This window comes from Scyliorhinus torazame, unplaced genomic scaffold (assembly GCF_047496885.1).
Source record: "Scyliorhinus torazame isolate Kashiwa2021f unplaced genomic scaffold, sScyTor2.1 scaffold_40, whole genome shotgun sequence".
Classification (NCBI taxonomy): domain Eukaryota; kingdom Metazoa; phylum Chordata; class Chondrichthyes; order Carcharhiniformes; family Scyliorhinidae; genus Scyliorhinus; species Scyliorhinus torazame.
In genome coordinates this window covers 1,587,585-1,659,673 of record NW_027307767.1, presented here as the reverse complement: position 1 = coordinate 1,659,673, position 72,089 = coordinate 1,587,585, and positions in this window count along the sequence as shown.

Below are 72,089 nucleotides of genomic sequence, written 5' to 3'. Positions count from 1 at the left end.
CTCACACACTGTCTCAATCTCTCTCCTCACACACTGTCTCACTCTCTCTATCCTCACACACTGTCTCACTCTCTCCTCAAACACTGTCTCACTCTCTCTCCTCACACACTGTCTCAATCTCTCTCCTCACGCACTGTCTCACTCTCTCCTCACACACTGTCTCACTGTCTCCTCACACACACTGTCTCACTCTCTCCTCACTCACTGTCTCACTCTCTCCTCACACCATGTCTCACTCTCTCCTCACACACTGTCTCACTCTCTCCTCACACACTGTCTGACTCTCTCTCCTCACACGCTGTCTCACTCTCTCTCCTCACACACTGTCTCAATCTCTCTCCTCACACATTGTCTCACTCTCTCCTCACACACTGTCTCACTGTCTCCTCACACACACTGTCTCACTCTCTCCTCACTCACTGTCTCACTCTCTCCTCACACCATGTCTCACTCTCTCCTCACACACTGTCTCACTCTCTCCTCACTCACTGTCTCACTCTCTCCTCACACCATGTCTCACTCTCTCCTCACACACTGTCTCACTCTCTCCTCACACACTGTCTCACTCTCTCTCCTCACACACTGTCTCACTCTCTCCTCACACACTGTCTCATTCTCTCCTCACACACTGTCTCACTCTCTCCTCACACACTGTCTCACTCTCTCCTCACACACTGTCTCACTCACTCCTCACACACTGTCTCACTCTCTCGTCACACACTGTCTCACTCTCTCTCCTCACACACTGTCTCACTCTCGCCTCACACACTGTCTCACTCTCTCTCCTCACACACTGTCGCTCTCTCTCTCCTCACACACTGTCTCACTCTCTCGTCACACACTGTCTCACTCTCTCTCCTCACACACTGTCTCACTCTCACATCACACACTGTCTCATGCTCTCCTCACACACTGTCTCACTCTCTCCTCACTCACTGTCTCACTCTCTCCCCTCACACACTGCCTCACTCTCTCCCCTCACACACTGTCTCACTCTCTCTCTCCTCACACACTGTCTCACTCTCTCCTCACACACTGTCTCACTCTCTCTCCTCACACACTGTCTCACTCTCACCTCACACAATGTCTCACTCTCTCCCCTCACACACTGTCTCACTCTCTCCTCACACACTGTCTCACTCTCTCCTCACACATTGTCTCACTCTCTCCTCACACACTGTCTCACTCTCTCCCCTCACACACTGTCTCACTCTCTCCCCTCACACACTGTCTCACTCTCACCTCACACACTGTCTCACTCTCTCTCCTCACACACTGTCTCACTCTCTCCTCACACACTGTCTCACTCTCTCCTCACACACTGTCTCACTCTCTCCTCACACACTGTCTCACTCTCTCCTCACACACTGTCTCACTCTCTCTCCTCACACAATGTCTCACTCTCCCCTCACACACTGTCTCTCTCTCTCCTCACACACTGTCTCACTCTCGCTTCTCACACACTGTCTCACTCTCTCTCTCCTCACACACTGTATCACTGTCTCCTCACGCACTGTCTCACTCTCTCCTCACTCGCTGTTTCTCTCTCTCCTCACACACAGTCTCACTCTCTCCTCACACACTGTCCTACTCTCTCCTCACACACTGTCTCACTCTCTCCTCACACACTGTCTCACTCGCTCTCCTCACACACTGTCTCACTCTCCACTCACACACTGTCTCACTCTCTCCCCTCACACACTGTCTCACTCTCTCCTCACACACTGTCTCACTCTCTCCTCCCACACTGTCTCACTCTCTCCCCTCACACACTGCCTCACTCTCTCCTCACACACTGTCTCACTCACTCCTCACACACTGCCTCACTCTCTCCTCACACACTGTCTCACTCTCTCCTCACACACTGTCTCACTCTCTCCTCACACACTGTCTCACTCTCTCCTGCCACACTGCCTCACTCTCTCCCCTCACACGCTGCCTCACTCTCTCCTCACTCACTGTCTCACTCTCTCCTCACACACTGTCTCACTCTCTCCTCACACACTGTCTCACTCTCCCCTCACACACTGTCTCACTCTCTCCTCACATACTGTCTCACTGTCTCCTCTCACACTGTCTCACTCTCTCTCCTCACATACTGTCTCACTCTCTCCTCTCACACTGTCTCACTCTCTCCCCTCACACACTGTCTCACTCTCTCCTCACACACTGTCTCACTCTCGCTCCTCACACACTGTCTCACTCTCTCTCCTCACACTGTCTCACTCTCTCCCCTCACACACTGTCTCACTCTCTCTCTCCTCACACACTGTCTCACTCTCTCCTCAAACACTGTCTCACTCTCTCTCCTCACACACTGTCTCAATCTCTCTCCTCACGCACTGTCTCACTCTCTCCTCACACACTGTCTCACTGTCTCCTCACACACACTGTCTCACTCTCTCCTCACTCACTGTCTCACTCTCTCCTCACACCATGTCTCACTCTCTCCTCACACACTGTCTCTCTCTCTCCTCACACACTGTCTCACTCTCTCCTCACACACTGTCTCACTCTCTCCTCACACACTGTCTGACTCTCTCTCCTCACACGCTGTCTCACTCTCACTCCTCACACACTGTCTCAATCTCTCTCCTCACACACTGTCTCACTCTCTCCTCACACACTGTCTCACTGTCTCCTCACACACACTGTCTCACTCTCTCCTCACTCACTGTCTCACTCTCTCCTCACACCATGTCTCACTCTCTCCTCACACACTGTCTCACTCTCTCCTCACTCACTGTCTCACTCTCTCCTCACACCATGTCTCACTCTCTCCTCACACACTGTCTCACTCTCTCCTCAAACACTGTCTCACTCTCTCTCCTCACACACTGTCTCACTCTCTCCTCACACACTGTCTCATTCTCTCCTCACACACTGTCTCACTCTCTCCTCACACACTGTCTCACTCTCTCCTCACACACTGTCTCACTCACTCCTCACACACTGTCTCACTCTCTCGTCACACACTGTCTCACTCTCTCTCCTCACACACTGTCTCACTCTCGCCTCACACACTGTCTCACTCTCTCTCCTCACACACTGTCGCTCTCTCTCTCCTCACACACTGTCTCACTCTCTCCTCACACACTGTCTCACTCTCTCGTCACACACTGTCTCACTCTCTCTCCTCACACACTGTCTCACTCTCACATCACACACTGTCTCACGCTCTCCTCACACACTGTCTCACTCTCTCCTCACTCACTGTCTCACTCTCTCCCCTCACACACTGCCTCACTCTCTCCCCTCACACACTGTCTCACTCTCTCTCTCCTCACACACTGTCTCACTCTCTCCTCACACACTGTCTCACTCTCTCCCCTCACACACTGTCTCACTCTCACCTCACACACTGTCTCACTCTCTCTCCTCACACACTGTCTCACTCTCTCCTCACACACTGTCTCACTCTCTCCTCACACACTGTCTCACTCTCTCCTCACACACTGTCTCACTCTCTCCTCGCACACTGTCTCACTCTCTCCTCACACACTGTCTCACTCTCTCTCCTCACACAATGTCTCACTCTCCCCTCACACACTGTCTCTCTCTCTCCTCACACACTGTCTCACTCTCGCTCCTCGCACACTGTCTCACTCTCTCTCTCCTCACACACTGTATCACTGTCTCCTCACGCACTGTCTCACTCTCTCCTCACTCGCTGTTTCTCTCTCTCCTCACACACTGTCTCACTCTCTCCTCACACACTTCTCACTCTCGCTCCTCACACACTGTCTCACTCTCTCCCCTCACACACTGTCTCACTCTCTCTCTCCTCACACATTGTCTCACTCTCTCCTCACACACTGTCTCACTCTCTCCTCACACACTGTCTTACTCTCTCTCCTCACACACTGTCTCACTCTCTCCTCACACACTGTCTCACTCTCTCCTCACACACTGTCTCACTCTCTCCTCACACACTGTCTCACTCTCCCCTCACGCACTGTCTCACTGTCTCCTCACACACTGTCTCACTCTCTCCTCACACACTGTTTCACTCTCTCCTCACACACTATCTCACTCTCTCCTCACACACTGTCTCACTCTCCCCTCACACACTGTCTCACTCTCTCCCCTCACACACTGTCTCACTCTCTCCTCACACACTGTCTCACTCTCTCCTCCCACACTGTCTCACTCTCTCCCCTCACACACTGCCTCACTCTCTCCTCACACACTGTCTCACTCACTCCTCACACACTGTCTCACTCTCTCCCCTCACACACTGTCTCACTCTCTCTCTCCTCACACACTGTCTCACTCTCTCCTCACACGCTGTCTCACTCTCTCCTCACACACTGTCTCACTCTCTCTCTCCTCACACACTGTCTCACTCTCTCCTCACACACTGTCTCACTCTCTCCTCAAACACTGTCTCACTCTCTCCTCACACACTGTCTCACTCTCCCCTCACACACTGTCTCACTGTCTCCTCACACACTGTCTCACTCTCTCCTCACACACTGTTTCACTCTCTCCTCACACACTATCTCACTCTCTCCTCACACACTGTCTCACTCTCCCCTCACACACTGTCTCACTCTCTCCCCTCACACACTGTCTCACTCTATCCTCACACACTGTCTCACTCTCTCCTCCCACACTGTCTCACTCTCTCCCCTCACACACTGCCTCACTCTCACCTCACACACTGTCTCACTCACTCCTCACACACTGTCTCACTCTCTCCTCACACACTGTCTCACTCTCTCCTCACACACTGTCTCACTCTCTCCTGCCACACTGCCTCACTCTCTCCCCTCACACACTGCCTCACTCTCTCCTCACTCACTGTCTCACTCTCTCCTCACACACTGTCTCACTCTCTCCTCACACACTGTCTCACTCACCCCTCACACACTATCTCACTCTCTCCTCACACACTGTCTCACTCTCGCTCCTCACACACTGTCTCCCTCTCTCTCCTCACACTGTCTCACTCTCTCCCCTCACACACTGTCTCACTCTCTCTCTCCTCACACACTGTCTCACTCTCTCTCCTCACACACTGTCTCAATCTCTCTCCTCACACACTGTCTCACTCTCTCCTCACACACTGTCTCACTGTCTCCTCACACACACTGTCTCACTCTCTCCTCACACACTGTCTCACTCTCTCCTCACACCATGTCTCACTCTCTCCTCACACACTGTCTCCCTCTCTCCTCACACAATGTCTTACTCTCTCTCCTCACACACTGTCTCACTCTCACTCCTCACACACTGTCTCACTCTATCTCTCCTCACACACTGTCTCACTCTCTCCTCACACACTGCCTCACTCTCTCCTCACTCACTGTCTCACTCTCTCCTCACACACTGTCTCACTCTCTCCTCACATACTGTCTCACTCGCTCCTCTCACACTGTCTCACTCTCTCTCCTCACATACTGTCTCACTCTCTCCTCTCACACAGTCTCACTCTCTCCCCTCACACACTGTCTCACTCTCTCCTCACACAGTCTCACTCTCTCGTCACACACTGTCTCACTCTCTCTCTTCACACACTGTCTCACTCTCCCATCACACACTGTCTCACTCTCTCCTCACACACTGTCTCACTTTCTCCTCACTCACTGTCTCACTCTCTCCCCTCACACACTGCCTCACTCTCTCCCCTCACACACTGTCTCACTCTCAATCTCCTCACACACTGTCTCACTCTCTCTCCTCACACACTGTCTCACTCTCTCCTCACACACAATATCACTCTCTCCTCACACACTGTCTCACTCTCTCCTCACACACTGTCTCACTCTCTCCCCTCACACACTGTCTCACTCTCTCCTCACACACTGTCTCACTCTCTCTCCTCACACACTGTCTCACTCTCTCCTCACACACTGTCTCACTCTCTCCTCACACACTGTCTCACTCTCTCCTCACACACTGTCTCACTCTCTCCTCGCACACTGTCTCACTCTCTCCTCACACACTGTCTCACTCACTCTCCTCACACACTGTCTCACTCGTCCCTCACACACTGTCTCTCTCTCTCCTCACACACTGTCTCAATCTCTCTCCTCACGCACTGTCTCACTCTCTCCTCACACACTGTCTCACTGTCTCCTCACACACACTGTCTCACTCTCTCCTCACTCACTGTCTCACTCTCTCCTCACACCATGTCTCACTCTCTCCTCACACACTGTCTCACTCTCTCCTCACACACTGTCTGACTCTCTCTCCTCACACGCTGTCTCACTCTCACTCCTCACACACTGTCTCAATCTCTCTCCTCACACACTGTCTCACTCTCTCCTCACACACTGTCTCACTGTCTCCTCACACACACTGTCTCACTCTCTCCTCACTCACTGTCTCACTCTCTCCTCACACCATGTCTCACTCTCTCCTCACACACTGTCTCACTCTCTCCTCACTCACTGTCTCACTCTCTCCTCACACCATGTCTCACTCTCTCCTCACACACTGTCTCACTCTCTCCTCACACACTGTCTCACTCTCTCTCCTCACACACTGTCTCACTCTCTCCTCACACACTGTCTCATTCTCTCCTTACACACTGTCTCACTCTCTCCTCACACACTGTCTCACTCTCTCCTCACACACTGTCTTACTCTCTCTCCTCACACACTGTCTCACTCTCTCCTCACACACTGTCTCACTCTCTCCTCACACACTGTCTCACTCTCTCCTCACACACTGTCTCACTCTCCCCTCACGCACTGTCTCACTGTCTCCTCACACACTGTCTCACTCTCTCCTCACACACTGTTTCACTCTCTCCTCACACACTATCTCACTCTCTCCTCACACACTGTCTCACTCTCCCCTCACACACTGTCTCACTCTCTCCCCTCACACACTGTCTCACTCTCTCCTCACACACTGTCTCACTCTCTCCTCCCACACTGTCTCACTCTCTCCCCTCACACACTGCCTCACTCTCTCCTCACACACTGTCTCACTCACTCCTCACACACTGTCTCACTCTCTCCCCTCACACACTGTCTCACTCTCTCTCTCCTCACACACTGTCTCACTCTCTCCTCACACGCTGTCTCACTCTCTCCTCACACACTGTCTCACTCTCTCTCCTCACACACTGTCTCACTCTCTCCTCACACACTGTCTCACTCTCTCCTCACTCACTGTCTCACTCTCTCCTCACACACTGTCTCACTCTCTCCTCACACACTGTCTCACTCTCCCCTCACACACTGTCTCACTCTCTCCTCACATACTGTCTCACTCTCTCCTCTCACACTGTCTTACTCTCTCTCCTCACATACTGTCTCACTCTCTCCTCTCACACTGTCTCACTGTCTCCCCTCACACACTGTCTCACTCTCTCCTCACACACTGTCTCACTCTCGCTCCTCACACACTGTCTCCCTCTCTCTCCTCACACTGTCTCACTCTCTCCCCTCACACACTGTCTCACTCTCTCTCTCCTCACACACAGTCTCACTCTCTCTCCTCACACACTGTCTCACTCTCCCCTCACACACTGTCTCACTCTCTCCTCACATACTGTCTCACTCTCTCCTCTCACACTGTCTCACTGTCTCCCCTCACACACTGTCTCACTCTCTCCTCACACACTGTCTCACTCTCTCTCCTCACCCACTGTCTCACTCTCTCCTCACACACTGTCTCACTCTCTTCTCACACACTGTCTCACTCTCTCCTCACACACTCTCTCACTCTCTCCTCGCACACTGTCTCACTCTCTCCTCACACACTGTCTCACTCTCTCTCCTCACACACTGTCTCACTCTCCCCTCACACACTGTCTCTCTCTCTCCTCACACACTGTCTCACTCTCGCTCTTCACACACTGTCTCACTCTCTCTCTCCTCACACACTGTCTCACTGTCTCCTCACACACTGTCTCACTCTCTCCTCACTCGCTGTTTCCCTCTCTCCTCACACACAGTCTCACTCTCTCCTCACACACTGTCCTACTCTCTCCTCACACACTGTCTCACTCTCTCCTCACACACTGTCTCACTCGCTCTCCTCACACACTGTCTCACTCTCTCCTCACACACTGTCTGACTCTCTCCTCACACACTTCTCACTCTCGCTCCTCACACACTGTCTCACTCTCTCCCCTCACACACTGTCTCACTCTCTCTCTCCTCACACACTGTCTCACTCTCTCCTCACACGCTGTCTCACTCTCTCCTCACACACTGTCTCACTCTCTCTCCTCACACACTGTCTCACTCTCTCCTCACACACTGTCTCACTCTCTCCTCACACACTGTCTCACTCTCTCCTCACACACTGTCTCACTCTCTCCTCACACACTGTCTCACTCTCTCCTCACATACTGTCTCACTCTCTCTCCTCACACACTGTCTCATTCTCTCCTCACACACTGTCTCACTCTCTCCTCACACACTGTCTCACTCTCCCCTCACACATTGTCTCACTGTCTCCTCACACACTGTCTCACTCTCTCCTCACACACTGTTTCACTCTCTCCTCACACACTATCTCACTCTCTCCTCACACACTGTCTCACTCTCCCCTCAAACACTGTCTCACTCTCTCCCCTCACACACTGTCTCACTCTCTCCTCACACACTGTCTCACTCTCTCCTCCCACACTGTCTCACTCTCTCCCCTCACACACTGTCTCACTCTCCCCTCACACTCTGTCTCACTCTCTCCTCACACAATGTCTCTCTCTCTCTCCTCACACCCTGTCTCTCTCTCTCCTCACACACTGTCTCACTCTCTCTCCTCACACACTGTCTCACTCTCTCTCTCCTCACACACTGTCTCACTGTCTCCTCACACACTGTCTCACTCTCTCCTCACTCGCTGTTTCTCTCTCTCCTCACACACAGTCTCACTCTCTCCTCACACACTGTCCTACTCTCTCCTCACACACTGTCTCACTCTCTCCTCACACAATGTCTCACTCTCTCCTCACTCACTGTCTCACTCTCTCCCCTCACACACTACCTCACTCTCTCCCCTCACACACTGTCTCACTCTCAATCTCCTCACACACTGTCTCACTCTCTCTCCTCACACACTGTCTCACTCTCTCCTCACACACAATCTCACTCTCTCCTCACACACTGTCTAACTCTCTCCTCACACACTGTCTCACTCTCTCCCCTCACACACTGTCTCACTCTCTCCTCACACACTGTCTCACTCTCTCTCCTCACCCACTGTCTCACTCTCTCCTCACACACTGTCTCACTCTCTCCTCACACACTGTCTCACTCTCTCCTCACACACTCTCTCACTCTCTCCTCGCACACTGTCTCACTCTCTCCTCACACACTGTCTCACTCTCTCTCCTCACACACTGTCTCACTCTCCCCTCACACACTGTCTCTCTCTCTCCTCACACACTGTCTCACTCTCGCTCTTCACACACTGTCTCACTCTCTCTCTCCTCACACACTGTCTCACTGTCTCCTCACACACTGTCTCACTCTCTCCTCACTCGCTGTTTCCCTCTCTCCTCACACACAGTCTCACTCTCTCCTCGCACACTGTCTCACTCTCTCCTCACACACTGTCTCACTCGCTCTCCTCACACACTGTCTCACTCTCTCCTCACACACTGTCTGACTCTCTCCTCACACACTTCTCACTCTCGCTCCTCACACACTGTCTCACTCTCTCCCCTCACACACTGTCTCACTCTCTCTCTCCTCACACACTTTCTCACTCTCTCCTCACACGCTGTCTCACTCTCTCCTCACACACTGTCTCACTCTCTCTCCTCACACACTGTCTCACTCTCTCCTCACACACTGTCTCATTCTCTCCTCACACACTGTCTCACTCTCTCCTCACACACTGTCTCACTCTCCCCTCACACATTGTCTCACTGTCTCCTCACACACTGTCTCACTCTCTCCTCACACACTGTTTCACTCTCTCCTCACACACTATCTCACTCTCTCCTCACACACTGTCTCACTCTCCCCTCACACACTGTCTCACTCTCTCCCCTCACACACTGTCTCACTCTCTCCTCACACACTGTCTCACTCTCTCCTCCCACACTGTCTCACTCTCTCCCCTCACACACTGCCTCACTCTCTCCTCACACACTGTCTCACTCACTCCTCACACACTGTCTCACTCTCTCCTCACACACTGTCTCACTCTCTCCTCACACACTGTCTCACTCTCTCCTGCCACACTGCCTCACTCTCTCCCCTCACACACTGCCTCACTCTCTCCTCACTCACTGTCTCACTCTCTCCTCACACACTGTCTCACTCTCTCCTCACACACTGTCTCACTCTCCCCTCACACACTGTCTCACTCTCTCCTCACATACTGTCTCACTCTCTCCTCTCACACTGTCTTACTCTCTCTCCTCACATACTGTCTCACTCTCTCCTCTCACACTGTCTCACTGTCTCCCCTCACACACTGTCTCACTCTCTCCTCACACACTGTCTCACTCTCGCTCCTCACACACTGTCTCCCTCTCTCTCCTCACACTGTCTCACTCTCTCCCCTCACACACTGTCTCACTCTCTCTCTCCTCACACACAGTCTCACTCTCTCTCCTCACACACTGTCTCAATCTCTCTCCTCACACACTGTCTCACTCTCTCCTCACACTCTGTCTCACTGTCTCCTCACACACACTGTCTCACTCTCTCCTCACACACTGTCTCACTCTCTCCTCACACCATGTCTCACTCTCTCCTCACACACTGTCCCACTCTCTCCTCACACACTGTCTCACTCTCTCTCCTCACACACTGTCTCACTCTCACTCCTCACACACTGTCTCACTCTATCTCTCCTCACACACTGTCTCACTCTCTCCTCACACACTGCCTCACTCTCTCCTCACTCACTGTCTCACTCTCTCCTCACACACTGTCTCACTCTCTCCTCACATACTGTCTCACTCTCTCCTCTCACACTGTCTCACTCTCTCTCCTCACATACTGTCTCACTCTCTCCTCTCACACAGTCTCACTCTCGCCCCTCACACACTGTCTCACTCTCTCCTCACACACTGTCTCACTCTCTCGTCACACACTGTCTCACTCTCTCTTTTCACACACTGTCTCACTCTCCCATCACACACTGTCTCACTCTCTCCTCACACTCTGTCTCACTTTCTCCTCACTCACTGTCTCACTCTCTCCCCTCACACACTGCCTCATTCTCTCCGCTCACACACTGTCTCACTCTCAATCTCATCACACACTGTCTCACTCTCTCCTCACTCGCTGTTTCCCTCTCTCCTCACACACAGTCTCACTCTCTCCTCGCACACTGTCCTACTCTCTCCTCACACACTGTCTCACTCTCTCCTCACACACTGTCTCACTCGCTCTCCTCACACACTGTCTCACTCTCTCCTCACACACTGTCTGACTCTCTCCTCACACACTTCTCACTCTCGCTCCTCACACACTGTCTCACTCTCTCCCCTCACACACTGTCTCACTCTCTCTCTCCTCACACACTGTCTCACTCTCTCCTCACACGCTGTCTCACTCTCTCCTCACACACTGTCTCACTCTCTCTCCTCACACACTGTCTCACTCTCTCCTCAAACACTGTCTCATTCTCTCCTCACACACTGTCTCACTCTCTCCTCACACACTGTCTCACTCTCCCCTCACACATTGTCTCACTGTCTCCTCACACACTGTCTCACTCTCTCCTCACACACTGTTTCACTCTCTCCTCACACACTATCTCACTCTCTCCTCACACACTGTCTCACTCTCCCCTCACACACTGTCTCACTCACTCCCCTCACACACTGTCTCACTCTCTCCTCACACACTGTCTCACTCTCTCCTCCCACACTGTCTCACTCTCTCCCCTCACACACTGCCTCACTCTCTCCTCACACACTGTCTCACTCACTCCTCACACACTGTCTCACTCTCTCCTCACACACTGTCTCACTCTCTCCTCACACACTGTCTCACTCTCTCCTGCCACACTGCCTCACTCTCTCCCCTCACACACTGCCTCACTCTCTCCTCACTCACTGTCTCACTCTCTCCTCACACACTGTCTCACTCTCTCCTCACACACTGTCTCACTCTCCCCTCACACACTGTCTCACTCTCTCCTCACATACTGTCTCACTCTCTCCTCTCACACTGTCTTACTCTCTCTCCTCACATACTGTCTCACTCTCTCCTCTCACACTGTCTCACTGTCTCCCCTCACACACTGTCTCACTCTCTCCTCACACACTGTCTCACTCTCGCTCCTCACACACTGTCTCCCTCTCTCTCCTCACACTGTCTCACTCTCTCCCCTCACACACTGTCTCACTCTCTCTCTCCTCACACACAGTCTCACTCTCTCTCCTCACACACTGTCTCAATCTCTCTCCTCACACACTGTCTCACTCTCTCCTCACACTCTGTCTCACTGTCTCCTCACACACACTGTCTCACTCTCTCCTCACACACTGTCTCACTCTCTCCTCACACCATGTCTCACTCTCTCCTCACACACTGTCCCACTCTCTCCTCACACACTGTCTCACTCTCTCTCCTCACACACTGTCTCACTCTCACTCCTCACACACTGTCTCACTCTATCTCTCCTCACACACTGTCTCACTCTCTCCTCACACACTGCCTCACTCTCTCCTCACTCACTGTCTCACTCTCTCCTCACACACTGTCTCACTCTCTCCTCACATACTGTCTCACTCTCTCCTCTCACACTGTCTCACTCTCTCTCCTCACATACTGTCTCACTCTCTCCTCTCACACAGTCTCACTCTCGCCCCTCACACACTGTCTCACTCTCTCCTCACACACTGTCTCACTCTCTCGTCACACACTGTCTCACTCTCTCTTTTCACACACTGTCTCACTCTCCCATCACACACTGTCTCACTCTCTCCTCACACTCTGTCTCACTTTCTCCTCACTCACTGTCTCACTCTCTCCCCTCACACACTGCCTCATTCTCTCCGCTCACACACTGTCTCACTCTCAATCTCCTCACACACTGACTCACTCTCTCTCCTCACACACTGCCTCACTCTCTCCTCACACGCAATCTCACTCTCTCCTCACACATTGTCTCACTCTCTCCTCACACACTGTCTCACTCTCTCCCCTCACACACTGTCTCACTCTCTCCTCACACACTGTCTCACTCTCTCTCCTCACACACTGTCTCACTATCTCCTCACACACTGTCTCACTCTCTCCTCACACACTGTCTCACTCTCTCCTCACACACTGTCTCACTCTCTCCTCGCACACTGTCTCACTCTCTCCTCACACACTGTCTCACTCTCTATCCTCACACACTGTCTCACTCTCCCCTCACACACTGTCTCTCTCTCTCCTCACACACTGTCTCACTCTCGCTCCTCACACACTGTCTCACTCTCTCTCTCCTCACACACTGTCTCACTGTCTCCTCACGCACTGTCTCACTCTCTCCTCACTCGCTGTTTCTCTCTCTCCTCACACACAGTCTCACTCTCTCCTCACGCACTGTCCTACTCTCTCCTCACACACTGTCTCACTCTCTCCTCACACACTGTCTCACTCGCTCTCCTCACACACTGTCTCACTCTCTCCTCACACACTGTCTCACTCTCTCCTCACACACTTCTCACTCTCGCTCCTCACACACTGTCTCACTCTCTCCCCTCACACACTGTCTCACTCTCTCTCTCCTCACACACTGTCTCACTCTCTCCTCACACACTGTCTCACTCTCTCCTCACACACTGTCTTACTCTCTCTCCTCACACACTGTCTCACTCTCTCCTCACACACTGTCTCACTCTCTCCTCACACACTGTCTCACTCTCTCCTCACACACTGTCTCACTCTCCCCTCACACACTGTCTCACTGTCTCCTCACACACTGTCTCACTCTCTCCTCACACACTGTTTCACTCTCTCCTCACACACTATCTCACTCTCTCCTCACACACTGTTTCACTCTCTCCTCACACACTATCTCACTCTCTCCTCACACACTGTCTCACTCTTCCCTCACACACTGACTCACTCTCTCCCCTCACACACTGTCTCACTCTCTCCTCACACACTGTCTCACTCTCTCCTCCCACACTGTCTCACTCTCTCCCCTCACACACTGCTTCACTCTCTCCTCACACACTGTCTCACTCACACCTCACACACTGTCTCACTCTCTCCTCACACACTGTCTCACTCTCTCCTCACACAATGTCTCACTCTCTCCTGCCACACTGCCTCACTCTCTCCCCTCACACACTGCCTCACTCTCTCCTCACTCACTGTCTCACTCTCTCCTCACACACTGTCTCACTCTCTCCCCTCACACACTGTCTCACTCTCTCCTCACACACTGTCTCACTCTCTCTCCTCACACACTGTCTCACTATCTCCTCACACACTGTCTCACTCTCTCCTCACACACTGTCTCACTCTCTCCTCACACACTGTCTCACTCTCTCCTCGCACACTGTCTCACTCTCTCCTCACACACTGTCTCACTCTCTATCCTCACACACTGTCTCACTCTCCCCTCACACACTGTCTCTCTCTCTCCTCACACACTGTCTCACTCTCGCTCCTCACACACTGTCTCACTCTCTCTCTCCTCACACACTGTCTCACTGTCTCCTCACGCACTGTCTCACTCTCTCCTCACTCGCTGTTTCTCTCTCTCCTCACACACAGTCTCACTCTCTCCTCACACACTGTCTCACTCTCTCCTCACACACTGTCTCACTCTCCCCTCACACACTGTCTCACTCTCTCCTCACATACTGTCTCACTCTCTCCTCTCACACTGTCTCACTTTCTCTCCTCACATACTGTCTCACTCTCTCCTCTCACACTGTCTCACTCACTCCCCTCACACACTGTCTCACTCTCTCCTCACACACTGTCTCACTCTCGCTTCTCACACACTGTCTCACTCTCTCTCCTCACACTGTCTCACTCTCTCCCCTCACACACTGTCTCACTCTCTCTCTCCTCACACACTGTCTCACTCTCTCCTCACACACTGTCTCAATCTCTCTCCTCACACACTGTCTCACTCTCTCCTCACACACTGTCTCACTGTCTCCTCACACACACTGTCTCACTCTCTCCTCACACACTGTCTCACTCTCTCCTCACACCATGTCTCACTCTCTCCTCACACACTGTCTCACTCTCTCCTCACACACTGTCTCACTCTCTCTCCTCACACACTGTCTCACTCTCACTCCTCACACACTGTCTCACTCTATCTCTCCTCACACACTGTCTCACTCTCTCCTCACACACTGTCTCATTCTCTCCTCACACACTGTCTCACTCTCTCCTCACACACTGTCTCACTCTCTCCTCACACACTGTTTCACTCACTCCTCACACACTGTCTCACTCTCTCTCCTCACACTGTCTCACTCTCGCCTCACACACTGTCTCACTCTCTCTCCTCACACACTGTCGCTCTCTCTCTCCTCACACACTGTCTCACTCTCTCGTTACACACTGTCTCACTCTCTCTCCTCACACACTGTCTCACTCTCCCATCACACACTGTCTCACTCTCTCCTCACACACTGTCTCACTCTCTCCTCACTCACTGTCTCACTCTCTCCCCTCACACACTGCCTCACTCTCTCCCATCACACACTGTCTCACTCTCTCTCTCCTCAAACACTGTCTCACTCTCTCTCCTCACACACTGTCTCACTCTCTCCTCACACACAATCTCACTCTCTCCTCACACACTGTCTCACTCTCTCCCCTCACACACTGTCTCACTCTCTCCTCACACACTGTCTCACTCTCTCCTCCCACACTGTCTCACTCTCTCCCCTCACACACTGCCTCACTCTCTCCTCACACACTATCTCACTCACTCCTCACACACACTGTCTCACTCTCTCCTCACACACTGTCTCACTCTCTCGTCACACACTGTCTCACTCTCTCTCCTCACACACTGTCTCACTCTCGCCTCACACACTGTCTCACTCTCTCTCACACACTGTCGCTCTCTCTCTCCTCACACACTGTCTCTCTCTCTCCTCTCACACTGTCTCACTCTCTCATCACACACTGTCTCACTCTCTCCTCACACACTGTCTCACTCTCTCCTCACTCTCTGTCTCACTCTCTCTCCTCACACACTGTCTCACTCTCTCTCCTCACACACTGTCTCACTCTCCCATCACACACTGTCTCACTCTCTCCTCACACACTGTCTCACTCTCTCCTCACTCTCTGTCTCACTCTCTCCCCTCACACACTGCCTCACACTCTCCCCTCACACACTGTCTCACTCTCTCTCTCCTCACACACTGTCTCACTCTCTCTCCTCACACACTGTCTCACTCTCCCATCACACACTGTCTCATTCTCTCCTCACACACTGTCTCACTCTCTCCTCACTCACTGTCTCACTCTCTCCCCTCACACACTGCCTCACTCTCTCCCCTCACACACTGTCTCACTCTCTCTCTCCTCACACATTGTCTCACTCTCTCTCCTCACAAACTGTCTCACTCTCTCCTCACACACAATCTCACTCTCTCCTCACACACTGTCTCACTCTCTCCTCACACACTGTCTCACTCTCTCTCCTCACACACTGTCTCACTCTCTCCTCACACACTGTCTCACTCTCTCCTCACACACTGTCTCACTCTCTCCTCTGTCTCACTTTCTCCTCACACACTGTCTCACTCTCTCTCCTCACACACTGTCTCACTCTCCCCTCACACACTGTCTCACTCTCTCCTCACACACTGTCTCACTCTCTCCTCACACACTGTCTCACTCTCTCTCCTCACACACTGCCTCACTCTCCCCTCACACACTGTCTCTCTCTCTCCTCACACACTGTCTCACTCTCGCTCCTCACACACTGTCTCACGCTCTCTCTCCTCACACACTGTCTCACTGTCTCCTCACACACTGTCTCACTCTCTCCTCACTCGCTGTTTCTCTCTCTCCTCACACACAGTCTCACTCTCTCCTCACACACTGTCCTACTCTCTCCTCACACACTGTTTCACTCTCTCCTCACACACTGTCTCACTCGCTCTCCTCACACACTGTCTCACTCTCTCCTCACACACTGTCACACTCCCTCCTCACACACTTCTCACTCTCGCTCCTCACACACTGTCTCACTCTCTCCCCTCACACACTGTCTCACTCTCTCTCTCCTCACACACTATCTCACTCTCTCCTCACACACTGTTTCACTCTCTCCTCACGCACTATCTCACTCTCTCCTCACACAGTCTCACTCTTCCCTCACACACTGACTCACTCTCTCCCCTCACACACTGTCTCACTCTCTCCTCACACACTGTCTCACTCTCTCCTCCCACACTGTCTCACTCTCTCCCCTCACACACTGCTTCACTCTCTCCTCACACACTGTCTCACTCACACCTCACACACTGTCTCACTCTCTCCTCACACACTGTCTCACTCTCTCCTCACACACTGTCTCACTCTCTCCTGCCACACTGCCTCACTCTCTCCCCTCACACACTGCCTCACTCTCTCCTCACTCACTGTCTCACTCTCTCCTCACACACTGTCTCACTCTCTCCTCACACACTGTCTCACTCTCCCCTCACACACTGTCTCACTCTCTCCTCACATACTGTCTCACTCTCTCCTCTCACACTGTCTCACTTTCTCTCCTCACATACTGTCTCACTCTCTCCTCTCACACTGTCTCACTCACTCCCCTCACACACTGTCTCACTCTCTCCTCACACACTGTCTCACTCTCGCTTCTCACACACTGTCTCACTCTCTCTCCTCACACTGTCTCACTCTCTCCCCTCACACACTGTCTCACTCTCTCTCTCCTCACACACTGTCTCACTCTCTCCTCACACACTGTCTCAATCTCTCTCCTCACACACTGTCTCACTCTCTCCTCACACACTGTCTCACTGTCTCCTCACACACACTGTCTCACTCTCTCCTCACACACTGTCTCACTCTCTCCTCACACCATGTCTCACTCTCTCCTCACACACTGTCTCACTCTCTCCTCACACACTGTCTCACTATCTCTCCTCACACACTGTCTCACTCTCACTCCTCACACACTGTCTCACTCTATCTCTCCTCACACACTGTCTCACTCTCTCCTCACACACTGTCTCATTCTCTCCTCACACACTGTCTCACTCTCTCCTCACACACTGTCTCACTCTCTCCTCACACACTGTTTCACTCACTCCTCACACACTGTCTCACTCTCTCTCCTCACACTGTCTCACTCTCGCCTCACACACTGTCTCACTCTCTCTCCTCACACACTGTCGCTCTCTCTCTCCTCACACACTGTCTCACTCTCTCGTCACACACTGTCTCACTCTCTCTCCTCACACACTGTCTCACTCTCCCATCACACACTGTCTCACTCTCTCCTCACACACTGTCTCACTCTCTCCTCACTCACTGTCTCACTCTCTCCCCTCACACACTGCCTCACTCTCTCCCATCACACACTGTCTCACTCTCTCTCTCCTCAAACACTGCCTCACTCTCTCCCATCACACACTGTCTCACTCTCTCTCTCCTCAAACACTGTCTCACTCTCTCTCCTCACACACTGTCTCACTCTCTCCTCACACACAATCTCACTCTCTCCTCACACACTGTCTCACTCTCTCCCCTCACACACTGTCTCACTCTCTCCTCACACACTGTCTCACTCTCTCCTCCCACACTGTCTCACTCTCTCCCCTCACACACTGCCTCACTCTCTCCTCACACACTATCTCACTCACTCCTCACACACACTGTCTCACTCTCTCCTCACACACTGTCTCACTCTCTCGTCACACACTGTCTCACTCTCTCTCCTCACACACTGTCTCACTCTCGCCTCACACACTGTCTCACTCTCTCTCCTCACACACTGTCGCTCTCTCTCTCCACACACACTGTCTCTCTCTCTCATCACACACTGTCTCACTCTCTCATCACACACTGTCTCACTCTCTCTCCTCACACACTGTCTCATTCTCCCATCACACACTGTCTCACTCTCTCCTCACACACTGTCTCACTCTCTCCTCACACACTGTCTCACTCTCTCCCCTCACACACTGTCTCACTCTCTCCTCACACACTGTCTCACTCTCTCTCCTCACACACTGTCTCACTATCTCCTCACACACTGTCTCACTCTCTCCTCACACACTGTCTCACTCTCTCCTCACACACTGTCTCACTCTCTCCTCGCACACTGTCTCACTCTCTCCTCACACACTGTCTCACTCTCTATCCTCACACACTGTCTCACTCTCCCCTCACACACTGTCTCTCTCTCTCCTCACACACTGTCTCACTCTCGCTCCTCACACACTGTCTCACTCTCTCTCTCCTCACACACTGTCTCACTGTCTCCTCACGCACTGTCTCACTCTCTCCTCACTCGCTGTTTCTCTCTCTCCTCACACACAGTCTCACTCTCTCCTCACGCACTGTCCTACTCTCTCCTCACACACTGTCTCACTCTCTCCTCACACACTGTCTCACTCGCTCTCCTCACACACTGTCTCACTCTCTCCTCACACACTGTCTCACTCTCTCCTCACACACTTCTCACTCTCGCTCCTCACACACTGTCTCACTCTCTCCCCTCACACACTGTCTCACTCTCTCTCTCCTCACACACTGTCTCACTCTCTCCTCACACACTGTCTCACTCTCTCCTCACACACTGTCTTACTCTCTCTCCTCACACACTGTCTCACTCTCTCCTCACACACTGTCTCACTCTCTCCTCACACACTGTCTCACTCTCTCCTCACACACTGTCTCACTCTCCCCTCACACACTGTCTCACTGTCTCCTCACACACTGTCTCACTCTCTCCTCACACACTGTTTCACTCTCTCCTCACACACTATCTCACTCTCTCCTCACACACTGTTTCACTCTCTCCTCACACACTATCTCACTCTCTCCTCACACACTGTCTCACTCTTCCCTCACACACTGACTCACTCTCTCCCCTCACACACTGTCTCACTCTCTCCTCACACACTGTCTCACTCTCTCCTCCCACACTGTCTCACTCTCTCCCCTCACACACTGCTTCACTCTCTCCTCACACACTGTCTCACTCACACCTCACACACTGTCTCACTCTCTCCTCACACACTGTCTCACTCTCTCCTCACACAATGTCTCACTCTCTCCTGCCACACTGCCTCACTCTCTCCCCTCACACACTGCCTCACTCTCTCCTCACTCACTGTCTCACTCTCTCCTCACACACTGTCTCACTCTCTCCCCTCACACACTGTCTCACTCTCTCCTCACACACTGTCTCACTCTCTCTCCTCACACACTGTCTCACTATCTCCTCACACACTGTCTCACTCTCTCCTCACACACTGTCTCACTCTCTCCTCACACACTGTCTCACTCTCTCCTCGTACACTGTCTCACTCTCTCCTCACACACTGTCTCACTCTCTATCCTCACACACTGTCTCACTCTCCCCTCACACACTGTCTCTCTCTCTCCTCACACACTGTCTCACTCTCGCTCCTCACACACTGTCTCACTCTCTCTCTCCTCACACACTGTCTCACTGTCTCCTCACGCACTGTCTCACTCTCTCCTCACTCGCTGTTTCTCTCTCTCCTCACACACAGTCTCACTCTCTCCTCACACACTGTCTCACTCTCTCCTCACACACTGTCTCACTCTCCCCTCACACACTGTCTCACTCTCTCCTCACATACTGTCTCACTCTCTCCTCTCACACTGTCTCACTTTCTCTCCTCACATACTGTCTCACTCTCTCCTCTCACACTGTCTCACTCACTCCCCTCACACACTGTCTCACTCTCTCCTCACACACTGTCTCACTCTCGCTTCTCACACACTGTCTCACTCTCTCTCCTCACACTGTCTCACTCTCTCCCCTCACACACTGTCTCACTCTCTCTCTCCTCACACACTGTCTCACTCTCTCCTCACACACTGTCTCAATCTCTCTCCTCACACACTGTCTCACTCTCTCCTCACACACTGTCTCACTGTCTCCTCACACACACTGTCTCACTCTCTCCTCACACACTGTCTCACTCTCTCCTCACACCATGTCTCACTCTCTCCTCACACACTGTCTCACTCTCTCCTCACACACTGTCTCACTCTCTCTCCTCACACACTGTCTCACTCTCACTCCTCACACACTGTCTCACTCTATCTCTCCTCACACACTGTCTCACTCTCTCCTCACACACTGTCTCATTCTCTCCTCACACACTGTCTCACTCTCTCCTCACACACTGTCTCACTCTCTCCTCACACACTGTTTCACTCACTCCTCACACACTGTCTCACTCTCTCTCCTCACACTGTCTCACTCTCGCCTCACACACTGTCTCACTCTCTCTCCTCACACACTGTCGCTCTCTCTCTCCTCACACACTGTCTCACTCTCTCGTTACACACTGTCTCACTCTCTCTCCTCACACACTGTCTCACTCTCCCATCACACACTGTCTCACTCTCTCCTCACACACTGTCTCACTCTCTCCTCACTCACTGTCTCACTCTCTCCCCTCACACACTGCCTCACTCTCTCCCATCACACACTGTCTCACTCTCTCTCTCCTCAAACACTGTCTCACTCTCTCTCCTCACACACTGTCTCACTCTCTCCTCACACACAATCTCACTCTCTCCTCACACACTGTCTCACTCTCTCCCCTCACACACTGTCTCACTCTCTCCTCACACACTGTCTCACTCTCTCCTCCCACACTGTCTCACTCTCTCCCCTCACACACTGCCTCACTCTCTCCTCACACACTATCTCACTCACTCCTCACACACACTGTCTCACTCTCTCCTCACACACTGTCTCACTCTCTCGTCACACACTGTCTCACTCTCTCTCCTCACACACTGTCTCACTCTCGCCTCACACACTGTCTCACTCTCTCTCACACACTGTCGCTCTCTCTCTCCTCACACACTGTCTCTCTCTCTCCTCTCACACTGTCTCACTCTCTCATCACACACTGTCTCACTCTCTCTCCTCACACACTGTCTCACTCTCCCATCACACACTGTCTCACTCTCTCCTCACACACTGTCTCACTCTCTCCTCACTCTCTGTCTCACTCTCTCCCCTCACACACTGCCTCACACTCTCCCCTCACACACTGTCTCACTCTCTCTCTCCTCACACACTGTCTCACTCTCTCTCCTCACACACTGTCTCACTCTCCCATCACACACTGTCTCATTCTCTCCTCACACACTGTCTCACTCTCTCCTCACTCACTGTCTCACTCTCTCCCCTCACACACTGCCTCACTCTCTCCCCTCACACACTGTCTCACTCTCTCTCTCCTCACACATTGTCTCACTCTCTCTCCTCACAAACTGTCTCACTCTCTCCTCACACACAATCTCACTCTCTCCTCACACACTGTCTCACTCTCTCCTCACACACTGTCTCACTCTCTCTCCTCACACACTGTCTCACTCTCTCCTCACACACTGTCTCACTCTCTCCTCACACACTGTCTCACTCTCTCCTCTGTCTCACTTTCTCCTCACACACTGTCTCACTCTCTCTCCTCACACACTGTCTCACTCTCCCCTCACACACTGTCTCACTCTCTCCTCACACACTGTCTCACTCTCTCCTCACACACTGTCTCACTCTCTCTCCTCACACACTGCCTCACTCTCCCCTCACACACTGTCTCTCTCTCTCCTCACACACTGTCTCACTCTCGCTCCTCACACACTGTCTCACGCTCTCTCTCCTCACACACTGTCTCACTGTCTCCTCACACACTGTCTCACTCTCTCCTCACTCGCTGTTTCTCTCTCTCCTCACACACAGTCTCACTCTCTCCTCACACACTGTCCTACTCTCTCCTCACACACTGTTTCACTCTCTCCTCACACACTGTCTCACTCGCTCTCCTCACACACTGTCTCACTCTCTCCTCACACACTGTCACACTCCCTCCTCACACACTTCTCACTCTCGCTCCTCACACACTGTCTCACTCTCTCCCCTCACACACTGTCTCACTCTCTCTCTCCTCACACACTATCTCACTCTCTCCTCACACACTGTTTCACTCTCTCCTCACACACTATCTCACTCTCTCCTCACACAGTCTCACTCTTCCCTCACACACTGACTCACTCTCTCCCCTCACACACTGTCTCACTCTCTCCTCACACACTGTCTCACTCTCTCCTCCCACACTGTCTCACTCTCTCCCCTCACACACTGCTTCACTCTCTCCTCACACACTGTCTCACTCACACCTCACACACTGTCTCACTCTCTCCTCACACACTGTCTCACTCTCTCCTCACACACTGTCTCACTCTCTCCTGCCACACTGCCTCACTCTCTCCCCTCACACACTGCCTCACTCTCTCCTCACTCACTGTCTCACTCTCTCCTCACACACTGTCTCACTCTCTCCTCACACACTGTCTCACTCTCCCCTCACACACTGTCTCACTCTCTCCTCACATACTGTCTCACTCTCTCCTCTCACACTGTCTCACTTTCTCTCCTCACATACTGTCTCACTCTCTCCTCTCACACTGTCTCACTCACTCCCCTCACACACTGTCTCACTCTCTCCTCACACACTGTCTCACTCTCGCTTCTCACACACTGTCTCACTCTCTCTCCTCACACTGTCTCACTCTCTCCCCTCACACACTGTCTCACTCTCTCTCTCCTCACACACTGTCTCACTCTCTCCTCACACACTGTCTCAATCTCTCTCCTCACACACTGTCTCACTCTCTCCTCACACACTGTCTCACTGTCTCCTCACACACACTGTCTCACTCTCTCCTCACACACTGTCTCACTCTCTCCTCACACCATGTCTCACTCTCTCCTCACACACTGTCTCACTCTCTCCTCACACACTGTCTCACTATCTCTCCTCACACACTGTCTCACTCTCACTCCTCACACACTGTCTCACTCTATCTCTCCTCACACACTGTCTCACTCTCTCCTCACACACTGTCTCATTCTCTCCTCACACACTGTCTCACTCTCTCCTCACACACTGTCTCACTCTCTCCTCACACACTGTTTCACTCACTCCTCACACACTGTCTCACTCTCTCTCCTCACACTGTCTCACTCTCGCCTCACACACTGTCTCACTCTCTCTCCTCACACACTGTCGCTCTCTCTCTCCTCACACACTGTCTCACTCTCTCGTCACACACTGTCTCACTCTCTCTCCTCACACACTGTCTCACTCTCCCATCACACACTGTCTCACTCTCTCCTCACACACTGTCTCACTCTCTCCTCACTCACTGTCTCACTCTCTCCCCTCACACACTGCCTCACTCTCTCCCATCACACACTGTCTCACTCTCTCTCTCCTCAAACACTGCCACACTCTCTCCCATCACACACTGTCTCACTCTCTCTCTCCTCAAACACTGTCTCACTCTCTCTCCTCACACACTGTCTCACTCTCTCCTCACACACAATCTCACTCTCTCCTCACACACTGTCTCACTCTCTCCCCTCACACACTGTCTCACTCTCTCCTCACACACTGTCTCACTCTCTCCTCCCACACTGTCTCACTCTCTCCCCTCACACACTGCCTCACTCTCTCCTCACACACTATCTCACTCACTCCTCACACACACTGTCTCACTCTCTCCTCACACACTGTCTCACTCTCTCGTCACACACTGTCTCACTCTCTCTCCTCACACACTGTCTCACTCTCGCCTCACACACTGTCTCACTCTCTCTCCTCACACACTGTCGCTCTCTCTCTCCACACACACTGTCTCTCTCTCATCACACACTGTCTCACTCTCTCATCACACACTGTCTCACTCTCTCTCCTCACACACTGTCTCATTCTCCCATCACACACTGTCTCACTCTCTCCTCACACACTGTCTCACTCTCTCCTCACTCTCTGTCTCACTCTCTCCCCTCACACACTGCCTCACACTCTCCCCTCACACACTATCTCACTCTCTCTCTCCTCACACACTGTCTCACTCTCTCTCCTCACACACTGTCTCACTCTCCCATCACACACTGTCTCATTCTCTCCTCACACACTGTCTCACTCTCTCCTCACTCACTGTCTCACTCTCTCCCCTCACACACTGCCTCACTCTCTCCCCTCACACACTGTCTCACTCTCTCTCTCCTCACACATTGTCTCACTCTCTCTCCTCACAAACTGTCTCACTCTCTCCTCACACACAATCTCACTCTCTCCTCACACACTGTCTCACTCTCTCCTCACACACTGTCTCACTCTCTCTCCTCACACACTGTCTCACTCTCTCCTCACACACTGTCTCACTCTCTCCTCGCACACTGTCTCACTTTCTCCTCACACACTGTCTCACTCTCTCTCCTCACACACTGTCTCACTCTCCCCTCACACACTGTCTCACTCTCTCCTCACACACTGTCTCACTCTCTCCTCACACACTGTCTCACTCTCTCTCCTCACACACTGCCTCACTCTCCCCTCACACACTGTCTCTCTCTCTCCTCACACACTGTCTCACTCTCGCTCCTCACACACTGTCTCACGCTCTCTCTCCTCACACACTGTCTCACTCTCTCCTCACACACTGTCTCACTCTCTCCTCACTCGCTGTTTCTCTCTCTCCTCACACACAGTCTCACTCTCTCCTCACACACTGTCCTACTCTCTCCTCACACACTGTTTCACTCTCTCCTCACACACTGTCTCACTCGCTCTCCTCACACACTGTCTCACTCTCTCCTCACACACTGTCACACTCCCTCCTCACACACTTCTCACTCTCGCTCCTCACACACTGTCTCACTCTCTCCCCTCACACACTGTCTCACTCTCTCTCTCCTCACACACTGTCTCACTTTCTCCTCACACACTGTCTCACTCTCTCCTCACACACTGTCTCACTCTCTCTCCTCACACACTGTCTCACTCTCTCCTCACACACTGTCTCACTCTCTCCTCACACACTGTCTCACTCTCTCCTCACACACTGTCTCACTCTCCCCTCACACACTGTCTCACTGTCTCCTCACACACTGTCTCACTCTCTCCTCACACACTGTTTCACTCTCTCCTCACACACTATCTCACTCTCTCCTCACACACTGTCTCACTCTCCACTCACACACTGTCTCACTCTCTCCCCTCACACACTGTCTCACTCTCTCCTCACACACTGTCTCACTCTCTCCTCCCACACTGTCTCACTCTCTCCCCTCACACACTGCCTCACTCTCTCCTCACACACTGTCTCACTCACTCCTCACACACTGCCTCACTCTCTCCTCACACACTGTCTCACTCTCTCCTCACACACTGTCTGACTCTCTCCTCACACACTGTCTCACTCTCTCCTGCCACACTGCCTCACTCTCTCCCCTCACACGCTGCCTAACTCTCTCCTCACTCACTGTCTCACTCTCTCCTCACACACTGTCTCACTCTCTCCTCACACACTGTCTCACTCTCCCCTCACACACTGTCTCACTCTCTCCTCACATACTGTCTCACTGTCTCCTCTCACACTGTCTCACTCTCTCTCCTCACATACTGTCTCACTCTCTCCTCTCACACTGTCTCACTCTCTCCCCTCACACACTGTCTCACTCTCTCCTCACACACTGTCTCACTCTCGCTCCTCACACACTGTCTCACTCTCTCTCCTCACACTGTCTCACTCTCTCCCCTCACACACTGTCTCACTCTCTCTCTCCTCACACACTGTCTCACTCTCTCCTCAAACACTGTCTCACTCTCTCTCCTCACACACTGTCTCAATCTCTCTCCTCACGCACTGTCTCACTCTCTCCTCACACACTGTCTCACTGTCTCCTCACACACACTGTCTCACTCTCTCCTCACTCACTGTCTCACTCTCTCCTCACACCATGTCTCACTCTCTCCTCACACACTGTCTCACTCTCTCCTCACACACTGTCTGACTCTCTCTCCTCACACGCTGTCTCACTCTCTCTCCTCACACACTGTCTCAATCTCTCTCCTCACACATTGTCTCACTCTCTCCTCACACACTGTCTCACTGTCTCCTCACACACACTGTCTCACTCTCTCCTCACTCACTGTCTCACTCTCTCCTCACACCATGTCTCACTCTCTCCTCACACACTGTCTCACTCTCTCCTCACTCACTGTCTCACTCTCTCCTCACACCATGTCTCACTCTCTCCTCACACACTGTCTCACTCTCTCCTCACACACTGTCTCACTCTCTCTCCTCACACACTGTCTCACTCTCTCCTCACACACTGTCTCATTCTCTCCTCACACACTGTCTCACTCTCTCCTCACACACTGTCTCACTCTCTCCTCACACACTGTCTCACTCACTCCTCACACACTGTCTCACTCTCTCGTCACACACTGTCTCACTCTCTCTCCTCACACACTGTCTCACTCTCGCCTCACACACTGTCTCACTCTCTCTCCTCACACACTGTCGCTCTCTCTCTCCTCACACACTGTCTCACTCTCTCGTCACACACTGTCTCACTCTCTCTCCTCACACACTGTCTCACTCTCACATCACACACTGTCTCACGCTCTCCTCACACACTGTCTCACTCTCTCCTCACTCACTGTCTCACTCTCTCCCCTCACACACTGCCTCACTCTCTCCCCTCACACACTGTCTCACTCTCTCTCTCCTCACACACTGTCTCACTCTCTCCTCACACACTGTCTCACTCTCTCCCCTCACACACTGTCTCACTCTCACCTCACACACTGTCTCACTCTCTCTCCTCACACACTGTCTCACTCTCTCCTCACACACTGTCTCACTCTCTCCTCACACACTGTCTCACTCTCTCCTCACACACTGTCTCACTCTCTCCTCACACACTGTCTCACTCTCTCTCCTCACACAATGTCTCACTCTCCCCTCACACACTGTCTCTCTCTCTCCTCACACACTGTCTCACTCTCGCTCCTCACACACTGTCTCACTCTCTCTCTCCTCACACACTGTATCACTGTCTCCTCACGCACTGTCTCACTCTCTCCTCACTCGCTGTTTCTCTCTCTCCTCACACACAGTCTCACTCTCTCCTCACACACTGTCCTACTCTCTCCTCACACACTGTCTCACTCTCTCCTCACACACTGTCTCACTCGCTCTCCTCACACACTGTCTCACTCTCCACTCACACACTGTCTCACTCTCTCCCCTCACACACTGTCTCACTCTCTCCTCACACACTGTCTCACTCTCTCCTCCCACACTGTCTCACTCTCTCCCCTCACACACTGCCTCACTCTCTCCTCACACACTGTCTCACTCACTCCTCACACACTGCCTCACTCTCTCCTCACACACTGTCTCACTCTCTCCTCACACACTGTCTCACTCTCTCCTCACACACTGTCTCACTCTCTCCTGCCACACTGCCTCACTCTCTCCCCTCACACGCTGCCTCACTCTCTCCTCACTCACTGTCTCACTCTCTCCTCACACACTGTCTCACTCTCTCCTCACACACTGTCTCACTCTCCCCTCACACACTGTCTCACTCTCTCCTCACATACTGTCTCACTGTCTCCTCTCACACTGTCTCACTCTCTCTCCTCACATACTGTCTCACTCTCTCCTCTCACACTGTCTCACTCTCTCCCCTCACACACTGTCTCACTCTCTCCTCACACACTGTCTCACTCTCGCTCCTCACACACTGTCTCACTCTCTCTCCTCACACTGTCTCACTCTCTCCCCTCACACACTGTCTCACTCTCTCTCTCCTCACACACTGTCTCACTCTCTCCTCAAACACTGTCTCACTCTCTCTCCTCACACACTGTCTCAATCTCTCTCCTCACGCACTGTCTCACTCTCTCCTCACACACTGTCTCACTGTCTCCTCACACACACTGTCTCACTCTCTCCTCACTCACTGTCTCACTCTCTCCTCACACCATGTCTCACTCTCTCCTCACACACTGTCTCTCTCTCTCCTCACACACTGTCTCACTCTCTCCTCACACACTGTCTCACTCTCTCCTCACACACTGTCTGACTCTCTCTCCTCACACGCTGTCTCACTCTCACTCCTCACACACTGTCTCAATCTCTCTCCTCACACACTGTCTCACTCTCTCTCTCCTCACACACTGTCTCACTCTCTCCTCAAACACTGTCTCACTCTCTCTCCTCACACACTGTCTCAATCTCTCTCCTCACGCACTGTCTCACTCTCTCCTCACACACTGTCTCACTGTCTCCTCACACACACTGTCTCACTCTCTCCTCACTCACTGTCTCACTCTCTCCTCACACCATGTCTCACTCTCTCCTCACACACTGTCTCACTCTCTCCTCACACACTGTCTGACTCTCTCTCCTCACACGCTGTCTCACTCTCTCTCCTCACACACTGTCTCAATCTCTCTCCTCACACATTGTCTCACTCTCTCCTCACACACTGTCTCACTGTCTCCTCACACACACTGTCTCACTCTCTCCTCACTCACTGTCTCACTCTCTCCTCACACCATGTCTCACTCTCTCCTCACACACTGTCTCACTCTCTCCTCACTCACTGTCTCACTCTCTCCTCACACCATGTCTCACTCTCTCCTCACACACTGTCTCACTCTCTCCTCACACACTGTCTCACTCTCTCTCCTCACACACTGTCTCACTCTCTCCTCACACACTGTCTCATTCTCTCCTCACACACTGTCTCACTCTCTCCTCACACACTGTCTCACTCTCTCCTCACACACTGTCTCACTCACTCCTCACACACTGTCTCACTCTCTCGTCACACACTGTCTCACTCTCTCTCCTCACACACTGTCTCACTCTCGCCTCACACACTGTCTCACTCTCTCTCCTCACACACTGTCGCTCTCTCTCTCCTCACACACTGTCTCACTCTCTCGTCACACACTGTCTCACTCTCTCTCCTCACACACTGTCTCACTCTCACATCACACACTGTCTCATGCTCTCCTCACACACTGTCTCACTCTCTCCTCACTCACTGTCTCACTCTCTCCCCTCACACACTGCCTCACTCTCTCCCCTCACACACTGTCTCACTCTCTCTCTCCTCACACACTGTCTCACTCTCTCCTCACACACTGTCTCACTCTCTCCCCTCACACACTGTCTCACTCTCACCTCACACACTGTCTCACTCTCTCTCCTCACACACTGTCTCACTCTCTCCTCACACACTGTCTCACTCTCTCCTCACACACTGTCTCACTCTCTCCTCACACACTGTCTCACTCTCTCCTCACACACTGTCTCACTCTCTCTCCTCACACAATGTCTCACTCTCCCCTCACACACTGTCTCTCTCTCTCCTCACACACTGTCTCACTCTCGCTTCTCACACACTGTCTCACTCTCTCTCTCCTCACACACTGTATCACTGTCTCCTCACGCACTGTCTCACTCTCTCCTCACTCGCTGTTTCTCTCTCTCCTCACACACAGTCTCACTCTCTCCTCACACACTGTCCTACTCTCTCCTCACACACTGTCTCACTCTCTCCTCACACACTGTCTCACTCGCTCTCCTCACACACTGTCTCACTCTCCACTCACACACTGTCTCACTCTCTCCCCTCACACACTGTCTCACTCTCTCCTCACACACTGTCTCACTCTCTCCCCTCACACACTGTCTCACTCTCTCCCCTCACACACTGCCTCACTCTCTCCTCACACACTGTCTCACTCACTCCTCACACACTGCCTCACTCTCTCCTCACACACTGTCTCACTCTCTCCTCACACACTGTCTCACTCTCTCCTCACACACTGTCTCACTCTCTCCTGCCACACTGCCTCACTCTCTCCCCTCACACGCTGCCTCACTCTCTCCTCACTCACTGTCTCACTCTCTCCTCACACACTGTCTCACTCTCTCCTCACACACTGTCTCACTCTCCCCTCACACACTGTCTCACTCTCTCCTCACATACTGTCTCACTGTCTCCTCTCACACTGTCTCACTCTCTCTCCTCACATACTGTCTCACTCTCTCCTCTCACACTGTCTCACTCTCTCCCCTCACACACTGTCTCACTCTCTCCTCACACACTGTCTCACTCTCGCTCCTCACACACTGTCTCACTCTCTCTCCTCACACTGTCTCACTCTCTCCCCTCACACACTGTCTCACTCTCTCTCTCCTCACACACTGTCTCACTCTCTCCTCAAACACTGTCTCACTCTCTCTCCTCACACACTGTCTCAATCTCTCTCCTCACGCACTGTCTCACTCTCTCCTCACACACTGTCTCACTGTCTCCTCACACACACTGTCTCACTCTCTCCTCACTCACTGTCTCACTCTCTCCTCACACCATGTCTCACTCTCTCCTCACACACTGTCTCTCTCTCTCCTCACACACTGTCTCACTCTCTCCTCACACACTGTCTCACTCTCTCCTCACACACTGTCTGACTCTCTCTCCTCACACGCTGTCTCACTCTCACTCCTCACACACTGTCTCAATCTCTCTCCTCACACACTGTCTCACTCTCTCCTCACACACTGTCTCACTGTCTCCTCACACACACTGTCTCACTCTCTCCTCACACACTGTCTCACTCTCTCTCCTCACACACTGTCTCACTCTCTCTCCTCACACGCTGTCTCACTCTCACTCCTCACACACTGTCTCAATCTCTCTCCTCACACACTGTCTCACTCTCTCCTCACACACTGTCTCACTGTCTCCTCACACACACTGTCTCACTCTCTCCTCACACACTGTCTCACTGTCTCCTCACACACACTGTCTCACTCTCTCCTCACACACTGTCTCACTCTCACTCCTCACACACTGTCTCAATCTCTCTCCTCACACACTGTCTCACTCTCTCCTCACACACTGTCTCACTGTCTCCTCACACATACTGTCTCACTCTCTCCTCACACACTGTCTCACTCTCTCCTCACACCATGTCTCACTCTCTCCTCACACACTGTCTCACTCTCTCCTCACTCACTGTCTCACTCTCTCCTCACACCATGTCTCACTCTCTCCTCACACACTGTCTCACTCTCTCCTCAAACACTGTCTCACTCTCTCCTCACACACTGTCTCACTCTCTCCTCACACACTGTCTCATTCTCTCCTCACACACTGTCTCACTCTCTCCTCACACACTGTCTCACTCTCTCCTCACACACTGTCTCACTCACTCCTCACACACTGTCTCACTCTCTCGTCACACACTGTCTCACTCTCTCTCCTCACACACTGTCTCACTCTCGCCTCACACACTGTCTCACTCTCTCTCCTCACACACTGTCGCTCTCTCTCTCCTCACACACTGTCTCACTCTCTCCTCACACACTGTCTCACTCTCTCGTCACACACTGTCTCACTCTCTCTCCTCACACACTGTCTCACTCTCACATCACACACTGTCTCACGCTCTCCTCACACACTGTCTCACTCTCTCCTCACTCACTGTCTCACTCTCTCCCCTCACACACTGCCTCACTCTCTCCCCTCACACACTGTCTCACTCTCTCTCTCCTCACACACTGTCTCACTCTCTCCTCACACACTGTCTCACTCTCTCCCCTCACACACTGTCTCACTCTCACCTCACACACTGTCTCACTCTCTCTCCTCACACACTGTCTCACTCTCTCCTCACACACTGTCTCACTCTCTCCTCACACACTGTCTCACTCTCTCCTCACACACTGTCTCACTCTCTCCTCGCACACTGTCTCACTCTCTCCTCACACACTGTCTCACTCTCTCTCCTCACACAATGTCTCACTCTCCCCTCACACACTGTCTCTCTCTCTCCTCACACACTGTCTCACTCTCGCTCCTCGCACACTGTCTCACTCTCTCTCTCCTCACACACTGTATCACTGTCTCCTCACGCACTGTCTCACTCTCTCCTCACTCGCTGTTTCTCTCTCTCCTCACACACTGTCTCACTCTCTCCTCACACACTTCTCACTCTCGCTCCTCACACACTGTCTCACTCTCTCCCCTCACACACTGTCTCACTCTCTCTCTCCTCACACATTGTCTCACTCTCTCCTCACACACTGTCTCACTCTCTCCTCACACACTGTCTTACTCTCTCTCCTCACACACTGTCTCACTCTCTCCTCACACACTGTCTCACTCTCTCCTCACACACTGTCTCACTCTCTCCTCACACACTGTCTCACTCTCCCCTCACGCACTGTCTCACTGTCTCCTCACACACTGTCTCACTCTCTCCTCACACACTGTTTCACTCTCTCCTCACACACTATCTCACTCTCTCCTCACACACTGTCTCACTCTCCCCTCACACACTGTCTCACTCTCTCCCCTCACACACTGTCTCACTCTCTCCTCACACACTGTCTCACTCTCTCCTCCCACACTGTCTCACTCTCTCCCCTCACACACTGCCTCACTCTCTCCTCACACACTGTCTCACTCACTCCTCACACACTGTCTCACTCTCTCCCCTCACACACTGTCTCACTCTCTCTCTCCTCACACACTGTCTCACTCTCTCCTCACACGCTGTCTCACTCTCTCCTCACACACTGTCTCACTCTCTCTCTCCTCACACACTGTCTCACTCTCTCCTCACACACTGTCTCACTCTCTCCTCAAACACTGTCTCACTCTCTCCTCACACACTGTCTCACTATCCCCTCACACACTGTCTCACTGTCTCCTCACACACTGTCTCACTCTCTCCTCACACACTGTTTCACTCTCTCCTCACACACTATCTCACTCTCTCCTCACACACTGTCTCACTCTCCCCTCACACACTGTCTCACTCTCTCCCCTCACACACTGTCTCACTCTATCCTCACACACTGTCTCACTCTCTCCTCCCACACTGTCTCACTCTCTCCCCTCACACACTGCCTCACTCTCACCTCACACACTGTCTCACTCACTCCTCACACACTGTCTCACTCTCTCCTCACACACTGTCTCACTCTCTCCTCACACACTGTCTCACTCTCTCCTGCCACACTGCCTCACTCTCTCCCCTCACACACTGCCTCACTCTCTCCTCACTCACTGTCTCACTCTCTCCTCACACACTGTCTCACTCTCTCCTCACACACTGTCTCACTCACCCCTCACACACTATCTCACTCTCTCCTCACACACTGTCTCACTCTCGCTCCTCACACACTGTCTCCCTCTCTCTCCTCACACTGTCTCACTCTCTCCCCTCACACACTGTCTCACTCTCTCTCTCCTCACACACTGTCTCACTCTCTCTCCTCACACACTGTCTCAATCTCTCTCCTCACACACTGTCTCACTCTCTCCTCACACACTGTCTCACTGTCTCCTCACACACACTGTCTCACTCTCTCCTCACACACTGTCTCACTCTCTCCTCACACCATGTCTCACTCTCTCCTCACACACTGTCTCCCTCTCTCCTCACACACTGTCTTACTCTCTCTCCTCACACACTGTCTCACTCTCACTCCTCACACACTGTCTCACTCTATCTCTCCTCACACACTGTCTCACTCTCTCCTCACACACTGCCTCACTCTCTCCTCACTCACTGTCTCACTCTCTCCTCACACACTGTCTCACTCTCTCCTCACATACTGTCTCACTCGCTCCTCTCACACTGTCTCACTCTCTCTCCTCACATACTGTCTCACTCTCTCCTCTCACACAGTCTCACTCTCTCCCCTCACACACTGTCTCACTCTCTCCTCACACAGTCTCACTCTCTCGTCACACACTGTCTCACTCTCTCTCTTCACACACTGTCTCACTCTCCCATCACACACTGTCTCACTCTCTCCTCACACACTGTCTCACTTTCTCCTCACTCACTGTCTCACTCTCTCCCCTCACACACTGCCTCACTCTCTCCCCTCACACACTGTCTCACTCTCAATCTCCTCACACACTGTCTCACTCTCTCTCCTCACACACTGTCTCACTCTCTCCTCACACACAATATCACTCTCTCCTCACACACTGTCTCACTCTCTCCTCACACACTGTCTCACTCTCTCCCCTCACACACTGTCTCACTCTCTCCTCACACACTGTCTCACTCTCTCTCCTCACACACTGTCTCACTCTCTCCTCACACACTGTCTCACTCTCTCCTCACACACTGTCTCACTCTCTCCTCACACACTGTCTCACTCTCTCCTCGCACACTGTCTCACTCTCTCCTCACACACTGTCTCACTCTCTCTCCTCACACACTGTCTCACTCGTCCCTCACACACTGTCTCTCTCTCTCCTCACACACTGTCTCAATCTCTCTCCTCACGCACTGTCTCACTCTCTCCTCACACACTGTCTCACTGTCTCCTCACACACACTGTCTCACTCTCTCCTCACTCACTGTCTCACTCTCTCCTCACACCATGTCTCACTCTCTCCTCACACACTGTCTCACTCTCTCCTCACACACTGTCTGACTCTCTCTCCTCACACGCTGTCTCACTCTCACTCCTCACACACTGTCTCAATCTCTCTCCTCACACACTGTCTCACTCTCTCCTCACACACTGTCTCACTGTCTCCTCACACACACTGTCTCACTCTCTCCTCACTCACTGTCTCACTCTCTCCTCACACCATGTCTCACTCTCTCCTCACACACTGTCTCACTCTCTCCTCACTCACTGTCTCACTCTCTCCTCACACCATGTCTCACTCTCTCCTCACACACTGTCTCACTCTCTCCTCACACACTGTCTCACTCTCTCTCCTCACACACTGTCTCACTCTCTCCTCACACACTGTCTCATTCTCTCCTTACACACTGTCTCACTCTCTCCTCACACACTGTCTCACTCTCTCCTCACACACTGTCTTACTCTCTCTCCTCACACACTGTCTCACTCTCTCCTCACACACTGTCTCACTCTCTCCTCACACACTGTCTCACTCTCTCCTCACACACTGTCTCACTCTCCCCTCACGCACTGTCTCACTGTCTCCTCACACACTGTCTCACTCTCTCCTCACACACTGTTTCACTCTCTCCTCACACACTATCTCACTCTCTCCTCACACACTGTCTCACTCTCCCCTCACACACTGTCTCACTCTCTCCCCTCACACACTGTCTCACTCTCTCCTCACACACTGTCTCACTCTCTCCTCCCACACTGTCTCACTCTCTCCCCTCACACACTGCCTCACTCTCTCCTCACACACTGTCTCACTCACTCCTCACACACTGTCTCACTCTCTCCCCTCACACACTGTCTCACTCTCTCTCTCCTCACACACTGTCTCACTCTCTCCTCACACGCTGTCTCACTCTCTCCTCACACACTGTCTCACTCTCTCTCCTCACACACTGTCTCACTCTCTCCTCACACACTGTCTCACTCTCTCCTCACACACTGTCTCACTCTCTCCTCACACACTGTCTCACTCTCCCCTCACACACTGTCTCACTGTCTCCTCACACACTGTCTCACTCTCTCCTCACACACTGTTTCACTCTCTCCTCACACACTATCTCACTCTCTCCTCACACACTGTCTCACTCTCCCCTCACACACTGTCTCACTCTCTCCCCTCACACACTGTCTCACTCTCTCCTCACACACTGTCTCACTCTCTCCTCCCACACTGTCTCACTCTCTCCCCTCACACACTGCCTCACTCTCACCTCACACACTGTCTCACTCACTCCTCACACACTGTCTCACTCTCTCCTCACACACTGTCTCACTCTCTCCTCACACACTGTCTCACTCTCTCCTGCCACACTGCCTCACTCTCTCCCCTCACACACTGCCTCACTCTCTCCTCACTCACTGTCTCACTCTCTCCTCACACACTGTCTCACTCTCTCCTCACACACTGTCTCACTCTCCCCTCACACACTATCTCACTCTCTCCTCACACACTGTCTCACTCTCGCTCCTCACACACTGTCTCCCTCTCTCTCCTCACACTGTCTCACTCTCTCCCCTCACACACTGTCTCACTCTCTCTCTCCTCACACACTGTCTCACTCTCTCTCCTCACACACTGTCTCAATCTCTCTCCTCACACACTGTCTCACTCTCTCCTCACACACTGTCTCACTGTCTCCTCACACACACTGTCTCACTCTCTCCTCACACACTGTCTCACTCTCTCCTCACACCATGTCTCACTCTCTCCTCACACACTGTCTCCCTCTCTCCTCACACACTGTCTTACTCTCTCTCCTCACACACTGTCTCACTCTCACTCCTCACACACTGTCTCACTCTATCTCTCCTCACACACTGTCTCACTCTCTCCTCACACACTGCCTCACTCTCTCCTCACTCACTGTCTCACTCTCTCCTCACACACTGTCTCACTCTCTCCTCACATACTGTCTCACTCGCTCCTCTCACACTGTCTCACTCTCTCTCCTCACATACTGTCTCACTCTCTCCTCTCACACAGTCTCACTCTCTCCCCTCACACACTGTCTCACTCTCTCCTCACACAGTCTCACTCTCTCGTCACACACTGTCTCACTCTCTCTCTTCACACACTGTCTCACTCTCTCCTCACACACTGTCTCACTTTCTCCTCACTCACTGTCTCACTCTCTCCCCTCACACACTGCCTCACTCTCTCCCCTCACACACTGTCTCACTCTCAATCTCCTCACACACTGTCTCACTCTCTCTCCTCACACACTGTCTCACTCTCTCCTCACACACAATATCACTCTCTCCTCACACACTGTCTCACTCTCTCCTCACACACTGTCTCACTCTCTCCCCTCACACACTGTCTCACTCTCTCCTCACACACTGTCTCACTCTCTCTCCTCACACACTGTCTCACTCTCTCCTCACACACTGTCTCACTCTCTCCTCACACACTGTCTCACTCACTCCTCACACACTGTCTCACTCTCTCGTCACACACTGTCTCACTCTCTCTCCTCACACACTGTCTCACTCTCTCTCTCCTCACACACTGTCTCACTGTCTCCTCACACACTGTCTCACTCTCTCCTCACTCGCTGTTTCTCTCTCTCCTCACACACAGTCTCACTCTCTCCTCACACACTGTCCTACTCTCTCCTCACACACTGTCTCACTCTCTCCTCACACAATGTCTCACTCTCTCCTCACTCACTGTCTCACTCTCTCCCTTCACACACTACCTCACTCTCTCCCCTCACACACTGTCTCACTCTCAATCTCCTCACACACTGTCTCACTCTCTCTCCTCACACACTGTCTCACTCTCTCCTCACACACAATCTCACTCTCTCCTCACACACTGTCTCACTCTCTCCTCACACACTGTCTCACTCTCTCCCCTCACACACTGTCTCACTCTCTCCTCACACACTGTCTCACTCTCTCTCCTCACCCACTGTCTCACTCTCTCCTCACACACTGTCTCACTCTCTCCTCACACACTGTCTCACTCTCTCCTCACACACTCTCTCACTCTCTCCTCGCACACTGTCTCACTCTCTCCTCACACACTGTCTCACTCTCTCTCCTCACACACTGTCTCACTCTCCCCTCACACACTGTCTCTCTCTCTCCTCACACACTGTCTCACTCTCGCTCCTCACACACTGTCTCACTCTCTCTCTCCTCACACACTGTCTCACTGTCTCCTCACACACTGTCTCACTCTCTCCTCACTCGCTGTTTCCCTCTCTCCTCACACACAGTCTCACTCTCTCCTCACACACTGTCCTACTCTCTCCTCACACACTGTCTCACTCTCTCCTCACACACTGTCTCACTCGCTCTCCTCACACACTGTCTCACTCTCTCCTCACACACTGTCTGAATCTCTCCTCACACACTTCTCACTCTCGCTCCTCACACACTGTCTCACTCTCTCCCCTCACACACTGTCTCACTCTCTCTCTCCTCACACACTGTCTCACTCTCTCCTCACACGCTGTCTCACTCTCTCCTCACACACTGTCTCACTCTCTCTCCTCACACACTGTCTCACTCTCTCCTCACACACTGTCTCACTCTCTCCTCAAACACTGTCTCACTCTCTCCTCACACACTGTCTCACTCTCCCCTCACACATTGTCTCACTGTCTCCTCACACACTGTCTCACTCTCTCCTCACACACTGTTTCACTCTCTCCTCACACACTATCTCACTCTCTCCTCACACACTGTCTCACTCTCCCCTCACACACTGTCTCACTCTCTCCACTCACACACTGTCTCACTCTCTCCTCACACACTGTCTCACTCTCTCCTCCCACACTGTCTCACTCTCTCCCCTCACACACTGCCTCACTCTCTCCTCACACACTGTCTCACTCACTCCTCACACACTGTCTCACTCTCTCCTCACACACTGTCTCACTCTCTCCTCACACACTGTCTCACTCTCTCCTGCCACACTGCCTCACTCTCTCCCCTCACACACTGCCTCACTCTCTCCTCACTCACTGTCTCACTCTCTTCTCACACACTGTCTCACTCTCTCCTCACACACTGTCTCACTCTCCCCTCACACACTGTCTCACTCTCTCCTCACACACTGTCTCACTCTCTCCTGCCACACTGCCTCACTCTCTCCCCTCACACACTGCCTCACTCTCTCCTCACTCACTGTCTCACTCTCTCCTCACACACTGTCTCACTCTCTCCTCACACACTGTCTCACTCTCCCCTCACACACTGTCTCACTCTCTCCTCACATACTGTCTCACTCTCTCCTCTCACACTGTCTTACTCTCTCTCCTCACATACTGTCTCACTCTCTCCTCTCACACTGTCTCACTGTCTCCCCTCACACACTGTCTCACTCTCTCCTCACACACTGTCTCACTCTCTCCTCACACACTGTCTCACTCTCTCCTCACACACTGTCTCACTCTCGCTCCTCACACACTGTCTCACTCTCCCTTCACACTCTGTCTCACTGTCTCCTCACACACTGTCTCACTCTCTCCTCACTCACTGTCTCTCTCTCTCCTCACACACTGTCTCACTCTCTCCTCGCACACTGTCTCACTCTCTCCTCACTCACTGTCTCACTCTCTCTCCTCACACACTGTCTCTCTCTCTCTCCTCACACAATGTCTCTCTCTCTCTCCTCACACACTGCCTCACTCTCTCTTCTCACACACTGTCTCACTCTCCCCTCACACTGTCTCACTCTCTCCTCACACAATGTCTCTCTCTCTCTCCTCACACCCTGTCTCTCTCTCTCCTCACACACTGTCTCACTCTCTCCTCACACACTGTCTCACTCTCTCCTCACACACTGTCTCAGTCTCTCCTCACACACTGTCTCACTCTCTCCTCACACACTGTCTCACTCTCTCTCCTCACACACTGTCTCTCTCTCTCTCCCCTCATACACTGTCTCACTGTCTCCTCACACACTGGCTCACTCTCTCCTCACACACTGTCTCACTCTCTCTTCTCACACACTGTCTCACTGTCTCCTCGCACACTGTCTCACTCTCTCCTCACTCACTGCCTCTCTCTCTCCTCGCACACTGTCTCACTCTCTCCTCACTCACTGTCTCACTCTCTCTCCTCACACACTGTCTCACTCTTTCCCCTCACATACTGTCTCACACTCTCCTCACACACTGTCTCTCTCTCTCTCCTCACACAATGTCTCTCTCTCTCTCCTCACACACTGCCTCACTCTCTCTTCTCACACACTGTCTCACTCTCCCCTCACACTCTGTCTCACTCTCTCCTCACACACTGTCTCACTCTCTCCTCACACACTGTCTCAGTCTCTCCTCACACACTGTCTCACTCTCTCCTCATACACTGTCTCACTCTCCTCACACACTGTCCATCTCTCTCTCCCCTCATACACTGTCTCACTCTCTCCTCACACACTGTCTCACTCTCTCTCCTCACACACTGTCTCACTCTCACTCCTCACACACTGTCTCACTCTATCTCTCCTCACACACTGTCTCATTCTCTCCTCACACACTGTCTCATTCTCTCCTCACACACTGTCTCACTCTCTCCTCACAGACTGTCTCACTCTCTCCTCACACACTGTCTCACTCACTCCTCACACACTGACTCACTCTCTCGTCACACACTGTCTCACTCTCTCTCCTCACACACTGTCTCACTCTCCCCTCACACTCTGTCTCACTCTCTCCTCACACAATGTCTCTCTCTCTCTCCTCACACCCTGTCTCTCTCTCTCCTCACACACTGTCTCACTCTCTCTCCTCACACACTGTCTCACTCTCTCTCTCCTCACACACTGTCTCACTGTCTCCTCACACACTGTCTCACTCTCTCCTCACTCGCTGTTTCTCTCTCTCCTCACACACAGTCTCACTCTCTCCTCACACACTGTCCTACTCTCTCCTCACACACTGTCTCACTCTCTCCTCACACAATGTCTCACTCTCTCCTCACTCACTGTCTCACTCTCTCCCCTCACACGCTACCTCACTCTCTCCCCTCACACACTGTCTCACTCTCAATCTCCTCACACACTGTCTCACTCTCTCTCCTCACACACTGTCTCACTCTCTCCTCACACACAATCTCACTCTCTCCTCACACACTGTCTCACTCTCTCCTCACACACTGTCTCACTCTCTCCCCTCACACACTGTCTCACTCTCTCCTCACACACTGTCTCACTCTCTCTCCTCACCCACTGTCTCACTCTCTCCTCACACACTGTCTCACTCTCTCCTCACACACTGTCTCACTCTCTCCTCACACACTCTCTCACTCTCTCCTCGCACACTGTCTCACTCTCTCCTCACACACTGTCTCACTCTCTCTCCTCACACACTGTCTCACTCTCCCCTCACACACTGTCTCTCTCTCTCCTCACACACTGTCTCACTCTCGCTCTTCACACACTGTCTCACTCTCTCTCTCCTCACACACTGTCTCACTGTCTCCTCACACACTGTCTCACTCTCTCCTCACTCGCTGTTTCCCTCTCTCCTCACACACAGTCTCACTCTCTCCTCACACACTGTCCTACTCTCTCCTCACACACTGTCTCACTCTCTCCTCACACACTGTCTCACTCGCTCTCCTCACACACTGTCTCACTCTCTCCTCACACACTGTCTGACTCTCTCCTCACACACTTCTCACTCTCGCTCCTCACACACTGTCTCACTCTCTCCCCTCACACACTGTCTCACTCTCTCTCTCCTCACACACTGTCTCACTCTCTCCTCACACGCTGTCTCACTCTCTCCTCACACACTGTCTCACTCTCTCTCCTCACACACTGTCTCACTCTCTCCTCACACACTGTCTCATTCTCTCCTCACACACTGTCTCACTCTCTCCTCACACACTGTCTCACTCTCCCCTCACACATTGTCTCACTGTCTCCTCACACACTGTCTCACTCTCTCCTCACACACTGTTTCACTCTCTCCTCACACACTATCTCACTCTCTCCTCACACACTGTCTCACTCTCCCCTCACACACTGTCTCACTCTCTCCCCTCACACACTGTCTCACTCTCTCCTCACACACTGTCTCACTCTCTCCTCCCACACTGTCTCACTCTCTCCCCTCACACACTGCCTCACTCTCTCCTCACACACTGTCTCACTCACTCCTCACACACTGTCTCACTCTCTCCTCACACACTGTCTCACTCTCTCCTCACACACTGTCTCACTCTCTCCTGCCACACTGCCTCACTCTCTCCCCTCACACACTGCCTCACTCTCTCCTCACTCACTGTCTCACTCTCTCCTCACACACTGTCTCACTCTCTCCTCACACACTGTCTCACTCTCCCCTCACACACTGTCTCACTCTCTCCTCACATACTGTCTCACTCTCTCCTCTCACACTGTCTTACTCTCTCTCCTCACATACTGTCTCACTCTCTCCTCTCACACTGTCTCACTGTCTCCCCTCACACACTGTCTCACTCTCTCCTCACACACTGTCTCACTCTCGCTCCTCACACACTGTCTCCCTCTCTCTCCTCACACTGTCTCACTCTCTCCCCTCACACACTGTCTCACTCTCTCCTCACACACTGTCTCACTCTCTCCTCCCACACTGTCTCACTCTCTCCCCTCACACACTGCCTCACTCTCTCCTCACACACTGTCTCACTCACTCCTCACACACTGTCTCACTCTCTCCTCACACACTGTCTCACTCTCTCCTCACACACTGTCTCACTCTCTCCTGCCACACTGCCTCACTCTCTCCCCTCACACACTGCCTCACTCTCTCCTCACTCACTGTCTCACTCTCTCCTCACACACTGTCTCACTCTCTCCTCACACACTGTCTCACTCTCCCCTCACACACTGTCTCACTCTCTCCTCACATACTGTCTCACTCTCTCCTCTCACACTGTCTTACTCTCTCTCCTCACATACTGTCTCACTCTCTCCTCTCACACTGTCTCACTGTCTCCCCTCACACACTGTCTCACTTTCTCCTCACACACTGTCTCACTCTCTCTCCTCACTGACTGTCTCACTCTCTCCTCACACACTGTCTCACTCTCTCCTCACACACTGTCTCACTCTCGCTCCTCACACACTGTCTCACTCTCCCTTCACACTCTGTCTCACTGTCTCCTCACACACTGTCTCACTCTCTCCTCACTCACTGTCTCTCTCTCTCCTCACACACTGTCTCACTCTCTCCTCGCACACTGTCTCACTCTCTCCTCACTCACTGTCTCACTCTCTCTCCTCACACACTGTCTCTCTCTCTCTCCTCACACAATGTCTCTCTCTCTCTCCTCACACACTGCCTCACTCTCTCTTCTCACACACTGTCTCACTCTCCCCTCACACTCTGTCTCACTCTCTCCTCACACAATGTCTCTCTCTCTCTCCTCACACCCTGTCTCTCTCTCTCCTCACACACTGTCTCACTCTCTCCTCACACACTGTCTCACTCTCTCCTCACACACTGTCTCAGTCTCTCCTCACACACTGTCTCACTCTCTCCTCACACACTGTCTCACTCTCTCTCCTCACACACTGTCTCTCTCTCTCTCCCCTCATACACTGTCTCACTGTCTCCTCACACACTGTCTCACTCTCTCCTCACACACTGTCTCACTCTCTCTTCTCACACACTGTCTCACTCTCTCTCTCCTCACACACTGTCTCACTGTCTCCTCGCACACTGTCTCACTCTCTCCTCACTCACTGCCTCTCTCTCTCCTCGCACACTGTCTCACTCTCTCCTCACTCACTGTCTCACTCTCTCTCCTCACACACTGTCTCACTCTTTCCCCTCACATACTGTCTCACACTCTCCTCACACACTGTCTCTCTCTCTCTCCTCACACAATGTCTCTCTCTCTCTCCTCACACACTGCCTCACTCTCTCTTCTCACACACTGTCTCACTCTCCCCTCACACTCTGTCTCACTCTCTCCTCACACACTGTCTCACTCTCTCCTCACACACTGTCTCAGTCTCTCCTCACACACTGTCTCACTCTCTCCTCACACACTGTCTCACTCTCTCTCCTCACACACTGTCCATCTCTCTCTCCCCTCATACACTGTCTCACTCTCTCCTCACACACTGTCTCACTCTCTCTCCTCACACACTGTCTCACTCTCACTCCTCACACACTGTCTCACTCTATCTCTCCTCACACACTGTCTCATTCTCTCCTCACACACTGTCTCATTCTCTCCTCACACACTGTCTCACTCTCTCCTCACAGACTGTCTCACTCTCTCCTCACACACTGTCTCACTCACTCCTCACACACTGTCTCACTCTGTCGTCACACACTGTCTCACTCTCTCTCCTCACACACTGTCTCACTCTCTCTCTCCTCACACACTGTCTCACTGTCTCCTCACACACTTTCTCACTCTCTCCTCACTCGCTGTTTCTCTCTCTCCTCACACACAGTCTCACTCTCTCCTCACACACTGTCCTACTCTCTCCTCACACACTGTCTCACTCTCTCCTCACACAATGTCTCACTCTCTCCTCACTCACTGTCTCACTCTCTCCCCTCACACACTACCTCACTCTCTCCCCTCACACACTGTCTCACTCTCTCCCCTCACACACTGTCTCACTCTCTCCTCACACACTGTCTCACTCTCTCTCCTCACCCACTGTCTCACTCTCTCCTCACACACTGTCTCACTCTCTCCTCACTCACTGTCTCACTCTCTCCCCTCACACACTGCCTCACTCTCTCCCCTCACACACTGTCTCGCTCTCTCTCTCCTCACACACTGTCTCACTCTCTCTCCTCACACACTGTCTAACTCTCTCCTCACACACTGTCTCACTCTCTCCTCACACACTGTCTCACTCTCTCGTCACACACTGTCTCACTCACTCCTCACACACTGTCTCACTCTCTCGTCACACACTGTCTCACTCTCTCTCCTCACACACTGTCTCACTCTCTCTCTCCTCACACACTGTCTCACTGTCTCCTCACACACTGTCTCACTCTCTCCTCACTCGCTGTTTCTCTCTCTCCTCACACACAGTCTCACTCTCTCCTCACACACTGTCCTACTCTCTCCTCACACACTGTCTCACTCTCTCCTCACACAATGTCTCACTCTCTCCTCACTCACTGTCTCACTCTCTCCCCTCACACACTACCTCACTCTCTCCCCTCACACACTGTCTCACTCTCAATCTCCTCACACACTGTCTCACTCTCTCTCCTCACACACTGTCTCACTCTCTCCTCACACACAATCTCACTCTCTCCTCACACACTGTCTCACTCTCTCCTCACACACTGTCTCACTCTCTCCCCTCACACACTGTCTCACTCTCTCCTCACACACTGTCTCACTCTCTCTCCTCACCCACTGTCTCACTCTCTCCTCACTCACTGTCTCACTCTCTCCTCACACACTGTCTCACTCTCTCTCCTCACACACTGTCTCACTCTCCCCTCACACACTGTCTCTCTCTCTCTCCTCACACACTGTCTCACTCTCGCTCTTCACACACTGTCTCACTCTCTCTCTCCTCACACACTGTCTCACTGTCTCCTCACACACTGTCTCACTCTCTCCTCACTCGCTGTTTCCCTCTCTCCTCACACACAGTCTCACTCTCTCCTCACACACTGTCCTACTCTCTCCTCACACACTGTCTCACTCTCTCCTCACACACTGTCTCACTCGCTCTCCTCACACACTGTCTCACTCTCTCCTCACACACTGTCTGACTCTCTCCTCACACACTTCTCACTCTCGCTCCTCACACACTGTCTCACTCTCTCCCCTCACACACTGTCTCACTCTCTCTCTCCTCACACACTGTCTCACTCTCTCCTCACACGCTGTCTCACTCTCTCCTCACACACTGTCTCACTCTCTCTCCTCACACACTGTCTCACTCTCTCCTCACACACTGTCTCATTCTCTCCTCACACACTGTCTCACTCTCTCCTCACACACTGTCTCACTCTCCCCTCACACATTGTCTCACTGTCTCCTCACACACTGTCTCACTCTCTCCTCACACACTGTTTCACTCTCTCCTCACACACTATCTCACTCTCTCCTCACACACTGTCTCACTCTCCCCTCACACACTGTCTCACTCTCTCCCCTCACACACTGTCTCACTCTCTCCTCACACACTGTCTCACTCTCTCCTCCCACACTGTCTCACTCTCTCCCCTCACACACTGTCTCACTCTCCCCTCACACTCTGTCTCACTCTCTCCTCACACAATGTCTCTCTCTCTCTCCTCACACCCTGTCTCTCTCTCTCCTCACACACTGTCTCACTCTCTCTCCTCACACACTGTCTCACTCTCTCTCTCCTCACACACTGTCTCACTGTCTCCTCACACACTGTCTCACTCTCTCCTCACTCGCTGTTTCTCTCTCTCCTCACACACAGTCTCACTCTCTCCTCACACACTGTCCTACTCTCTCCTCACACACTGTCTCACTCTCTCCTCACACAATGTCTCACTCTCTCCTCACTCACTGTCTCACTCTCTCCCCTCACACACTACCTCACTCTCTCCCCTCACACACTGTCTCACTCTCAATCTCCTCACACACTGTCTCACTCTCTCTCCTCACACACTGTCTCACTCTCTCCTCACACACAATCTCACTCTCGTCTCACACACTGTCTCACTCTCTCCTCACACACTGTCTCACTCTCTCCCCTCACACACTGTCTCACTCTCTCCTCACACACTGTCTCACTCTCTCTCCTCACCCACTGTCTCACTCTCTCCTCACACACTGTCTCACTCTCTCCTCACACACTGTCTCACTCTCTCCTCACACACTCTCTCACTCTCTCCTCGCACACTGTCTCACTCTCTCCTCACACACTGTCTCACTCTCTCTCCTCACACACTGTCTCACTCTCCCCTCACACACTGTCTCTCTCTCTCCTCACACACTGTCTCATTCTCGCTCTTCACACACTGTCTCACTCTCTCTCTCCTCACACACTGTCTCACTGTCTCCTCACACACTGTCTCACTCCTCTCCTCACTCGCTGTTTCCCTCTCTCCTCACACACAGTCTCACTCTCTCCTCACACACTGTCCTACTCTCTCCTCACACACTGTCTCACTCTCTCCTCACACACTGTCTCACTCGCTCTCCTCACACACTGTCTCACTCTCTCCTCACACACTGTCTGACTCTCTCCTCACACACTTCTCACTCTCGCTCCTCACACACTGTCTCACTCTCTCCCCTCACACACTGTCTCACTCTCTCTCTCCTCACACACTGTCTCACTCTCTCCTCACACGCTGTCTCACTCTCTCCTCACACACTGTCTCACTCTCTCTCCTCACACACTGTCTCACTCTCTCCTCACACACTGTCTCATTCTCTCCTCACACACTGTCTCACTCTCTCCTCACACACTGTCTCACTCTCCCCTCACACATTGTCTCACTGTCTCCTCACACACTGTCTCACTCTCTCCTCACACACTGTTTCACTCTCTCCTCACACACTATCTCACTCTCTCCTCACACACTGTCTCACTCTCCCCTCACACACTGTCTCACTCTCTCCCCTCACACACTGTCTCACTCTCTCCTCACACACTGTCTCACTCTCTCCTCCCACACTGTCTCACTCTCTCCCCTCACACACTGCCTCACTCTCTCCTCACACACTGTCTCACTCACTCCTCACACACTGTCTCACTCTCTCCTCACACACTGTCTCACTCTCTCCTCACACACTGTCTCACTCTCTCCTGCCACACTGCCTCACTCTCTCCCCTCACACACTGCCTCACTCTCTCCTCACTCACTGTCTCACTCTCTCCTCACACACTGTCTCACTCTCTCCTCACACACTGTCTCACTCTCCCCTCACACACTGTCTCACTCTCTCCTCACATACTGTCTCACTCTCTCTCCTCACATACTGTCTCACTCTCTCCTCTCACACTGTCTCACTGTCTCCCCTCACACACTGTCTCACTCTCTCCTCACACACTGTCTCACTCTCGCTCCTCACACACTGTCTCCCTCTCTCTCCTCACACTGTCTCACTCTCTCCCCTCACACACTGTCTCACTCTCTCTCTCCTCACACACAGTCTCACTCTCTCTCCTCACACACTGTCTCAATCTCTCTCCTCACACACTGTATCACTCTCTCCTCACACTCTGTCTCACTGTCTCCTCACACACACTGTCTCACTCTCTCCTCACACACTGTCTCACTCTCTCCTCACACCATGTCTCACTCTCTCCTCACACACTGTCCCACTCTCTCCTCACACACTGTCTCACTCTCTCTCCTCACACACTGTCTCACTCTCACTCCTCACACACTGTCTCACTCTATCTCTCCTCACACACTGTCTCACTCTCTCCTCACACACTGCCTCACTCTCTCCTCACTCACTGTCTCACTCTCTCCTCACACACTGTCTCACTCTCTCCTCACATACTGTCTCACTCTCTCCTCTCACACTGTCTCACTCTCTCTCCTCACATACTGTCTCACTCTCTCCTCTCACACAGTCTCACTCTCGCCCCTCACACACTGTCTCACTCTCTCCTCACACACTGTCTCACTCTCTCGTCACACACTGTCTCACTCTCTCTTTTCACACACTGTCTCACTCTCCCATCACACACTGTCTCACTCTCTCCTCACACTCTGTCTCACTTTCTCCTCACTCACTGTCTCACTCTCTCCCCTCACACACTGCCTCATTCTCTCCGCTCACACACTGTCTCACTCTCAATCTCCTCACACACTGACTCACTCTCTCTCCTCACACACTGCCTCACTCTCTCCTCACACGCAATCTCACTCTCTCCTCACACATTGTCTCACTCTCTCCTCACACACTGTCTCACTCTCTCCCCTCACACACTGTCTCACTCTCTCCTCACACACTGTCTCACTCTCTCTCCTCACACACTGTCTCACTATCTCCTCACACACTGTCTCACTCTCTCCTCACACACTGTCTCACTCTCTCCTCACACACTGTCTCACTCTCTCCTCGCACACTGTCTCACTCTCTCCTCACACACTGTCTCACTCTCTATCCTCACACACTGTCTCACTCTCCCCTCACACACTGTCTCTCTCTCTCCTCACACACTGTCTCACTCTCGCTCCTCACACACTGTCTCACTCTCTCTCTCCTCACACACTGTCTCACTGTCTCCTCACGCACTGTCTCACTCTCTCCTCACTCGCTGTTTCTCTCTCTCCTCACACACAGTCTCACTCTCTCCTCACGCACTGTCCTACTCTCTCCTCACACACTGTCTCACTCTCTCCTCACACACTGTCTCACTCGCTCTCCTCACACACTGTCTCACTCTCTCCTCACACACTGTCTCACTCTCTCCTCACACACTTCTCACTCTCGCTCCTCACACACTGTCTCACTCTCTCCCCTCACACACTGTCTCACTCTCTCTCTCCTCACACACTGTCTCACTCTCTCCTCACACACTGTCTCACTCTCTCCTCACACACTGTCTTACTCTCTCTCCTCACACACTGTCTCACTCTCTCCTCACACACTGTCTCACTCTCTCCTCACACACTGTCTCACTCTCTCCTCACACACTGTCTCACTCTCCCCTCACACACTGTCTCACTGTCTCCTCACACACTGTCTCACTCTCTCCTCACACACTGTTTCACTCTCTCCTCACACACTATCTCACTCTCTCCTCACACACTGTTTCACTCTCTCCTCACACACTATCTCACTCTCTCCTCACACACTGTCTCACTCTTCCCTCACACACTGACTCACTCTCTCCCCTCACACACTGTCTCACTCTCTCCTCACACACTGTCTCACTCTCTCCTCCCACACTGTCTCACTCTCTCCCCTCACACTCTGCTTCACTCTCTCCTCACACACTGTCTCACTCACACCTCACACACTGTCTCACTCTCTCCTCACACACTGTCTCACTCTCTCCTCACACAATGTCTCACTCTCTCCTGCCACACTGCCTCACTCTCTCCCCTCACACACTGCCTCACTCTCTCCTCACTCACTGTCTCACTCTCTCCTCACACACTGTCTCACTCTCTCCCCTCACACACTGTCTCACTCTCTCCTCACACACTGTCTCACTCTCTCTCCTCACACACTGTCTCACTATCTCCTCACACACTGTCTCACTCTCTCCTCACACACTGTCTCACTCTCTCCTCACACACTGTCTCACTCTCTCCTCGCACACTGTCTCACTCTCTCCTCACACACTGTCTCACTCTCTATCCTCACACACTGTCTCACTCTCCCCTCACACACTGTCTCTCTCTCTCCTCACACACTGTCTCACTCTCGCTCCTCACACACTGTCTCACTCTCTCTCTCCTCACACACTGTCTCACTGTCTCCTCACGCACTGTCTCACTCTCTCCTCACTCGCTGTTTCTCTCTCTCCTCACACACAGTCTCACTCTCTCCTCACACACTGTCTCACTCTCCCCTCACACACTGTCTCACTCTCACCTCACATACTGTCTCACTCTCTCCTCTCACACTGTCTCACTTTCTCTCCTCACATACTGTCTCACTCTCTCCTCTCACACTGTCTCACTCACTCCCCTCACACACTGTCTCACTCTCTCCTCACACACTGTCTCACTCTCGCTTCTCACACACTGTCTCACTCTCTCTCCTCACACTGTCTCACTCTCTCCCCTCACACACTGTCTCACTCTCTCTCTCCTCACACACTGTCTCACTCTCTCCTCACACACTGTCTCAATCTCTCTCCTCACACACTGTCTCACTCTCTTCTCACACACTGTCTCACTGTCTCCTCACACACACTGTCTCACTCTCTCCTCACACACTGTCTCACTCTCTCCTCACACCATGTCTCACTCTCTCCTCACACACTGTCTCACTCTCTCCTCACACACTGTCTCACTCTCTCTCCTCACACACTGTCTCACTCTCACTCCTCACACACTGTCTCACTCTATCTCTCCTCACACACTGTCTCACTCTCTCCTCACACACTGTCTCATTCTCTCCTCACACACTGTCTCACTCTCTCCTCACACACTGTCTCACTCTCTCCTCACACACTGTTTCACTCACTCCTCACACACTGTCTCACTCTCTCTCCTCACACTGTCTCACTCTCGCCTCACACACTGTCTCACTCTCTCTCCTCACACACTGTCGCTCTCTCTCTCCTCACACACTGTCTCACTCTCTCGTTACACACTGTCTCACTCTCTCTCCTCACACACTGTCTCACTCTCCCATCACACACTGTCTCACTCTCTCCTCACACACTGTCTCACTCTCTCCTCACTCACTGTCTCACTCTCTCCCCTCACACACTGCCTCACTCTCTCCCATCACACACTGTCTCACTCTCTCTCCCCTCAAACACTGTCTCACTCTCTCTCCTCACACACTGTCTCACTCTCTCCTCACACACAATCTCACTCTCTCCTCACACACTGTCTCACTCTCTCCCCTCACACACTGTCTCACTCTCTCCTCACACACTGTCTCACTCTCTCCTCCCACACTGTCTCACTCTCTCCCCTCACACACTGCCTCACTCTCTCCTCACACACTATCTCACTCACTCCTCACACACACTGTCTCACTCTCTCCTCACACACTGTCTCACTCTCTCGTCACACACTGTCTCACTCTCTCTCCTCACACACTGTCTCACTCTCGCCTCACACACTGTCTCACTCTCTCTCACACACTGTCGCTCTCTCTCTCCTCACACACTGTCTCTCTCTCTCCTCACACACTGTCTCACTCTCTCATCACACTGTCTCACTCTCTCTCCTCACACACTGTCTCACTCTCCCATCACACACTGTCTCACTCTCTCCTCACACACTGTCTCACTCTCTCCTCACTCTCTGTCTCACTCTCTCCCCTCACACACTGCCTCACACTCTCCCCTCACACACTGTCTCACTCTCTCTCTCCTCACACACTGTCTCACTCTCTCTCCTCACACACTGTCTCACTCTCCCATCACACACAGTCTCATTCTCTCCTCACACACTGTCTCACTCTCTCCTCACTCACTGTCTCACTCTCTCCCCTCACACACTGCCTCACTCTCTCCCCTCACACACTGTCTCACTCTCTCTCTCCTCACACATTGTCTCACTCTCTCTCCTCACAAACTGTCTCACTCTCTCCTCACACACAATCTCACTCTCTCCTCACACACTGTCTCACTCTCTCCTCACACACTGTCTCACTCTCTCTCCTCACACACTGTCTCACTCTCTCCTCACACACTGTCTCACTCTCTCCTCACACACTGTCTCACTCTCTCCTCGCACACTGTCTCACTTTCTCCTCACACACTGTCTCACTCTCTCTCCTCACACACTGTCTCACTCTCCCCTCACACACTGTCTCACTCTCTCCTCACACACTGTCTCACTCTCTCCTCACACACTGTCTCACTCTCTCTCCTCACACACTGCCTCACTCTCCCCTCACACACTGTCTCTCTCTCTCCTCACACACTGTCTCACTCTCGCTCCTCACACACTGTCTCACGCTCTCTCTCCTCACACACTGTCTCACTGTCTCCTCACACACTGTCTCACTCTCTCCTCACTCGCTGTTTCTCTCTCTCCTCACACACAGTCTCACTCTCTCCTCACACACTGTCCTACTCTCTCCTCACACACTGTTTCACTCTCTCCTCACACACTGTCTCACTCGCTCTCCTCACACACTGTCTCACTCTCTCCTCACACACTGTCACACTCCCTCCTCACACACTTCTCACTCTCGCTCCTCACACACTGTCTCACTCTCTCCCCTCACACACTGTCTCACTCTCTCTCTCCTCACACACTATCTCACTCTCTCCTCACACACTGTTTCACTCTCTCCTCACACACTATCTCACTCTCTCCTCACACAGTCTCACTCTTCCCTCACACACTGACTCACTCTCTCCCCTCACACACTGTCTCACTCTCTCCTCACACACTGTCTCACTCTCTCCTCCCACACTGTCTCACTCTCTCCCCTCACACACTGCTTCACTCTCTCCTCACACACTGTCTCACTCACACCTCACACACTGTCTCACTCTCTCCTCACACACTGTCTCACTCTCTCCTCACACACTGTCTCACTCTCTCCTGCCACACTGCCTCACTCTCTCCCCTCACACACTGCCTCACTCTCTCCTCACTCACTGTCTCACTCTCTCCTCACACACTGTCTCACTCTCTCCTCACACACTGTCTCACTCTCCCCTCACACACTGTCTCACTCTCTCCTCACATACTGTCTCACTCTCTCCTCTCACACTGTCTCACTTTCTCTCCTCACATACTGTCTCACTCTCTCCTCTCACACTGTCTCACTCACTCCCCTCACACACTGTCTCACTCTCTCCTCACACACTGTCTCACTCTCGCTTCTCACACACTGTCTCACTCTCTCTCCTCACACTGTCTCACTCTCTCCCCTCACACACTGTCTCACTCTCTCTCTCCTCACACACTGTCTCACGCTCTCCTCACACACTGTCTCAATCTCTCTCCTCACATACTGTCTCACTCTCTCCTCTCACACTGTCTCACTCACTCCCCTCACACACTGTCTCACTCTCTCCTCACACACTGTCTCACTCTCGCTTCTCACACACTGTCTCACTCTCTCTCCTCACACTGTCTCACTCTCTCCCCTCACACACTGTCTCACTCTCTCTCTCCTCACACACTGTCTCACGCTCTCCTCACACACTGTCTCAATCTCTCTCCTCACACACTGTCTCACTCTCTCCTCACACACTGTCTCACTGTCTCCTCACACACACTGTCTCACTCTCTCCTCACACACTGTCTCACTCTCTCCTCACACCATGTCTCACTCTCTCCTCACACACTGTCTCACTCTCTCCTCACACACTCTCTCTCTCTCTCCTCACACACTGTCTCACTCTCTCCTCACACACTGTCTCACTATCTCTCCTCACACACTGTCCCACTCTCACTCCTCACACACTGTCTCACTCTATCTCTCCTCACACACTGTCTCACTCTCTCCTCACACACTGTCTCATTCTCTCCTCACACACTGTCTCACTCTCTCCTCAAACACTGTCTCACTCTCTCCTCACACACTGTTTCACTCACTCCTCACACACTGTCTCACTCTCACTCCTCACACACTGTCTCACTCTCGCCCCTCACACTGTCTCACTCTCTCTCCTCACACACTGTCTCACTCTCTCTCCTCACACACTGTCGCTCTCTCTCTCCTCACACACTGTCTCACTCTCTCGTCACACACTGTCTCACTCTCTCTCCTCACACACTGTCTCACTCTCCCATCACACACTGTCTCACTCTCTCCTCACACACTGTCTCACTCTCTCCTCACTCACTGTCTCACTCTCTCCCCTCACACACTGCCTCACTCTCTCCCATCACACACTGTCTCGCTCTCTCTCTCCTCAAACACTGTCTCACTCTCTCTCCTCACACACTGTCTCACTCTCTCCTCACACACAATCTCACTCTCTCCTCACACACTGTCTCACTCTCTCCCCTCACACACTGTCTCAATCTCTCCTCACACACTGTCTCACTCTCTCCTCCCACACTGTCTCACTCTCTCCCCTCACACACTGCCTCACTCTCTCCTCACACACTATCTCACTCACTCCTCACACACACTGTCTCACTCTCTCCTCACACACTGTCTCACTCTCTCGTCACACACTGTCTCACTCTCTCTCCTCACACACTGTCTCACTCTCGCCTCACACACTGTCTCACTCTCTCTCCTCACACACTGTCGCTCTCTCTCTCCACACACACTGTCTCTCTCTCTCATCACACACTGTCTCACTCTCTCATCACACACTGTCTCACTCTCTCTCCTCACACACTGTCTCATTCTCCCATCACACACTGTCTCACTCTCTCCTCACACACTGTCTCACTCTCTCCTCACTCTCTGTCTCACTCTCTCCCCTCACACACTGCCTCACACTCTCCCCTCACACACTATCTCACTCTCTCTCTCCTCACACACTGTCTCACTCTCTCTCCTCACACACTGTCTCACTCTCCCATCACACACTGTCTCATTCTCTCCTCACACACTGTCTCACTCTCTCCTCACTCACTGTCTCACTCTCTCCCCTCACACACTGCCTCACTCTCTCCCCTCACACACTGTCTCACTCTCTCTCTCCTCACATATTATCTCACTCTCTCTCCTCACAAACTGTCTCACTCTCTCCTCACACACAATCTCACTCTCTCCTCACACACTGTCTCACTCTCTCCTCACACACTGTCTCACTCTCTCTCCTCACACACTGTCTCACTCTCTCCTCACACACTGTCTCACTCTCTCCTCACACACTGTCTCACTCTCTCCTCACACACTGTCTCACTCTCTCCTCGCACACTGTCTCACTTTCTCCTCACACACTGTCTCACTCTCTCTCCTCACACACTGTCTCACTCTCCCCTCACACACTGTCTCACTCTCTCCTCACACACTGTCTCACTCTCTCCTCACACACTGTCTCACTCTCTCTCCTCACACACTGCCTCACTCTCCCCTCACACACTGTCTCTCTCTCTCCTCACACACTGTCTCACTCTCGCTCCTCACACACTGTCTCACGCTCTCTCTCCTCACACACTGTCTCACTCTCTCCTCACACACTGTCTCACTCTCTCCTCACTCGCTGTTTCTCTCTCTCCTCACACACAGTCTCACTATCTCCTCACACACTGTCCTACTCTCTCCTCACACACTGTTTCACTCTCTCCCCTCACACACTGCCTCACTCTCTCCTCACACACTATCTCACTCACTCCTCACACACACTGTCTCACTCTCTCCTCACACACTGTCTCACTCTCTCGTCACACACTGTCTCACTCTCTCTCCTCACACACTGTCTCACTCTCGCCTCACACACTGTCTCACTCTCTCTCACACACTGTCGCTCTCTCTCTCCTCACACACTGTCTCTCTCTCTCCTCACACACTGTCTCACTCTCTCATCACACACTGTCTCACTCTCTCTCCTCACACACTGTCTCACTCTCCCATCACACACTGTCTCACTCTCTCCTCACACACTGTCTCACTCTCTCCTCACTCTCTGTCTCACTCTCTCCCCTCACACACTGCCTCACACTCTCCCCTCACACACTGTCTCACTCTCTCTCTCCTCACACACTGTCTCACTCTCTCTCCTCACACACTGTCTCACTCTCCCATCACACACTGTCTCATTCTCTCCTCACACACTGTCTCACTCTCTCCTCACTCACTGTCTCACTCTCTCCCCTCACACACTGCCTCACTCTCTCCCCTCACACACTGTCTCACTCTCTCTCTCCTCACACATTGTCTCACTCTCTCTCCTCACAAACTGTCTCACTCTCTCCTCACACACAATCTCACTCTCTCCTCACACACTGTCTCACTCTCTCCTCACACACTGTCTCACTCTCTCTCCTCACACACTGTCTCACTCTCTCCTCACACACTGTCTCACTCTCTCCTCACACACTGTCTCACTCTCTCCTCGCACACTGTCTCACTTTCTCCTCACACACTGTCTCACTCTCTCTCCTCACACACTGTCTAACTCTCCCCTCACACACTGTCTCACTCTCTCCTCACACACTGTCTCACTCTCTCCTCACACACTGTCTCACTCTCTCTCCTCACACACTGCCTCACTCTCCCCTCACACACTGTCTCTCTCTCTCCTCACACACTGTCTCACTCTCGCTCCTCACACACTGTCTCACGCTCTCTCTCCTCACACACTGTCTCACTGTCTCCTCACACACTGTCTCACTCTCTCCTCACTCGCTGTTTCTCTCTCTCCTCACACACAGTCTCACTCTCTCCTCACACACTGTCCTACTCTCTCCTCACACACTGTTTCACTCTCTCCTCACACACTGTCTCACTCGCTCTCCTCACACACTGTCTCACTCTTTCCTCACACACTGTCACACTCCCTCCTCACACACTTCTCACTCTCGCTCCTCACACACTGTCTCACTCTCTCCCCTCACACACTGTCTCACTCTCTCTCTCCTCACACACTATCTCACTCTCTCCTCACACACTGTTTCACTCTCTCCTCACACACTATCTCACTCTCTCCTCACACAGTCTCACTCTTCCCTCACACACTGACTCACTCTCTCCCCTCACACACTGTCTCACTCTCTCCTCACACACTGTCTCACTCTCTCCTCCCACACTGTCTCACTCTCTCCCCTCACACACTGCTTCACTCTCTCCTCACACACTGTCTCACTCACACCTCACACACTGTCTCACTCTCTCCTCACACACTGTCTCACTCTCTCCTCACACACTGTCTCACTCTCTCCTGCCACACTGCCTCACTCTCTCCCCTCACACACTGCCTCACTCTCTCCTCACTCACTGTCTCACTCTCTCCTCACACACTGTCTCACTCTCTCCTCACACACTGTCTCACTCTCCCCTCACACACTGTCTCACTCTCTCCTCACATACTGTCTCACTCTCTCCTCTCACACTGTCTCACTTTCTCTCCTCACATACTGTCTCACTCTCTCCTCTCACACTGTCTCTCACTCCCCTCACACACTGTCTCACTCTCTCCTCACACACTGTCTCACTCTCGCTTCTCACACACTGTCTCACTCTCTCTCCTCACACTGTCTCACTCTCTCCCCTCACACACTGTCTCACTCTCTCTCTCCTCACACACTGTCTCACGCTCTCCTCACACACTGTCTCAATCTCTCTCCTCACACATTGTCTCACTCTCTCCTCACACACTGTCTCACTGTCTCCTCACACACACTGTCTCACTCTCTCCTCACACACTGTCTCACTCTCTCCTCACACCATGTCTCACTCTCTCCTCACACACTGTCTCACTCTCTCCTCACACACTGTCTCACTATCTCTCCTCACACACTGTCTCACTCTCACTCCTCACACACTGTCTCACTCTATCTCTCCTCACACACTGTCTCACTCTCTCCTCACACACTGTCTCATTCTCTCCTCACACACTGTCTCACTCTCTCCTCAAACACTGTCTCACTCTCTCCTCACACACTGTTTCACTCACTCCTCACACACTGTCTCACTCTCTCTCCTCACACTGTCTCACTCTCGCCTCACACACTGTCTCACTCTCTCTCCTCACACACTGTCGCTCTCTCTCTCCTCACACACTGTCTCACTCTCTCGTCACACACTGTCTCACTCTCTCTCCCCACACACTGTCTCACTCTCCCATCACACACTGTCTCACTCTCTCCTCACACACTGTCTCACTCTCTCCTCACTCACTGTCTCACTCTCTCCCCTCACACACTGCCTCACTCTCTCCCATCACACACTGTCTCACTCTCTCTCTCCTCAAACACTGTCTCACTCTCTCTCCTCACACACTGTCTCACTCTCTCCTCACACACAATCTCACTCTCTCCTCACACACTGTCTCACTCTCTCCCCTCACACACTGTCTCACTCTCTCCTCACACACTGTCTCACTCTCTCCTCCCACACTGTCTCACTCTCTCCCCTCACACACTGCCTCACTCTCTCCTCACACACTATCTCACTCACTCCTCACACACACTGTCTCACTCTCTCCTCACACACTGTCTCACTCTCTCGTCACACACTGTCTCACTCTCTCTCCTCACACACTGTCTCACTCTCGCCTCACACACTGTCTCACTCTCTCTCCTCACACACTGTCGCTCTCTCTCTCCACACACACTGTCTCTCTCTCTCATCACACACTGTCTCACTCTCTCATCACACACTGTCTCAATCTCTCTCCTCACACACTGTCTCATTCTCCCATCACACACTGTCTCACTCTCTCCTCACACACTGTCTCACTCTCTCCTCACTCTCTGTCTCACTCTCTCCCCTCACAAACTGCCTCACACTCTCCCCTCACTCACTATCTCACTCTCTCTCTCCTCACACACTGTCTCACTCTCTCTCCTCACACACTGTCTCACTCTCCCATCACACACTGTCTCATTCTCTCCTCACACACTGTCTCACTCTCTCCTCACTCACTGTCTCACTCTCTCCCCTCACACACTGCCTCACTCTCTCCCCTCACACACTGTCTCACTCTCTCTCTCCTCACATATTGTCTCACTCTCTCTCCTCACAAACTGTCTCACTCTCTCCTCACACACAATCTCACTCTCTCCTCACACACTGTCTCACTCTCTCCTCACACACTGTCTCACTCTCTCTCCTCACACACTGTCTCACTCTCTCCTCACACACTGTCTCACTCTCTCCTCACACACAATCTCACTCTCTCCTCACACACTGTCTCACTCTCTCCTCGCACACTGTCTCACTTTCTCCTCACACACTGTCTCACTCTCTCTCCTCACACACTGTCTCACTCTCCCCTCACACACTGTCTCACTCTCTCCTCACACACTGTCTCACTCTCTCCTCACACACTGTCTCACTCTCTCTCCTCACACACTGCCTCACTCTCCCCTCACACACTGTCTCTCTCTCTCCTCACACACTGTCTCACTCTCGCTCCTCACACACTGTCTCACGCTCTCTCTCCTCACACACTGTCTCACTCTCTCCTCACACACTGTCTCACTCTCTCCTCACTCGCTGTTTCTCTCTCTCCTCACACACAGTCTCACTCTCTCCTCACACACTGTCCTACTCTCTCCTCACACACTGTTTCACTCTCTCCTCACACACTGTCTCACTCGCTCTCCTCACACACTGTCTCACTCTCTCCTCACACACTGTCACACTCCCTCCTCACACACTTCTCACTCTCGCTCCTCACACACTGTCTCACTCTCTCCCCTCACACACTGTCTCACTCTCTCTCTCCTCACACACTGTCTCACTTTCTCCTCACACACTGTCTCACTCTCTCCTCACACACTGTCTCACTCTCTCTCCTCACACACTGTCTCACTCTCTCCTCACACACTGTCTCACTCTCTCCTCACACACTGTCTCACTCTCTCCTCACACACTGTCTCACTCTCCCCTCACACACTGTCTCACTGTCTCCTCACACACTGTCTCACTCTCTCCTCACACACTGTTTCACTCTCTCCTCACACACTATCTCACTCTCTCCTCACACACTGTCTCACTCTCCACTCACACACTGTCTCACTCTCTCCCCTCACACACTGTCTCACTCTCTCCTCACACACTGTCTCACTTTCTCCTCCCACACTGTCTCACTCTCTCCCCTCACACACTGCCTCACTCTCTCCTCACACACTGTCTCACTCACTCCTCACACACTGCCTCACTCTCTCCTCACACACTGTCTCACGCTCTCCTCACACACTGTCTGACTCTCTCCTCACACACTGTCTCACTCTCTCCTGCCACACTGCCTCACTCTCTCCCCTCACACGCTGCCTCACTCTCTCCTCACTCACTGTCTCACTCTCTCCTCTTACACTGTCTCACTCTCTCCTCACACACTGTCTCACTCTCCCCTCACACACTGTCTCACTCTCTCCTCACATACTGTCTCACTGTCTCCTCTCACACTGTCTCACTCTCTCTCCTCACATACTGTCTCACTCTCTCCTCTCACACTGTCTCACTCTCTCCCCTCACACACTGTCTCACTCTCTCCTCACACACTGTCTCACTCTCGCTCCTCACACACTGTCTCACTCTCTCTCCTCACACTGTCTCACTCTCTCCCCTCACACACTGTCTCACTCTCTCTCTCCTCACACACTGTCTCACTCTCTCCTCAAACACTGTCTCACTCTCTCTCCTCACACACTGTCTCAATCTCTCTCCTCACGCACTGTCTCACTCTCTCCTCACACACTGTCTCACTGTCTCCTCACACACACTGTCTCACTCTCTCCTCACTCACTGTCTCACTCTCTCCTCACACCATGTCTCACTCTCTCCTCACACACTGTCTCACTCTCTCCTCACACACTGTCTGACTCTCTCTCCTCACACGCTGTCTCACTCTCTCTCCTCACACACTGTCTCAATCTCTCTCCTCACACATTGTCTCACTCTCTCCTCACACACTGTCTCACTGTCTCCTCACACACACTGTCTCACTCTCTCCTCACTCACTGTCTCACTCTCTCCTCACACCATGTCTCACTCTCTCCTCACACACTGTCTCACTCTCTCCTCACTCACTGTCTCACTCTCTCCTCACACACTGTCTCACTCTCCCCTCACACACACTGTCTCACTCTCTCCTCACACACTGTCTCACTCTCTCTCCTCACACACTGTCTCACTCTCTCCTCACACACTGTCTCATTCTCTCCTCACACACTGTCTCACTCTCTCCTCACACACTGTCTCACTCTCTCCTCACACACTGTCTCACTCACTCCTCACACACTGTCTCACTCTCTCGTCACACACTGTCTCACTCTCTCTCCTCACACACTGTCTCACTCTCGCCTCACACACTGTCTCACTCTCTCTCCTCACACACTGTCGCTCTCTCTCTCCTCACACACTGTCTCACTCTCTCGTCACACTGTCTCACTCTCTCTCCTCACACACTGTCTCACTCTCACATCACACACTGTCTCACGCTCTCCTCACACACTGTCTCACTCTCTCCTCACTCACTGTCTCACTCTCTCCCCTCACACACTGCCTCACTCTCTCCCCTCACACACTGTCTCACTCTCTCTCTCCTCACACACTGTCTCACTCTCTCCTCACACACTGTCTCACTCCCTCCCCTCACACACTGTCTCACTCTCTCCTCACACACTGTCTCACTCTCTCCTCACACACTGTCTCACTCTCTCCTCACACACTGTCTCACTCTCTCCTCGCACACTGTCTCACTCTCTCCTCACACACTGTCTCACTCTCTCTCCTCACACAATGTCTCACTCTCCCCTCACACACTGTCTCTCTCTCTCCTCACACACTGCCTCACTCTCTCCCCTCACACGCTGCCTCACTCTCTCCTCACTCACTGTCTCACTCTCTCCTCACACACTGTCTCACTCTCTCCTCACACACTGTCTCACTCTCCCCTCACACACTGTCTCACTCTCTCCTCACATACTGTCTCACTGTCTCCTCTCACACTGTCTCACTCTCTCTCCTCACATACTGTCTCACTCTCTCCTCTCACACTGTCTCACTCTCTCCCCTCACACACTGTCTCACTCTCTCCTCACACACTGTCTCACTCTCGCTCCTCACACACTGTCTCACTCTCTCTCCTCACACTGTCTCACTCTCTCCCCTCACACACTGTCTCACTCTCTCTCTCCTCACACACTGTCTCACTCTCTCCTCAAACACTGTCTCACTCTCTCTCCTCACACACTGTCTCAATCTCTCTCCTCACGCACTGTCTCACTCTCTCCTCACACACTGTCTCACTGTCTCCTCACACACACTGTCTCACTCTCTCCTCACTCACTGTCTCACTCTCTCCTCACACCATGTCTCACTCTCTCCTCACACACTGTCTCACTCTCTCCTCACACACTGTCTGACTCTCTCTCCTCACACGCTGTCTCACTCTCTCTCCTCACACACTGTCTCAATCTCTCTCCTCACACATTGTCTCACTCTCTCCTCACACACTGTCTCACTGTCTCCTCACACACACTGTCTCACTCTCTCCTCACTCACTGTCTCACTCTCTCCTCACACCATGTCTCACTCTCTCCTCACACACTGTCTCACTCTCTCCTCACTCACTGTCTCACTCTCTCCTCACACCATGTCTCACTCTCTCCTCACACACTGTCTCACTCTCTCCTCACACACTGTCTCACTCTCTCTCCTCACACACTGTCTCACTCTCTCCTCACACACTGTCTCATTCTCTCCTCACACACTGTCTCACTCTCTCCTCACACACTGTCTCACTCTCTCCTCACACACTGTCTCACTCACTCCTCACACACTGTCTCACTCTCTCGTCACACACTGTCTCACTCTCTCTCCTCACACACTGTCTCACTCTCGCCTCACACACTGTCTCACTCTCTCTCCTCACACACTGTCGCTCTCTCTCTCCTCACACACTGTCTCACTCTCTCGTCACACTGTCTCACTCTCTCTCCTCACACACTGTCTCACTCTCACATCACACACTGTCTCACGCTCTCCTCACACACTGTCTCACTCTCTCCTCACTCACTGTCTCACTCTCTCCCCTCACACACTGCCTCACTCTCTCCCCTCACACACTGTCTCACTCTCTCTCTCCTCACACACTGTCTCACTCTCTCCTCACACACTGTCTCACTCCCTCCCCTCACACACTGTCTCACTCTCTCCTCACACACTGTCTCACTCTCTCCTCACACACTGTCTCACTCTCTCCTCACACACTGTCTCACTCTCTCCTCGCACACTGTCTCACTCTCTCCTCACACACTGTCTCACTCTCTCTCCTCACACAATGTCTCACTCTCCCCTCACACACTGTCTCTCTCTCTCCTCACACACTGTCTCACTCTCGCTCCTCACACACTGTCTCACTCTCTCCCTCCTCACACACTGTATCACTGTCTCCTCACGCACTGTCTCACTCTCTCCTCACTCGCTGTTTCTCTCTCTCCTCACACACAGTCTCACTCTCTCCTCACACACTGTCCTACTCTCTCCTCACACACTGTCTCACTCTCTCCTCACACACTGTCTCACTCGCTCTCCTCACACACTGTCTCACTCTCCACTCACACACTGTCTCACTCTCTCCCCTCACACACTGTCTCACTCTCTCCTCACACACTGTCTCACTCTCTCCTCCCACACTGTCTCACTCTCTCCCCTCACACACTGCCTCACTCTCTCCTCACACACTGTCTCACTCACTCCTCACACACTGCCTCACTCTTTCCTCACACACTGTCTCACTCTCTCCTCACACACTGTCTCACTCTCTCCTCACACACTGTCTCACTCTCTCCTGCCACACTGCCTCACTCTCTCCCCTCACACGCTGCCTCACTCTCTCCTCACTCACTGTCTCACTCTCTCCTCACACACTGTCTCACTCTCTCCTCACACACTGTCTCACTCTCCCCTCACACACTGTCTCACTCTCTCCTCACATACTGTCTCACTGTCTCCTCTCACACTGTCTCACTCTCTCTCCTCACATACTGTCTCACTCTCTCCTCTCACACTGTCTCACTCTCTCCCCTCACACACTGTCTCACTCTCTCCTCACACACTGTCTCACTCTCGCTCCTCACACACTGTCTCACTCTCTCTCCTCACACTGTCTCACTCTCTCCCCTCACACACTGTCTCACTCTCTCTCTCCTCACACACTGTCTCACTCTCTCCTCAAACACTGTCTCACTCTCTCTCCTCACACACTGTCTCAATCTCTCTCCTCACGCACTGTCTCACTCTCTCCTCACACACTGTCTCACTGTCTCCTCACACACATTGTCTCACTCTCTCCTCACTCACTGTCTCACTCTCTCCTCACACCATGTCTCACTCTCTCCTCACACACTGTCTCACTCTCTCCTCACACACTGTCTGACTCTCTCTCCTCACACGCTGTCTCACTCTCACTCCTCACACACTGTCTCAATCTCTCTCCTCACACACTGTCTCACTCTCTCCTCACACACTGTCTCACTGTCTCCTCACACACACTGTCTCACTCTCTCCTCACTCACTGTCTCACTCTCTCCTCACACCATGTCTCACTCTCTCCTCACACACTGTCTCACTCTCTCCTCACTCACTGTCTCACTCTCTCCTCACACCATGTCTCACTCTCTCCTCACACACTGTCTCACTCTCTCCTCACACACTGTCTCACTCTCTCTCCTCACACACTGTCTCACTCTCTCCTCACACACTGTCTCATTCTCTCCTCACACACTGTCTCACTCTCTCCTCACACACTGTCTCACTCTCTCCTCACACACTGTCTCACTCACTCCTCACACACTGTCTCACTCTGTCGTCACACACTGTCTCACTCTCTCTCCTCACACACTGTCTCACTCTCGCCTCACACACTGTCTCACTCTCTCTCCTCACACACTGTCGCTCTCTCTCTCCTCACACACTGTCTCACTCTCTCGTCACACACTGTCTCACTCTCTCTCCTCACACACTGTCTCACTCTCACATCACACACTGTCTCACGCTCTCCTCACACACTGTCTAACTCTCTCCTCACTCACTGTCTCACTCTCTCCTCACACACTGTCTCACTGTCTCCTCACACACATTGTCTCACTCTCTCCTCACTCACTGTCTCACTCTCTCCTCACACCATGTCTCACTCTCTCCTCACACACTGTCTCACTCTCTCCTCACACACTGTCTGACTCTCTCTCCTCACACGCTGTCTCACTCTCACTCCTCACACACTGTCTCAATCTCTCTCCTCACACACTGTCTCACTCTCTCCTCACACACTGTCTCACTGTCTCCTCACACACACTGTCTCACTCTCTCCTCACTCACTGTCTCACTCTCTCCTCACACCATGTCTCACTCTCTCCTCACACACTGTCTCACTCTCTCCTCACTCACTGTCTCACTCTCCTCACACCATGTCTCACTCTCTCCTCACACACTGTCTCACTCTCTCCTCACACACTGTCTCACTCTCTCTCCTCACACACTGTCTCACTCTCTCCTCACACACTGTCTCATTCTCTCCTCACACACTGTCTCACTCTCTCCTCACACACTGTCTCACTCTCTCCTCACACACTGTCTCACTCACTCCTCACACACTGTCTCACTCTGTCGTCACACACTGTCTCACTCTCTCTCCTCACACACTGTCTCACTCTCGCCTCACACACTGTCTCACTCTCTCTCCTCACACACTGTCGCTCTCTCTCTCCTCACACACTGTCTCACTCTCTCGTCACACACTGTCTCACTCTCTCTCCTCACACACTGTCTCACTCTCACATCACACACTGTCTCACGCTCTCCTCACACACTGTCTCACTCTCTCCTCACTCACTGTCTCACTCTCTCCCCTCACACACTGCCTCACTCTCTCCCCTCACACACTGTCTCACTCTCTCTCTCCTCACACACTGTCTCACTCTCTCCTCACACACTGTCTCACTCTCTCCCCTCACACACTGTCTCACTCTCACCTCACACACTGTCTCACTCTCTCTCCTCACACACTGTCTCACTCTCTCCTCACACACTGTCTCACTCTCTCCTCACACACTGTCTCACTCTCTCCTCACACACTGTCTCACTCTCTCCTCGCACACTGAACACTGTCTCACTCTCTCCTCACACACTGTCTCACTCTCTCTCCTCACACAATGTCTCACTCTCCCCTCACACACTGTCTCTCTCTCTCCTCACACACTGTCTCACTCTCGCTCCTCACACACTGTCTCACTCTCTCTCTCCTCACACACTGTATCACTGTCTCCTCACGCACTGTCTCACTCTCTCCTCACTCGCTGTTTCTCTCTCTCCTCACACACTGTCTCACTCTATCCTCACACACTTCTCACTCTCGCTCCTCACACACTGTCTCACTCTCTCCCCTCACACACTGTCTCACTCTCTCTCTCCTCACACATTGTCTCACTCTCTCCTCACACACTGTCTCACTCTCTCCTCACACACTGTCTTACTCTCTCTCCTCACACACTGTCTCACTCTCTCCTCACACACTGTCTCACTCTCTCCTCACACACTGTCTCACTCTCTCCTCACACACTGTCTCACTCTCCCCTCACGCACTGTCTCACTGTCTCCTCACACACTGTCTCACTCTCTCCTCACACACTGTTTCACTCTCTCCTCACACACTATCTCACTCTCTCCTCACACACTGTCTCACTCTCCCCTCACACACTGTCTCACTCTCTCCCCTCACACACTGTCTCACTCTCTCCTCACACACTGTCTCACTCTCTCCTCCCACACTGTCTCACTCTCTCCCCTCACACACTGCCTCACTCTCTCCTCACACACTGTCTCACTCACTCCTCACACACTGTCTCACTCTCTCCCCTCACACACTGTCTCACTCTCTCTCTCCTCACACACTGTCTCACTCTCTCCTCACACGCTGTCTCACTCTCTCCTCACACACTGTCTCACTCTCTCTCCTCACACACTGTCTCACTCTCTCCTCACACACTGTCTCACTCTCTCCTCACACACTGTCTCACTCTCTCCTCACACACTGTCTCACTCTCCCCTCACACACTGTCTCACTGTCTCCTCACACACTGTCTCACTCTCTCCTCACACACTGTTTCACTCTCTCCTCACACACTATCTCACTCTCTCCTCACACACTGTCTCACTCTCCCCTCACACACTGTCTCACTCTCTCCCCTCACAAACTGTCTCACTCTCTCCTCACACACCGTCTCACTCTCTCCTCCCACACTGTCTCACTCTCTCCCCTCACACACTGCCTCACTCTCACCTCACACACTGTCTCACTCACTCCTCACACACTGTCTCACTCTCTCCTCACACACTGTCTCACTCTCTCCTCACACACTGTCTCACTCTCTCCTGCCACACTGCCTCACTCTCTCCCCTCACACACTGCCTCACTCTCTCCTCACTCACTGTCTCACTCTCTCCTCACACACTGTCTCACTCTCTCCTCACACACTGTCTCACTCTCCCCTCACACACTATCTCACTCTCTCCTCACACACTGTCTCACTCTCGCTCCTCACACACTGTCTCCCTCTCTCTCCTCACACTGTCTCACTCTCTCCCCTCACACACTGTCTCACTCTCTCTCTCCTCACACACTGTCTCACTCTCTCTCCTCACACACTGTCTCAATCTCTCTCCTCACACACTGTCTCACTCTCTCCTCACACACTGTCTCACTGTCTCCTCACACACACTGTCTCACTCTCTCCTCACACACTGTCTCACTCTCTCCTCACACCATGTCTCACTCTCTCCTCACACACTGTCTCCCTCTCTCCTCACACACTGTCTCACTCTGTCGTCACACACTGTCTCACTCTCTCTCCTCACACACTGTCTCACTCTCGCCTCACACACTGTCTCACTCTCTCTCCTCACACACTGTCGCTCTCTCTCTCCTCACACACTGTCTCACTCTCTCGTCACACACTGTCTCACTCTCTCTCCTCACACACTGTCGCTCTCTCTCTCCTCACACACTGTCTCACTCTCTCGTCACACACTGTCTCTCTCTCTCCTCACACACTGTCTCACTCTCTCTCCTCACACACTGTCGCTCTCTCTCTCCTCACACACTGTCTCACTCTCTCGTCACACACTGTCTCACTCTCTCTCCTCACACACTGTCTCACTCTCACATCACACACTGTCTCACTCTCTCCTCACACACTGTCTCTCTCTCTCCTCACACACTGTCTCACTCTCTCCTCACTCACTGTCTCACTCTCTCCCCTCACACACTGCCTCACTCTCTCCCCTCACACACTGTCTCACTCTCTCTCTCCTCACACACTGTCTCACTCTCTCCTCACACACTGTCTCACTCTCTCCCCTCACACACTGTCTCACTCTCACCTCACACACTGTCTCACTCTCTCTCCTCACACACTGTCTCACTCTCTCCTCACACACTGTCTCACTCTCTCCTCACACACTGTCTCACTCTCTCCTCACACACTGTCTCACTCTCTCCTCGCACACTGTCTCACTCTCTCCTCACACACTGTCTCACTCTCTCTCCTCACACAATGTCTCACTCTCCCCTCACACACTGTCTCTCTCTCTCCTCACACACTGTCTCACTCTCGCTCCTCACACACTGTCTCACTCTCTCTCTCCTCACACACTGTATCACTGTCTCCTCACGCACTGTCTCACTCTCTCCTCACTCGCTGTTTCTCTCTCTCCTCACACACTGTCTCACTCTCTCCTCACACACTTCTCACTCTCGCTCCTCACACACTGTCTCACTCTCTCCCCTCACACACTGTCTCACTCTCTCTCTCCTCACACATTGTCTCACTCTCTCCTCACACACTGTCTCACTCTCTCCTCACACACTGTCTCACTCTCTCCTCACACACTGTCTCACTCTCTCCTCACGCACTGTCTCACTCTCTCCTCACTCGCTGTTTCTCTCTCTCCTCACACACTGTCTCACTCTCTCCTCACACACTTCTCACTCTCGCTCCTCACACACTGTCTCACTCTCTCCCCTCACACACTGTCTCACTCTCTCTCTCCTCACACATTGTCTCACTCTCTCCTCACACACTGTCTCACTCTCTCCCCTCACACACTGTCTCACTCTCTCTCTCCTCACACATTGTCTCACTCTCTCCTCACACACTGTCTCACTCTCTCCCCTCACACACTGTCTTACTCTCTCTCCTCACACACTGTCTCACTCTCTCCTCACACACTGTCTCACTCTCTCCTCACACACTGTCTCACTCTCTCCTCACACACTGTCTCACTCTCCCCTCACACACTGTCTCACTGTCTCCTCACACACTGTCTCACTCTCTCCTCACACACTGTTTCACTCTCTCCTCACACACTATCTCACTCTCTCCTCACACACTGTCTCACTCTCCCCTCACACACTGTCTCACTCTCTCCCCTCACACACTGTCTCACTCTCTCCTCACACACTGTCTCACTCTCTCCTCCCACACTGTGTCACTCTCTCCCCTCACACACTGCCTCACTCTCTCCTCACACACTGTCTCACTCACTCCTCACACACTGTCTCACTCTGTCCCCTCACACACTGTCTCACTCTCTCTCTCCTCACACACTGTCTCACTCTCTCCTCACACGCTGTCTCACTCTCTCCTCACACACTGTCTCACTCTCTCTCCTCACACACTGTCTCACTCTCTCCTCACACACTGTCTCACTCTCTCCTCACACACTGTCTCACTCTCTCCTCACACACTGTCTCACTCTCCCCTCACACACTGGCTCACTGTCTCCTCACACACTGTCTCACTCTCTCCTCACACACTGTCTCACTCTCTCCTCACACACTGTCTCACTCTCTCCTGCCACACTGCCTCACTCTCTCCCCTCACACACTGCCTCACTCTCTCCTCACTCACTGTCTCACTCTCTCCTCACACACTGTCTCACTCTCTCCTCACACACTGTCTCACTCTCCCCTCACACACTATCTCACTCTCTCCTCACACACTGTCTCACTCTCGCTCCTCACACACTGTCTCCCTCTCTCTCCTCACACTGTCTCACTCTCTCCCCTCACACACTGTCTCACTCTCTCTCTCCTCACACACTGTCTCACTCTCTCTCCTCACACACTGTCTCAATCTCTCTCCTCACACACTGTCTCACTCTCTCCTCACACACTGTCTCACTGTCTCCTCACACACACTGTCTCACTCTCTCCTCACACACTGTCTCACTCTCTCCTCACACCATGTCTCACTCTCTCCTCACACACTGTCTCCCTCTCTCCTCACACACTGTCTCACTCTCCCCTCACGCACTGTCTCACTGTCTCCTCACACACTGTCTCACTCTCTCCTCACACACTGTTTCACTCTCTCCTCACACACTATCTCACTCTCTCCTCACACACTGTCTCACTCTCCCCTCACACACTGTCTCACTCTCTCCCCTCACACACTGTCTCACTCTCTCCTCACACACTGTCTCACTCTCTCCTCCCACACTGTGTCACTCTCTCCCCTCACACACTGCCTCACTCTCTCCTCACACACTGTCTCACTCACTCCTCACACACTGTCTCACTCTGTCCCCTCACACACTGTCTCACTCTCTCTCTCCTCACACACTGTCTCACTCTCTCCTCACACGCTGTCTCACTCTCTCCTCACACACTGTCTCACTCTCTCTCCTCACACACTGTCTCACTCTCTCCTCACACACTGTCTCACTCTCTCCTCACACACTGTCTCACTCTCTCCTCACACACTGTCTCACTCTCCCCTCACACACTGGCTCACTGTCTCCTCACACACTGTCTCACTCTCTCCTCACACACTGTTTCACTCTCTCCTCACACACTATCTCACTCTCTCCTCACACACTGTCTCACTCTCCCCTCACACACTGTCTCACTCTCTCCCCTCACACACTGTCTCACTCTCTCCTCACACACTGTCTCACTCTCTCCTCCCACACTGTCTCACTCTCTCCCCTCACACACTGCCTCACTCTCACCTCACACACTGTCTCACTCACTCCTCACACACTGTCTCACTCTCTCCTCACACACTGTCTCACTCTCTCCTCACACACTGTCTCACTCTCTCCTGCCACACTGCCTCACTCTCTCCCCTCACACACTGCCTCACTCTCTCCTCACTCACTGTCTCACTCTCTCCTCACACACTGTCTCACTCTCTCCTCACACACTGTCTCACTCTCCCCTCACACACTATCTCACTCTCTCCTCACACACTGTCTCACTCTCGCTCCTCACACACTGTCCCCCTCTCTCTCCTCACACTGTCTCACTCTCTCCCCTCACACACTGTCTCACTCTCTCTCTCTCCTCACACACTGTCTCACTCTCTCTCCTCACACACTGTCTCAATCTCTCTACTCACACACTGTCTCACTCTCTCCTCACACACTGTCTCACTGTCTCCTCACACACACTGTCTCACTCTCTCCTCACACACTGTCTCACTC